Source organism: Mus caroli, unplaced genomic scaffold (genome assembly GCF_978045245.1).
Source record: "Mus caroli unplaced genomic scaffold, Mus_caroli_1 scaffold_19, whole genome shotgun sequence".
Classification (NCBI taxonomy): domain Eukaryota; kingdom Metazoa; phylum Chordata; class Mammalia; order Rodentia; family Muridae; genus Mus; species Mus caroli.
Genome location: NW_028227274.1, coordinates 33,392,866 through 33,463,407, shown reverse-complemented (window position 1 = coordinate 33,463,407; position 70,542 = coordinate 33,392,866). Strand labels below are relative to the sequence as shown.

Sequence of the window (70,542 nt, the reverse complement as noted above, 5' to 3'; positions counted from 1 at the left end):
AGACTAGCCCCTGCTCCTTTTAGGGAAGACATCTGAGTCCTTGAGTACTAACGAGCCATAGATCTTAGTTGGTACTCGGATGTTGGGAAGGAAAACTCCATGAATATACCCAAGATGAAACCCAGGGGCCATTAGATGGCACATCCAGAAACACGGTTTCAGAGTTTGGGCCTTAGGGTGGAAAAATGAATCCTCAAACTGTCCTCAGACCACAGAACAGAGCCCAGGAACATATCCACTGCCCTTTGGAGCATTTGGGCCCCAGCTGATGAGGGCTGATAAAAAAGGTAACTCTGTCCACAGTGTGAGAGGCAGTACTCTCTCCAGACCCCTCCATTCCCAATCACGGGCTATGGAGGAAGACAGGATAAAGACAGAAGAAGTGAGCCAGCCATGTAGCCCTAAAGAACTAGTTCCAGCCTATGTGGAGAACTCTGGGGCAGGGGGAGCCTAGGGAGAGGACAGAGCAGTCGGGCAAGGGTAGACGAGGTAAGAGAGGCAGTGGGTGGGGTCCTGGTCCTTTCCACCCTGGGCCAAAAGCCTCCACAGCCTAGGAAATTGTTCCGGACAGTCAGCCTTAGGTCAGAGCCACAGAACCTCCAGAATGTGGACTACTATGCAAAGCCCCTTGGCCAGCCAGAGCACATCAGCCTCAGCCTGTGTCTGCCAGGAGCCCAAAAGAAAGCCTGCAGATGGAGCTCCCAGCCTTCTTGCCTGTGTCATCAGTACCATGCAGGTGCCTTTATGTGGAGAATTCCTGTTCCTCAAGTGTGCTCAGCAAGGGCCCGTATGATGTTCCAGAACATAATGAGTACAAAGATGTCACCCTGTGCCCCCTGAAGCGCTCAGCTGCCCGTTCAAAAATACCAGGTGCCTAGATCCCTAGTCCCGGGCACTATGTAAGTGCTCTGGATTGGTTCTCTCGTCTGTAGGATGAGGATAGAGGCAGCTATACCTAGAAGGCAGCAGTGAGGATGAAATGAAGTGATGCAGGAAAGAGGCTCATCTGGGAGCCTGCCTTCATCACTAGAGGGCAACTTAGTATCTCTCCCTGCTATAAAAGGCAAGGAGGGGCAGGAAGATCAGTATTAGTCCTTGGAGGATGTCCCCCCAGCATTGCTGAGCAAAGCATCTGACCCTGCCACCTACCCAGACCACCTCGAGACCAGGCAATCTTTCAGAGACTAAGAAAACAGCCTTTGACCCCAATAGCACTTTGAAGTTTCTCCTGCTACAGGCCCTGCCCTCCTGAAAGAGAAAGCTGGCCCATCTGTATCCCACATGTGTCTGACTGCACACACACACACACACACACTCACTCACACACAGGCACACACATACTCACACATGCTCACATCTGCACATATATCACTGCCTCCTCATCCGGGCACTTTATGACTGCAATTGGTTATGTCCAAGACAATAAATTTGCATAAATTTCCTAAAGCCTGGCCCTGCTGAAAATCCAACATCCAATTAATTTACTGGTCAATATGAACATCTCTGGCCTGACACTCAGTGGGTCCACCCCATCTTGGCTGAGCGCCATGCAAGAAGAATAGCCAGACAAGCCTGAGCAGGATCACCCATAGCTTAGCTCCACGGTTCCCCTCCAGTCTCCATTCTTCCTCCCCGATTTCCTGATCACCTTGAGAAAGTATCCTGGCACCATGGAGAGACTTTAACAACTTTTTCTGAAAGTAAGCTGAAGACCAGCACTTAGAACCCGAGAAGCTGGTCTGCTGTCTGTCAAGTGAGCCTGGCTGGACATCAAAAACATACTCCTGAGTGCTTCAAAGTCCTAGGCTCCAGAATGCACTGTTCAGGAACTTCTCTGAACCCCTTTGACCCTTTGAGCCAGAGAGGACCCTGAGCTGCACTTAGGGCTTCAAACAATCAGAGCCAGACTGCAAAGAAGCCAAATCATCAACATCACCCCAACTTCAGAGTGAAGGGATTGCAGAGGGCTTGGTTTAAGTGCTGGGATGAGCACAGCCTTGATGGCTTATGCACAGAACCAGTGGGTTCTCCAGGATCTTCCTCAAGTTTCTTGGGGTCAGGGCCTTGTTGGTCCCGGACTTAGAGCCGCCCACTCTCCTGCTCTTTCCAAATACAGATTCCTCTGAAATCTCTTTCAGAAAGCACAAAGAGATGGGCCCGATAACACTCCGGATGCCCTTCCTCCGGAGCAGACGAGAAGTCAGGTCCAATGCCACACCCTCGCCAGGTCTAAGGAGCTGACCTGGTTGATATGAAAGTCACCGAGGGAGTGTACCCAGGCAGGTGTGAACAGGAGTCCTGGCACACACGTGTGCTGAACCTCCTGTTGGCCAGGCCTGCTCACAGCTGCCTCTGTGTACAGGTGCTTTGGAGAGAACAGATGCCACGGATCACCCACATCCACATAGCAAGTTAGGAAAGAAACAGAGCCCTGGGTGTGTGGAACAGAACAGGCCGTGCCTTAAAAGGAAAGGCAAGCTCTTTAAAACACGGCTGAGGTTTCTGGGCTCCCACCCAGACCTTCTCCCATTGGCCTGAATTGTTCTGAAATGCAGCCAGGTTCTCAGACCTCCCAGGTTCCTGTGGCAAGGCCTGATCCCCCACCACCACCATTGGCAGCTGAGGGACTGAGACCTAGATAGCTTGGGCATCTCTTGGAACCACAAACAACGGCAACGCCCTTTTATTTAACCTGTCAATGCTGTAAGCGCCCACCTTTCAAAGGCCTGAACTCACACATTCAGGTAACAATCTCACTTCCAACACTGTAACTTGTCCACCGTGTAAGAAGCATGCATGCAGCACAAATGAACCCACTCTTCCTACACTGAGTTGTAGGTGTTCTCCTAAGTGGTGAGATGGGTTTGGGTACCACAGCTAGGAGATATGCCAGGCCACCTCTGGGCTGTGGCATAAGGCAGTGACATGGGGTCAGCCTGGAGACATGACAGATTCATCCTGAACAGATGAAAATGACCCCCCCCCTCCCATGAATAAGCTAGGAGTTGGGGCAGACTGACTTCTAGAGGGCCTGGAGACAGAGGGTTGGAAGGAAAACCAGAAGGAGGGGTTCAGACTCCCCTCCCTGGATCCCACTTCATGCACCCTCTGCTCCTGGGGACACTGCCAACTGACTCTTGCACCTGTGCCTTCTCACCGGGTACTAACTCCATTGCTCATCTCTAAAGCTCCTTCCCTGCCTGCCAATTCTAACATGGCCTCTCTCTTGTGTCCTTGGGGCTCTCAGGTACTGGGGACCAGGGAGGGAGCTCAGGAGGCTGGGAGGGGCCACTACTAACGTGCTTTCACCTCGCAGGCTGGCTGCCCAGTGTTGGAAGAGTTCTGACCAACCTTTTTTTTTTTCTCTCTCTTTCTCTCTCCTGCCCTCCCCTTTTCTCATTCTCTCTCCCCCTGACCCTCTCACCCTCCTTTCTTCCTTTCTTCCTTCCTTCCTTCCTTCCGCACTACCAGAGCACCTTGGATTTGAATTAAAGGGTACGGAACCTGATTATTCCTATGCGTCATCTGCACAGCCCCTCCCCACAGCCTCTGACCCCAGGACCGAGGTTTCCCTTCCCTCAAAGGGAAAGTTGATGATTCTGAACATTTCCCCTGGCTTCATCAAGATGCATTGACGATGTTGATTTTAGAGCAGGGTACCCTGCCGTTCAAACTGTGCCCTAGTGCTCAGTTAGTACCCTCCTTCAGAGGAGGAGCCTGTAGGGACTTGCCAATCAGTAACCAAGCCAGACATGGCTGCCCCAAGGGCCGGTGTCTGCAGAAGCCTGGTTTGGGGCGCTATGCAGAGAGGCATCCTCTTTCCTTCCTAAGTCCATTGCTTCACAATCTGCACTAGGCTGGAAGATGACACCTCTCCATTTTCCCCATTTGCTTCTGTCCCTGCATTGTTTCTGTCTATCAGACTCTACCATCTGCTTGAGACTTTCACTCCTTCCATGATCTGTCCCTATGGTGGCATGTTGTATGCGTGTATCTGGGCTAAACCACCAAGGCTCTAATCTGTACCTACCCTTTCTCCTACCCGCAAGAAACTTACATGTGATTCGCTACCCCCCATGCCTCATTCCCACCAAAGACACAAAAACTGACCCTTTAGCCTGTCTACCTGTCTGGAAGGAACTTTGAAGATTAGCATTTTAAGCTCTCTGACTTGATCCAAGGAGACTCCAAGTATCCAGATGTGTCTTAGCAATGGATGTGGAGGGCTCAGGATTGGTGGGAATGTTGTAGTAGTGGTGGTGTGGAACACCAGACTTGGTTCGGAGACTACGTATATGGAAAGACTTTTTCATGGCAGCCCTGGGGAGGTCCTAGCTCCCCTACCACCTAGTCTCTATCAGTTGCTCTCAATAGAAAGCAAAGCTCAGTCTGTGTGTGAGTGAGTGTCTGTCTGGGTCTCAGGCAATACTGAGTGGAGAGGAGGTGTAGGCTGGTTATGTGGTGTGGTACATGGGAATGATCTGCAGTTATGTGTGGATGGAGGATGGGATTATCTAGCTAGCAGGTGTCTCAGGGCAGGACTCAAGGCTACAGAAAGGGTGTGGAATGTCTTTGTGCTAAGCCCAGGACATTTGGGGTTGAAACTGCCAGCACAGGGAGGTGAGTATGGGCGTGTGTCTGCCTGAAGGGGATGCACTCACTTGTCTACCCAATAAACATCCACTCAACACAAGACCTTGCTACACTTAGCACCCCCCCCCCCCACCCTCCTGGAACTGCATTCAAGAGGAGACAGCAACAAACAGGAAACACTGTTGACATGCGACAGAGAAGGAAAGAAAGTGAGCTCCAGGCTTGGCTTGGCTCTGTGACTAATGATCAAGGAAAGGTTTGTTCTACATGGACCATCTGGTAGCCAGCCCCCAAAACAACTGGAGAAGAGTATGGAAGGCAGGGGACACAGCACATACATGCTTGCCTTATTCGGTGGTCAGAGATGCTGCAGCTGGCTCCAAGCCAGGATAAGACCCAAATGGAATGTGAAGCCTTAACGACACAGGGGCCTGGAAGGTAGAGGAAGCCATTGGCTTTTATACTTGCAATGAGAAGCCATATTGCATGTTTCTAAGCAGCAGATTAGAGTGAGCTGCATTGTTGCTAGTTATCTGTGGGGGGTGGGGGGGAGTCAGAGTTCGTAGAAGCAGAACAGAAAGGCCTGTCAGAGGGTGGCCATCTCTAGCTGAGGGAGCCCCCTCCTGGACTACATGGGCAGCAGTGAAAATGCTCGCTGTAGTCAGATCCACTACTCCCTTGGAAAGCAGAACTGAGATGCCTTTTGGATGGACAGTGGGGGGTGAGGAAAGAGGGAGTAACAGGAGAGAATGATATGGGCAAGCAGGTGTGGAGAGATCTAAGCTAGTCTGGCTAGCTGGTAGTTTGGCTGGCCATGGCTTATGGGTATTCACCAGAAAGCAGGGAGAAATCAGGGCAAGAGACGGAAATGAAGCATGCATATGGATAGTCTGTATATAGTCTGTATATAGACAGAAAGTCTGTCTAGACAATACATGCAGGAGTGTCTGTGTGGAAAGCATGTCTGACCCTGGAAGCCATAGCTTTGGGTATATGAACATCCAGAGGGTTCGTAGTTCTGAGGTTGCTAACATACATAGGAGGTGGCCTAAATCTGAGGGATTGGGGACATTTCTCAGAGCTCTGCCAATCACGCTGCCAATCATGGAGAGTCTGCCTCTACTTATCACTGAGCTGAGAGCAGGGGAGGTGGCAGTGCCAGCCAGCAGCTGGGCGGGGGGGGGGGGGGGGAGAGGTGTACCGTAGCCAAGCTGTCACCTTTTCCTTGTCTTCCTCCTGGCTTTCTGTTTTAGAGGGTCAGAGATAGCAGGCACAGAGGATAGACAGGACAGCTTGGCCCAGCCTCTCCCAGCTTGTAATAAAGATGGGGCCTGTTCCTTGTGCACAGGGACATTCCTAAATGCCAGGCTGTGCCATCACTGGTAGGCTTCTCACCAGCAGACAAGGTGCAGAGAGCCAAGGCACTACCCTGACCGGGCTGTGGGAATGGAGAAAGGCTCTTCTCACACCCTGCTGTAGCCCCAGTTTGCTGTGTCCCTGCTCCTGGCCTAGCTAGCATCCCTCCTAAATCTGGGTCTGACACATGGTCATCAGCCCTTTTGGGGGAAGCTGGGATGCCTGAGAAAGGCCTTTGCCCTAGGTCTCTGTTCATCGCCATGAAGAACAACTCTCTGCATGGCCACCATGGAGCAGGGCAGGGGTACTGGTCAAGGTGTTGCCTCCCCTCTACTGTGGCCTTGGAACTTCACCCCCTGCTACATCCCCTCCCTTCCCCTCCATTTTCCACTCATGTGCATTGGGCAGGTGTAGGTTTTAGGGGAGGTGGTAGTGGAAGTCTGAAGGGAGGCAAAGCAGTCTGCGAGCAGACAAGGGGAAGGGATGGAAGGAGGCAGACAGATCCTGTGCTGAAGGAGCCCAAAGCTGGGGAATAGGGAGGTTGTGTACAAGCATCTCCATGGGCTCTGTTCCTGCTCTGCCCCTACAGAGGCTGAGGAGCTGTACCAGAAGAGAGTGCTGACAATTACTGGCATCTGTGTGGCCCTGCTGGTCGTGGGCATCGTCTGTGTGGTCGCCTACTGCAAGACCAAGTGAGTGTTCCATGCTCAAGCCAAGAACAAGCCAAGCCAGTGGGGGGATGGCCTCCAACGTTTCTGTTGGAACATAATTCCTCCCTGAGCCCACCATGTCCAGCATGAGTGACTATAGCTTCCTGTCCCCAACAGTCTCTGGGCCTCTACAGCTGTAGCACCAAGGGACAGACACAGGAAAAGTCTTGGTTCAAACCCAACTCTATCATCACCCCCGTAGGACCTTGGGCAAATTGAGGAGCTTCTCCAAGTCCTATGATGATGATCCCAGTGTGAGCCTCGAAGGGCACCACAGTGGCCTCACTGGGGCTCCCAGCTTCCCTTTGCAGGCTCCTGGAGTAGATGGGGCAGGAGGTGCTGGTGGAGGAGAGGCCCTGGGCCACGCTGGGAAGAAGATGCAGGGAGGGCTGCATTCTCAGGACAAACGAGTGCCTCAATGGCACTGTGCACACCCACACTGGAAGTACTGCAAAGGATCACAGAGGAGAAGAGGCTAGGCCATCTCAGGGCAGTTAGGGGCAGAACTGGGAAGGTTGTGAAGAAGAGGGCAAACTCAAAGACAAGCCAGACTGCTCAGAGCAGAAAGCCAGAGTCCAGAAGCTTGGGCAGAAGCTAAAGACCTGAGATTCAGAAGCTGCCATAAAACCTTGATGCCAAGCTGCAGATAGTATGGGACCAATGAAGGCGGTCGAGTGGGAGGGCGAGACATTTGCTCAGATCTAGGAAGTAGGCCTAGGCAGAGCCACCATTTCAGAGACTGAGTCTCTGGGTCTGGATTCCTGCTGCCCTACAGATGGGATCTGAGGTCCTGCTGACCTCATTTTGGATGGGATCAGAACCAGAAAGGCTGGGAAGTAAGGAGAGGGTGGGGACCGGGCCCAAGAAACTTGAGTCCATGAACTGAGGAAAGAAGCCACCTGTTCTGGCACTTACTCATTACTGAAGGCGACAAGTCTTCATCAGGCCCACCTATGGCCAGAACGTGACTAGGCACATGACCAGCACCCCAAGCAAGTGCTGCCAAAATGCATTTTTGGTTTGGGGCTTTTTGTTGTTTGGTTTGTTTTGATGAAGAGTCTTAATATCCCTGACTATCCTGGAGTCCACAGAGTCCTCCCTACCTCTACTACAAGGGGCCACCAAGATACATTTCTTAAGCACCTCTCCTCAACTGGAAGGCAGAAAGGCAGCATTCAGGCTCAGTCCTAAGGAGAAAAAGATCTGAAAAGGCGGAGTGCAGGGTGGAACACTGCAGGGTCAGAAACAAGCTGTCCCAGGAGGCAGCAAGCTGGGTGGAGGGAGGCAGCAAGAAACAAGCCTGGGGAGAAAAAGTGGGACACTGAAGGCCAGGGACGACTCTGAGTCATAGGAGTAATATAATTACAGTTGTATATGGTAAAATGATTTACTGAGCATTTATTATGTGTCAGTATACAGAAGTCCCACAGTCCTGGCTCCTGAATCACAGCATCCTATTTTATTTACTTTGGAAAACTTTACTGAAAGTGTTTAGCTCATTTACTTGTGTATTTATTATCTGCCTCCTCTGTTGGCCCCCAGGCTGCATGAGGCATGGCCCATGTTTACCTCATCTGATCCAAAGAAGTGTCTGGAACACAGTTAAGAAAAAAAAAAAAAAAACAATAAGCACTAAACGAGTGAGGGAAGGAGGGGCTAGCACAGTGTGGATCGTTACAGGCTTTTGATGGTCAGGGGTCCCATGCTACAGATGGAGGAAGTAAAACATCTTCATGCACTTCCAGAATTTGCCCAAGGCCACACAGTACAGAGCAATGGGATTCCATGCGCTGCCCAGCCTCCCTAGAAAGATAGCCAGGGAATTCTATCCTTGACGGTAGCCACGCAAGGCTCACCTGTCTTTCCCCTTTGCAGAAAACAGAGGAGGCAGATGCATCATCATCTCCGGCAGAACATGTGCCCAGCCCACCAGAACCGAAGCCTGGCCAACGGGCCCAGCCACCCTCGGCTGGACCCTGAGGAGATCCAGATGGCAGATGTGAGTGGTGTCCCCAAACCGGCCCCCTCTTAGCTCTGGCTGGATAGCCGCCCTCTCTGGCTGCAAGGACCGGGGAGGGTGGATGCCAGTAGAGCCCTGTGTGCCAGGCACTGCCTCCCTGGGGATCTGGCTTCACGCTGCCCATTTCCACAAGGAAGAATTGGGTAGGGGTGTTGGTTGCCTGGAGCTATCTGTGACCTACTGATCACATCCAGTGGGTGATCCCTTAACTAGAGCTCCATGGCTACCACTTGCCCTCCCTATCAGGAAGGAGAGCCTATCTAGTCTCCATTACTAACTCCTCCCAACTTTCTGTCTCTCCTAGTACATCTCCAAAAACGTGCCAGCTACAGACCATGTGATCCGGAGGGAAGCTGAGACCACGTTCTCTGGGAGCCACTCCTGTTCACCTTCTCACCACTGCTCCACAGCCACGCCCACCTCCAGCCACAGGTGAGCGGCACCCTGGCCCATCAAACCCTGCTAATGCCTGTACATCATTGGTCAATCAGCCACAGCTAACTGAGCTCTTCTCTTGTGTTTGCATACTGACCACAGTCCACCGGACTCTCCAGGACTGGGGCAACCTGTCCATGCAAGCAAAATAGTTCCTACAGCTGGAAAAATAACAGGGCTTGTCCCTCCTTCCATGGACAGACCCATGTAATAGTCAGAGCCCTTGCATATTGGCCGGTGAGGCTCAGATCCTAAGAAGTGGCTAAAGAACATGGGGACAGAAGTGTCCCAGCTGTGAGACCTTGGTGGTGGAGGTAGGGGGTGGGGGAGCCTCTACACATGGCGGCTCAGCAATCACAGGATCCCAGCCTGCCTTCTCCCATTATCAGGGTTGAGCATCTGTGGTGCTCTGCATCAATGCTGAGTGGAGAGAGAGAACAGTGAGCTAAGGGAATCACAGATCAGACAAAGAACCCAGGGCAGGGTGGCCATGGGGCCACACACCTACACAAGGGCAACCTACCTCTCCTGGCCTATCAACTCACTCCTGTCTGGTTTTCCCAGACATGAGAGCCACACGTGGAGCCTGGAACGTTCAGAGAGCCTGACCTCGGATTCCCAGTCAGGTATCATGCTATCATCAGTGGGCACCAGCAAGTGCAACAGCCCAGCATGTGTGGAGGCACGGGCACGGAGGGCAGCAGCCTACAGCCAGGAGGAGCGGCGCAGGGCTGCCATGCCACCCTACCATGACTCCATAGACTCGCTGCGTGACTCTCCACACAGTGAAAGGTCAGTGTCTACCCCTTCCCTGGACCCCACCTTGGCTAGAAAGCTGGCACTGCTAACTCAAACAAGGTCCCAGAAAAGTTAAATGGTTTCCTGGGATTAAAATTGCAGCTGGCTCAATAGATCCTGGCTGGAGTGAACACACAGTTTGTGGCATTAGGGAACATTAATAACCATACTGAAGCATCAGGGACAAACAGGGCTGTTGCACAGACCCAGGACCCAAGGTTGGCCTATTCACAGCATCACCTAAAGGCCCCCATATCACAACAGAAACAGAGAGACACTGAGACCACGTAGACTAGATGATAGGGGAAGGGTCATTTTCAAGGGCACTGACCCAAGCAGTAAGGACGTGAGCCAAGAATGATCTCAGGGCCTGCCAGCACCAGCAGCCAGGTCCTAGTGCCCAAGGCATTGCTAGAAACCCTCGAAGTTGATAAAGGAAGAACCAGGAAATTCTTGCCCCCACCCCCACCCCCACCTCGGGCTGGCAAGATGGCTGAGGTTTGCTTGCCCACTAAACCTGGTAACCTAAATGTAATTCCTAAAACCCACAGAGTAGAAGGAGAGAGCCAACTCCCACATGCTGGGCCCCTTTCTGCTCAGCTCTGCAGTGGCCCTTAGGCAAGCAAGATCTGTGAGAGGAAAGCAGAGGAAGGCACATCACAGGCAAAAGAGGCTCCAGGACAGCTAGGAGCAAAGTCTACCTCTTTCTGACTCAACCAACTCTATGCCAAGCCTGGGCTGATCAAGCATGCCAGAGATGGCTCTTCTGACTTAGTTTAGAGGAGTCACAATCTAGGGACAAAACACTGCCACCTTCAGCAGTGTCTAAAAGTATTAAGCATAGACACCACACTAGGGCAGAGAAACCTGGTCCAAATATAGACTCCAAGATTTTCCCTCTGAGTCCAGCTCCACTACCCAAGTGATCTGGAGCAGGTACTTCAAAATGTGTTCCTTCAGTGTGGATAGGGAAAACAATTCCTGCTACATGTGGGGCTAGAAAAGGCCCCAGGATAATGTACAGAGTCCTGCCTCACTCATACCTGTCTCTGTTGTCATCAGCACTAGACAGTGGGAAGACATAGGCAGGGAGATGGGGAAGGGACACTTCTAGGAGAAATACTTGAGCATGCCTAAGAGAAGCAGGATGGGCTGTGGAGCAGTGGAGCTCAACAGGCAGGCTGGGGACACGAAGATGGACCAAGAGCCCTTGGCTTCTGCTTGCTTGGGAGGTAGAGCTTGGGTAGATAAATAGAAAGGCCTTCCTTAGCAGAGCTGTTTTGGTTGGTTGGTTGGGTTGGGGGCAGGGTGTTTTGTTTTATTTGCCCTGGGAACTCCCTAGAGTGAAAGAAAGAGACTCCAAGATGGTGGTATGACCAGAGAGAACACCTGGCCCAGGCTGGAGAGTACTTCAGGAGACAGGGAGTGGGTAGGACTCGGTAGTTAGCCTGATCTGATCTGCGTGTGAGAAAGTGAGGTCGTGGGTCAGCTGACTCAGTAAGAAAGAAAAAAGGCTCTAAACCAGTTCCAGGGAGCAGCCATTCACCTGCCTGTACAGGCTGAAAGAAAGGAACGGAAGTGAGTGATTCGGGTTCTCAAGTGGAGGCTGGTGGCTCATGGGGGAGGGGGGACAAAAAGGGTCCTCAGAAGATATAGGAAGTAAGGGGAGAGGAGACAGTTGTTATCTTGGTATCTTTCAGCCCTGGCTTGAGGTGCCTACCCCGTGTCACTTCCCTTTGGTAGCCTTTGGATACAAGAAGGCATGTTCCCCTCACTCAAGCCAAGCCAGGGAATAAACTGTCACTGCAAGAGCAGTGAGCTCAAATCCAGGGAGTCTCTGAATGGTGGCTAGTGGTTCCAGGAATTAAGCATACTAGTCTCTGCCTAACCTGGATTCGAATCCCAAGGACAGGTACCCAGGATTCACACTGGGAGGTATTAGCAAGAAACAGGCCTTCAAGGACCTGGGGATCATCAGCTCTAAGCAGAGACACCTAGTGGTGGAGGAAGGAGTTAGTTGATTCAGAAAGAATGAAACAGACCGACCACATTTTGGTCATTCAGTCCTTGGCACTTAAAAGTCTGCGTCCCCTTTTTCCTATATGTAGTATAGCCCTCACCCACAGATGCTACAAAATAGATGAGACCACACATAAAACACTCCAAGCTGAGCGTGCCTCGGAGACTGTGAACGTCCCTACAGTACTCCCCTAGTACATTTCTGAAATTCTCCAGCATCATACTGGAGTAAACACTACATTCATCTGTGCTTAACAGATAAGAAAAGGCTGGGAGGTTCATGGAAACTAAACGTGGTCAGAGCCACGGCCCTCACTCTTATGGACACTCTTTCTGGTTGGAATCTCTGGTGAACTGCACCCTGACTCCCGACCCTCTGTCTCTCCCACAGGTACGTGTCAGCCCTGACCACGCCCGCGCGCCTCTCGCCCGTGGACTTCCACTACTCGCTGGCCACGCAGGTGCCGACTTTCGAGATCACGTCGCCCAACTCTGCGCATGCCGTGTCGCTGCCGCCCGCCGCGCCCATCAGCTACCGCCTGGCGGAGCAGCAGCCGCTCCTGCGGCACCCAGCGCCGCCCGGCCCGGGGCCGGGGCCCGGAGCCGACATGCAGCGCAGCTACGACAGCTACTACTACCCGGCAGCGGGGCCCGGGCCGCGACGCAGCGCCTGCGCGCTGGGAGGCAGCTTGGGCAGCCTGCCCGCCAGCCCCTTCCGCATCCCGGAGGACGACGAGTACGAGACCACGCAGGAGTGCGCGCCCCCGCCGCCGCCGCGGCCGCGCACGCGCGGCGCGTCCCGCAGGACGTCGGCGGGGCCGCGGCGCTGGCGGCGCTCCCGGCTCAACGGGTTGGCGGCGCAGCGCGCACGCGCGGCGCGGGACTCGCTGTCATTGAGCAGCGGTTCGGGCTGCGGCTCGGCGTCGGCCTCGGACGACGACGCGGACGACGCGGACGGGGCTCTGGCGGCCGAGAGCACGCCATTCCTCGGCCTGCGAGCGGCGCACGACGCGCTGCGCTCGGACTCGCCGCCGCTGTGCCCGGCGGCCGACAGCAGGACTTACTACTCCCTGGACAGCCACAGCACGCGCGCCAGCAGCAGACACAGCCGGGGGCCGCCCACGAGGGCCAAGCAGGACTCGGGGCCCCTCTAAGGCCCCCCGCCTCGCCCGCCCCACGTCTCCAAGGAGAGCGGAGACCACCGACTGGAGAGGGAAAAGGAGCGAACAAAGAAATAAAAATATTTTTATTTTCTATAAAAGGAAAAAAGTATAACAAAATGTTTTATTTTCATTTTAGCAAAAAAAAAATTGTCTTATAATACTAGCTAACGGCAAAGACGTTTTTATAGGGAAACTATTTATATGTAACATCCTGATTTACAGCTTCGGAAAAAAAAAAAGAAACAACAAAAAAAAAATAAGAGAGATGGGCCAATTTTTTGACTCTTTAATAGAAACCTATATTGTGGTGCCTTTTGCTGTACGCTAATCTGGGGCTCCTGGAGAACCGTCTGGGGTGCAGTGTGGGGGTGGGCGCTTGTAGGATCCCAAACTGGTGGGGGTGAGAAAGGGCAGGGAAAAAAGAGACTGTGAGGTTCTAATGGCTCTGAGGAAAGTGGACAATGAGGAAGAAAATGAAGATAAGATGTAATTGTATCTTCCCCAGTCCTGAGCAGAAAAGGCAGGGATGCTAGCCTTAGAGCTGGAATTGAGATTGGGTTATCTCCAACGGGTGACACAGGCCTCCCCGCTACAGCAACTAGAATGGGGAAGGGTCCTCCCCAGCCCTCACAGCTGCTAAGGGAAAGAGGACAGAGAAGGCTGTCTCCCCACCAGCCCCCTGCCGAGGGAGGGGGCAGCTCTACCAGGGGCCCAACCTTCAGGGCTCCTCCTCCCCCGGCGGCCTCCAGGACATCCTCTGTCCTCTGCAGCGCCTTCGTTTACAGGTCGTCTTTTCTATTTTACGCCTGCATGTCCTTTGCATTTCAGATTCTTTAGATTGAATGCATGGTCACGCTGGGACCCAGAAGAGCCACTCCGACAGTGTATTCGATTCCCCTTTTAGCAATAAAGTAACACCATGTCCTTCTCACAGCCCAGCTCCCAACCCACCTATGACTTCCATCTTCCAATCCTGCCCTCCCCAGCCAGCCCTCACAACTGGATCCAATGCTAATTTGTCAAAAAAAGGCAATTGTCTAAAAAGCAAACAAAAATCCCAAACAGAAACAAATGGGAACCCTGACATGTCCGAACACCTGACTGTTGACACTTGAACATTTTTATATTATAAATAAAATCAGAAATAACTCCTGTTTGACTGTCTGTACCTAGGTGAGGAGGGAAGCTAGGAGGGCATAGGATGAGGCACATGGGTACTGGAAGGAAGATTGGATAGGGCCAAAGTAGTCCCTGAGCGGAAGTGACCCTCTCTCCAGTCCCTCTGGCCCCAGCTCCCAGGACCTGCTCCAAGTCTTCCTTCCAAATCATTCATAAGGTGTCCCCCTGGGTGCTAAGGAACCCAGCCAAGGGACTGACGCAAATCGTTCCGCTTTAAACTCAGCCTCAGAACTCTGGCCCAGTTCCTGCCCTGCAGCTAGGAAGCTGGACTGGGTCAACAGTTTTTTGCCCAGGTGGGTGAAGAGGGAAGGGTTGTGGGGTTGGCACTGGGGCAGCAGAGGCAAAGATGACCCTTGGGGCTTCAGGCTCGTCACAGGCAGAGTCTGGACATGTGAGACAACATAATAGGTCCCCTCATTGCCAGGAGGACCAGAACGGCTGCAGCTCCTGAGCCCACAGGGTACTGCTCCTTCCCCAACTGTATATGCTCTCCCCACACCAGAGCCAGGGCCTGTCTAAACCTGCGGCTCTGATGAAGGTCTAATCTCAGGCATGGAGGAGGCAGATAGAGTCCAGGGTAAAGAGTCTTTCCCGTCAGCTCCCTAGAATACCAGGAACCAAGATTCCAGCCAGAACCTAAAGCCTTCCCTCCAAAGAGCTGGGGCGAATGTGTGCACGTGTGTATGCTTATACACATTCTTGAAAGTTGCAGTGTAGATCTAGACAGATACTCGCAGAGGAGTGAGACAGAGAGGCATAGTGCAACGATAGGTTCTGAGTCCGGTGCCACCTGTCGCTCTCTAGCTATGTGGCTTCTCCAGGCCACGGTTTGCTTAGTGAGAAATGAGGAAGCAGTCGCTTACCTCACCAAGTGGCTGTGGAGGTTACATGCAGATGGACCCGGCACTCTTCCTGATTGATATCTAGTCTTGATGGTCGCAGAGACAGAATCCTGTGCCTTGTAACGGTGAGTTACAAAGTGGCAAAAACTCAATGAGGTGGTTAGGGAAAGTCTAAACTTATAAAGTTGTTATATTCGTTACAGGGTGCTCAGGGGCACTTATTACAAAGGGAAAAGATGAAAGAGAACCTTCTGGACTGAATGTTACACAAACCTGTAGATCACTCCCAGGCCTCACCAGATGACCCTGTGGTCTGTTTGCTTTCTTAGGGTACTAGTCTTTACGTGTGACCTCTGATCTCTATGGGACCCCAGATTAACTGCTCTGACCTCTTGTTGAGCCCACTGATCTCATTACGATCTAGTTCAGTGTCCTCACGTAAGCTGTGTGGGCTGGGTTTGTTACCTTCTATGTTTACATCCAGAAACCACCTGTAAGACTCAAGTGACCTCGTCAACGAACCTGTACATGACCCCATCTCATTCCCTCATCATCTGTCCTGTCTTCTAAGATACCACCAAGAGTCCAAGGCCAGAACTTAACCTCGCTCTTCAGCGCTCCCTTGATTGCATTAGCCCGTCTTCATTGGACAGGTATGGTTGGGACCTGGAGCGTGCTTGACCAGAGAGCCCTCTTGACCACCCTGACTCTCAGGGTTTAGCCTTCGGGACGTTGAGTGTGTGGCTTCCCGGGAAGTCACTTCAGGCAACTTCCCTTCTGCCACCCTGTCCCCTGGGACACTCAGGACACTCGGGCAGCTTCCAAGGTCAAAGTTCTCTTCCCTGCTCCCCAAGTTCTTTCTCTACTTTGCATTATCACTTTTAGTGTCTTCCCAGTCCCTCTGAGTCCTCAGTGGCCATGGTAACCACTTCTCCCCTAGTCTCACTCCTAACGGTGAGACCCATGAACACAGGGAGCTGGCCTCTTTTACAACTGTCCCTAGCACACAGCAACAGTGTATGGCACATGGTTGACCCTCATGGAAGAGGGTGAAGGCTATTTGTCAAGAATTAGGCACCAGGAGTTCCTGAGCCCTGGAGCAAACCTCCCAGGACCTGTCCTTGTGGGCTTGTTAGGGGTGACAGGAAAGAGGAACATGATGGTCTATTAGAATGCAGGAAAAAAAATATTAGAACTTTGATTTAGATTTATTTTCATCTCATCTTTTTTAAATTTCTATTTTTGTGTATGTTTTATAATGTACATAATATTTTAGTACAGTAGTACATGTATATAATTTACAAATAAAGAATTATACAATTAAGGAAGCGAACTAAAAAATGTCTTTACTGATGGGAGGCACAACTAGTGCTTGGGGAATCACGCGTGTCTGAGGCTAAAGAACTTCACCTCTGCTGTCCCCTACCCATGACACAGAGAGTGGGACACTGGCTGGAAAAATCAAAGGACTTTCAGGCAGCTGGACAAAGAACTGAGATCTCTTTGCTACCCCCTAAATTGTCTTTCTGATCTCATTCAAACGAGCATTTGTTTCCCCTGAGCAAAACAAAGGGGCCAGATGGTTTGGTTATCTAACGCACTTCAGCTAATCCAATTTAAGCAATTTGGATTTCAACCCCAACCCCACTACACCTCTCCACAAACTCCCAGCTCCCCGAATCAGATGGGAGTGGACTTGAAGTGTTAAGCACTTAGTTGCAAAGATTATGTCACCCAAGACTGCAAATTGTTGGCCAATTTGGTAGCCGTGTCAAGGGGGCCTATCCCCAAGACTCACTTGTTGCTCTAAGTGATGCGGTGTTCAAAGGATGTCAACCCATGAGAGGCATGTGTCTCTACTCTCAACTGGGTCCTTAGCTTAGGCTTTCTGATTTGCTAGGAAAAGGAAAGGATTATCACTAATCAAAACCTTGTCACTCCACCTTCTCCCCGAGACCACAAACTAACAGCTTCCTTAACCCTACTCTACCGCCCAGCCTGGGCTTGCCGGAGGGTGATGCTCAGCTAGGTAGCGTCCTTTCTTACTCCCAGGAGGTCTGTGCAGAGGGCATCACTGGAGCTCGGAGACCTTGGCAGTATTCACAGGAAGATCAAAAGCAAACAGAGGTGTGCTCCCAAGGCACTCACCCCACAGGACACCCCTGGGACAGAGGAGGTGACACACACACGCATCCTGTCCAGTCCAAAAGCATCAACTGGAAAAGTGATTGTGAGTCACAAGTCAGCCGGAAAAGGAAAAGGCAAAAACACAGAGGGTCTTCATCCTCCCATCCAGTGTCAGAGCAGTGGAGCCCCCTGCAGGCTTCCTCCATAGCAGGCCAGGCTCCAAGTCAGGCCTTTTCCTTCTTCTGGTTTCACCCTTTAGTCAGTAGTAGTTTCCAACCCTTCTTTAAATGAGTTCTTTACATATATATATATATTTGTGTGTGTGTGTGTGTGTGTGTGTGTGTGTGTGTGTGTGTGTGTGTGTGTGTGTATAAAAAAAGAGGCTGGAGAGGCCTCAGGGGATGAAAGGAGAAAGGGGACACACGCATGTGTGGAATCAGCTTGGCACTGAGTGGAGGTTAGGCCCCAGATTATTGCAATGTGAGGCAGAAGAACTGGGCCGGTTGCAAAGGTTGCTGGTGGTCCATAGACCTGCTGCTGGTCAACTGAGAGGAAAGAGGAGAAAGGGTGGATAGCCAAGCTGATATCCAGAGTCCAGACCCACCCTCACAAATACAAGACGAGGGAGGAGCCTGATGAGAAGGGAACCTGGGAAAGCAACAGTGACAGACTTGTCCAGCTCTAGAGCATGACTGGCCCCATGACTGGAGGGCAGCAGGGCTAGGAGAGGGTCTAGGCCAGCGATGGCCCAGGATGCAAGAAGATCAGCGTCATGAGTGACATCTCCATCTCCTTGGGCACAGGGCTCTCCACACCCCTCTGGTTGCCTGTTAACTGCCTGGAGCTCCGTCCAAGCAATCCCTGGCTGGAATTGTGCTCACTGACCCCTCTGGGGACATTTGCCTGCCTCTAGGGCCTGCACAGCCACACCAGCTAAGTATCAGATGCAGAGGTATCCTTTGTGGCTTTGCTGCCAGTCACAGGCCCGTGACCCAGGCTGAGGGCGGGGCTTGAGTGTGTTTTCCGGAGAGCTGGGTCATCCCCTTCTATAGTAGCCAGTCGAGCCTCAATCCGTTCCAGGTCATCTGAGCCCACTTTGATTTTCACGGCCAGGAGGTGAATATAAGTCTCATAACGGCTTTTCTGGGGAAAGGGAAGACAAAAGACAAAAGTAAAGTCAAACAAGATGCAACAAAATGGAGATAGGAGATTAGTCTTAACAACCTAGTAACAAAGCACCAACCTCTGTGGCATTCCCCTGCATCAACAGCTCTTGCAATCAACAAAAGGAAATAAACCACCACCGCTGCCCTCCCGCCAAAAATAGGCAGACACACACATCAATCTCACGCATTATTTTCTTGAGACATCATCTCACTATGTAGCCCTGGGATTCACAATGCAAGCCAGACTGACCTTGAATTTGCAGCGATCCTCCTGCCTCCTGCCCTGAGAACTGGGATTAGAATCATGCCCAGTTTCTCACTTACAATTTAACAATCCAAATAACACCAACAATTTCTTAGGTACAACATGAAAGACATGGGCAATAAAAGCAAAAATGGACAAACAGGACTACATTGATATTTAAAACTTCTGTGCCTTGAAGGAGAAGGAAACTATATATTTAAGGAGCAAAGCTTCCATGTGGGGAGATGGAGAAGCCTGGAGATGGATACAATAAATGCTGCTGAGCCTCACACTTAATAATCGATCAAGAGAGCCGGGCGTGGTGGCGCACGCCTTTAATCCCAGCACTCGGGAGGCAGAGGCAGGCGGATTTCTGAGGCCAGCCTGGTCTACAAAGTGAGTTCCAGGACAGCCAGGGCTATACAGAGAAACCCTGTCTCATAAAAAAACAAACAAAAACAAAAATCGATCAAGATGGCACAACTCATCATGTGTTTCCACAATTAAAATGTTAAATACTTAGGGCTGAAGGGGTGGCTGAGCGGTTAAGAGTGCTTGCTGCTCATGCAGAGGACCTGAGTTCGGTTCTCACCGTCCATATTAAGCAGCTCACAATGGCCTGTAGAAGAAGCACTCACAAGCAAGTGTAAAGATGCACACAAGTACACATAAATAAAAACTAAATCTTTTCCCTTAAAAAAATGAGAAATCTAAATTAAAAAGTGGTGAAAAACGATTGTTTTTCAAAAGTTGTAAGATAAAATAAAGATTAAAACATTTCCAAATGCCCAGTGTTGGTAAGGGCATGGAGAAATGGATGCATTCATAAACACTTAGAAGGGTTATTTAAAAGCTGCTGTTAACATTTAAGAGGGAGACCTAGCAGATTCGGGCCTTCTCCACCATCAGGGGACCCTCCCCACCCACACCAAGCCAAGTAAGAGAGAGAGCTCCAGTGCCAGAGTTGCAGCCAATCACCTGGTTAGAATCCTAGGTCTTACTTTTCCTAATTGTGTTACCTTGGCCAGTGCTTTGGCTTCTCTGAGCTTCAGTTTACCTTTCTGTCAAATGGGGATAGTTTTGGAAACCCTTTAACAGCAAGGCATGAAGATGAACTCCGCCCACAAAAGAAAGCCAGGCCTCACCCTAAGGATATCCCCTGTGGCTTTTATTATCTCTGTTTTCACACTGCAGAGTGGATGTGAAGGACTCCTAGAGAGACCCAGCCATAGGAGAAACAAATCAACATTTGACAGTCAGACTGTGAGAGACTGACCACAGGACGCTGGCTTGGCCTGCCTCGGAGAGCCCCAGGGTAGGCAAGTCTCGAACTAGAGTCCCTGGCACGTTGGTGTCGATAGCAGAAGTGGAGGATGGAAGCCAGCTTTCTCCTCTATTTCCACCTCTGATATCCAACTCCCAAGACCCACCTCAAACGTGAGATAGTGTTCCTTCAGACGGTACTCTTCTGCTTCCTTAGACTTGAGGCCTCTCTCCAGTGGGTGACACCTGTGCTCAGCCAGCTCTGCAGTCACCTGCCTCAACTTATTCTCATGAGACCGCAGCTGCTCCTCCTGCAGAGACAAGCCCAGGTCTGTGAGGTCTGACATTTGGGGTATCAACAGATGTGGGCCCAGTTCCATCCACACCGGAAGCTGCTTCACCAAAGAGAAACTGAGGCTGACCCAGGTTCTCAACGTTAAAGGTTCAGAGCTAGGCTCTAGACACGAGTGCTCCTCCCACTCTCCTCTTTCCTCCCCTTTCTCACAGGGACATCAGCCAGCAGGCTCAGCCGAGGAGACAAACAGCTTTACATTTGCATGTGAGTATACACACTGTGGAACAGACACCTCCACCACAACCCCTTGCATAGAATCCCACATGTGCACCGAAGCATGCTAGGATAAGGGCCACTTATCCCAAGCTCTGTATAGCACATACTTCCTCCCAGCATTCTCTGATTTGTGTGACCCCGATCATACCTAAAGGTAGATAAGACTTTCTCATTGACAGGCCACACACACACACACACACACACACACACACACACACACATTCACGTGCACGCTCCCAGGAGCTCCACACAGACCATGAACACCCTGAAGCTCTGTGGAGAGACCTTCATAGGAAAGGGACTGATGACTGAAAGGAAGTTTGAAGCTTGCCAGCCTCCACTCTCAAGTTCTGCTCCTCTGTTTATCCTTTCCTGTCTAGAATACTCCGAAAATCTGTGGTATTAGTGAGACAGGGTTTTCATAGGACTATAACTAAATAGTTAAAGATTTTTTAAAAAATGTTGTCATGGATAGTTTTCTGTCAGTTTGATTCAAGATAAAGCCATCTAAGAGGAGGAATCCTCAATTAGGAAAATGTTTCCACAGTCCGCTGGTGGCACATGCCTTCAATCCCAGCACTCAGGAGGCAAAAGCAGGTGGATGTCTCTGAGTTCATGAGCAGGTTGGTCTACAGAATGAGTTCTAGAACAGAGCCAAGGCTACACAGAGAACCCCTGTCTCAAAAAAAGAAGGAAGAGGAGAAGAGGAGAAAGAAAAGGAAGAAGAGGAGGAGGAAGAAGAGAAGAAAGAAAGGAAGGAAGAAAGGAAGGAAGGAAGGAAGGAAGGAAGGAAGGAAGGAAGGAAGGAAGGAAGGAAGGAAGGAAGAGTGAGCCTCTATAAGATCAGGTTGTAGTCAAGCTTGTAAGGTATCTTCTAGATACCTTACAATTTTAGAGGGATCGAGCCCATTGTGGATGGTGCCATTCCTGGGTTCTATAAAAAAAAACATCTGAGCAAGCCATGGAGAGCAAGCCAGTAAGCAGCATCGCTATGGCTCTGGTTCCTGCCCTGCATGAGTTCCTGCCCTCACTTTTGACGATGAACTGTTCTATAGAACTGTGAGTAAAATAAACCCTCTCCAGCCCGGGTTGCTTTTGGTCATGGTGCTTCATTGCAGCAATAAAATAACCCTGACTAAGGCAAACATCAACACTGGACTTTCTAAAAATGAAAAATTGGAACTGGAGAGTTGGCTCAGTGGTTGACTGCTCTCCCAGAGGGGCTGGGTTCAATTCCCAGCAACCACATGGTGGCTCTCAGCTGTCTGTAACTCCAGTTCCCTCATCTGGCCTCTGCAGGCACCAGACACATGCACAAATGTACATGCAGGCAGAACACCCATACGCAAAAAATAAAAACAAAGTCTCAAAAAATGTTTTATAAGTAAAGTGAAAAATAAGTGCCTGTGAAGACTGGCGGGAAGGAAGCTTTGTACAGTGTAGGTGGGACTGTGAATTAACACATTTACTGTGAAAAATACTATGAATGAGAGCTCATCAAAAAATTAAAGATAGGGAGCTGGAGAGATGGCTCAGCGGTTAAGAGCACTGGATTCTCTTCCAGAGGTCCTGAGTTCAATTCCCAGCACCCACATGGCAGCTCACAGCTGCCTGTAATTCCAGTTCCAGGTGATCTGACACCCTCATACAGATGCCCATGCAGACAAAATTCCAATACACATTAAAAAAATAACAATAATAAAAATAAATTAATTAAAAAGAAACTAAAGATAGAGGAGGCCACAGAGATGGCTCAGTGAATAAAGTGCGTGCTGAACAAGACTGAATTAGATCCCTGAGCCCACGTAAAGAGGAGAGAACAGACTCCACAAAGTTGTCCTCTGACAGCCACATATACCATGTGTCCCCCACCCCCAACACATCATACACACACACAATAATAAATAAAGTTTAAAATGAAACTACCACATGCTCCAACAGGGAACACACCCAAAAGAATCCAGTCAGCATACCACAGCCCTACCTGCACACCTGCTTCTTGAAACAATGTTCACAATAGCTAAGTGATAGAATCAGCCTGAGTGTCCAGCAACAGACAAACTGATACAAAAAAGATAGTGTATATACACAATGAAGTTTTATTCATCCATACCGAATGGAACTGTGTGTGCTGAACAGAGAGCTCAGCAGTGAAGAGCACTTACTGCTCTTCCAGAGGAACCAGGTTCCGGATGGATCCCAGCACCCATACCAGGGGGCTCCCAACTGCCTGTTACTCTGGAGAATCTGATGCCCTCTTCTGGCCTCTGTGGGCACCTGCATATATGTGGTGCATATAAACTTGCACAAGGAACACACATATACATAAATTTTTAAAAATAGAAATGATGGAACTAGAACATTGATAGAACTAAAAAAAGATCATTTTAAGCAGAATGTGATATATACACATGTGCACAGACACACACACACACACACACACACACACACACACACACACATGGGGGCAAAACAAAGAAATCTTTAAACAATCCAGTAGAGCACTGCATAAAGGGTCAGCCAAGTTTAACCTGTCCCTATGACACATACCATCTCTGAAATTCACGCCACAGACCCACAATCACACCCACACAGCTGTGTCACCCATCACAGCACTGACAGATTTCTGTGCTGTGCATGTGGGGGTCTCCATCTTCCCACCTGTGAGTGGGGGTGGGGTGGTAGAATGAAGGAGAATAGCTCTCCTTCCCTGGTGTCCCTCAGCCCAGTACTACATGATCCAGAGAAAGGGCTGAGCTGAGGACAGTAGCCTAGCCCCAGGATCTTGTACCTGGCAGAGGCGGGTGGTACAGGAGGGCAGCAGGGGTCGACAAAACTTCTTCATGGAGCTGACGGCTGCTGGGAAGGCTGGTGCTGAGAAGATGGCGGCTACTAGGTTGATCCTCAGGATCCAAGACAGCATCTCTTCCTTGCTCCTGGGGACAAAAGAGGACATAAAGGTCTCCACTTCTCATGATAGGACCTCCTGCCTTCTCCCAAAGTCTGGCAGAGAAGGCACTAATAGGCAAGGACAGGAAGGAGAAAGGAGAATGGGGTGGGCAGGTGGGTGAATGAGCCTGGTCAGGACTACATAGGGAACTCCCATTTGGACTCCCATGAAATAAACCTGTTCCAGCCTGAACAGATGTCCCTAGAGCCTGCGAACTTCAGGATCAACCACAGTGAGCCATCCTCTGCCTTGCCCCGATTCCCACTGGGCCCCAGTTCTCACACACATTAATCTCCATCATGGGAAGTTTGTCTGACATGTGAGAACCCCCATCTGTATTCACAGAGGATGGGTTGCAGCAAAACAAAAGACCTTACAGGTCAAAGGTATAAGGAGTTCTTCCCACTTAGCCTCTGTCAAGGATGCGTCCCAGTCTATCAGCCTACCTGCAGGATGTCAGAGTGCACCTGCAGGCTTAGTAGACCCAGTCAGGTACTGACTCTGTGAGCCTAAAACGTGGGCAGTAAGGTGGCAGAGAAGGCCACACTGAAAGCCACCACTCTGGAAGACCTTAAGTATCCACTGATCTGTGACAAGCAGACACACCAAGTCTGTGACTGACATGCACAGGAAGCTGAGGTTTCTATCCTGACACCAAGAGAGCAGAGCTTGCGGGGCTGATGCTGCAAGCTGGGAGTCCAGGCGGCAACTCAGGGCCCTGCTCCTACTTACGGTGCCTGGAAGAGGAACACCCTCCAGTCTGCTGTCTTCAGCTTGAGCACGTTGGACTTCTTACTGTAGTCAGAAGCCCTGGTGGCCAGAGCGTGGTGCACACGGATGGCATTCTTCAGGTCCCCCTCAGACAGAGCCTTGTCAGGCCTGTACTCATCCTGAGTGGGGTATGCTATGTCAATCTGGGATATAGCTCACTACCCCACACAGCCCATTTCCCTCCCTCCCTTCTCCGTATTGCCAATACCCTCCCACAACATAGAATCACGGCAGATGCCCTCTCTACCCTCCCCTAACATAGAATCGATTACTGCAGATGCTCTCCCCCTCAGACCCCAGTCTGTCCCATAATGCCACAAAGCATAATCCATTTGGCGTTTCAGAGACCCTTGCCCCAAACCCTCAAAGTTCCTGAGTGAGTCCAGGTAAGACTCTTAATAAAAGAAAGCCCTAGTTCCTCTCTAGGTCTCAGGCCTGGTCAGAAGAACCTGAGTTGAATATCACGGGCAGGGGCTGGATGAGACTGAGTGGCCCCTTTCTACATAAAGGTTCTGAAGCAGCCTCCCTCTCACCTTCTGCAGGTACAGGATGGTCCCTTTGAGCACTGCATAGAATTTCTTCCAGCCACGCCTCCCACGGGGTGCTGAGGAGGGGGCACAGGGAGTGTGGATGCAACCTTCTGCTTCAATAACTCCCACCCTTCCATTCCCTGCACCTCCACCTGTATGCGTGTCCCCAAAGGAGTGGCCAAGGGTGGGTCCCTCCTACACCATCGTCCCTCCCAGGTCCCTCCCCCAGCCTGACACCCACTCCTCTTGCCGTCCATGTCCGCATGAGTCTTCCGGGTCAGCACGCCATGCTTGTAGGTGGTAGCGTTGAGAGCCTGCGGGATATCCAGGAATGGATTGCCACCATCCAAGATCCGAGTCACCTTCTTTGTGCCCGTCCCAAACTTGTCATCCACCAGCTCAGACAGGGATTTCCTCAGCTCATCCTCATCACTAGGAAGGGACCAAGCCTGAGCCACCTCCAGAGAGGCTCTGCCCACCCCCAACCCTTGCCACAGCCTTTCCCACCCCTCTGCTGCCAAGGTTGGAGACAAAAGATTACAAAATACACTTCCAGGGCTCTGATTCCTTCCCTTCATCTTCAGTTCCTAACTTTGATATCTGATCTTTGATTCAGTCTCAAAGCTAATCTTCACCTTTAACACAGAGTTGGAGACTTCCTTCTCTTCGAGTTTCCTTCTCCCAGACTTCCTTAACCTCTTTAGCCCAAGGAGTATTAGCCCTTTGTGGACTGAAGCTGTTGCACAGACTCTGCCAACATGCTGGAAATAGTAGAACAAACAACAGGGCAAGGCCCTGAAGTCCAGACCTACCTTCAGAGCCCTGGTAGAAGAGAGCCAGCTCTTTCCAGCATAGCTATAGTCCCTGAGCTCTGGGCTCCACACATCCTCAAAGGCACAACCTTCCCTGGGGAGCTCAGCCATGGGGCTCACCCTCAATCCCCCAGAGCCTCTCCTAACTTCACCAACCAGTAATATCTCTAACCCTCTTTGCAAATGGGTGTGCACAGCCTTCAAGGGTGAAGAAGTCAGGACATTTGCCCCTTCCCATTGCCAACAACAGTCACCACCCAAACATCTTCACACTGCTAGTGCCGCAGGAGGACCTGTGCTTCCTGCCCTACTTCCCAAAAGGGAAAAGGCTGTCACTGACAACATCTTCACCACAGAAAGACCAGTCACCAACACTCCCAGAACTAAATTCATGGTTGAATCTATTATACAGCAATATAAACATTGCACACTGGTAATCAAGTCAGGAAATGAACCCTCAAGGGTGTTGGCCAGCGGGGTAGGGGCTGTCAGGGGCCTGGGCTAGGATAGATCAGCACCATGGAGAGTACTCTGCATGCCCAGGCACTCCCTCTCATACCTCAAGCCTCATACCCTTGATCTACTCACATGGCCCATTCCAGCTTTTCGTTCTTGATGGAGTTGTAAAGCGTCTGAATCAGAGAGGAGAAAGGGGAGGGAGAAAGGAGTTCAGGTGGAGAGTTAGAGAAACCCTCATATCTCTCCAGCAACGTGGCCATGGTGAGGGGGCACCTTTGCAGTTAAATGGGTAAAGTGAGTGCTTCATTCATACTTGCTTGGTGTCATGTGATGCATGAATGAGTGGATAGGTGGGTGTATTGGATGGGTGATAGTTGGCAATTATTACCATCTGTCTAGCCAGGAGGTTGTAAGCTTCCCAAGGTCAATAATGTCTAACTCGCTCACCAATAAGTCTTTGCTAGGAAGTCCAGAATGACACAGGATGGGTGGATGGATGAGATGCTGGGGAGTAAAAGGATAGATGTTAGAGTGGATGAGTGGTTGGTGTATGAAGAACTGTCTGGAGGGCTGGGACATAGCTCATTTGGTAGAGTGCAGTATCTAGTGTGTGTCACACTGGGATTCGATCCCCAGAACCACATAAAGCCAGCATGGTGACACACACCTGGAATCCTAGCACGTGGGAAGTAGAGGCATGAGGATCGGAAACTCAGGGCTGTCTTCAGCTACACAGTGAGCTGAAGGTCATCCTGGGCTACACAAGAGCTTCTGGGTGAGGGGTGAATGGATAAGGCACTTGGGTAGATAGATGGGTACACGGCTGGGCAGATGGTGTATCCCTGCATGAGGAGATGTGTGAGTGGATGGAGAAGGAGATAAAAGATGATAAGTAGATAGTGAGAAATGAATGGATGGGTAATGGTTTGATAATTTTATTTTGTTTTTGTTTTTAAAGACAAGGTTTCTCTGTGTAGCCCTGGCTATCCTGGAAAACTCTGTAGACCAGGCTGACCTTGTGGTCAGAGATCCACTGCCTCTGTCTCCCACATGCTGAGATTAAAGATGTGTGCCACCACTGCCCAGACTGAGCTTAAAGATATATTTTCATCAAGTACTTCTTGATGGTGAAACAGATAGTTGTAGCAAAAAAAAAAAAAAAAAAAGAGGAGACAATGTTCTCTTTTAGTTTCTGTAACTGGCACATAATAACTATATATATATATATATATATACATATATGTGTGTGTGTGTATCTTCCTTTAGATTAATCACTCAATTTTCCTCCTCGCACCATAAGACTATGAAAAGACTATCTAAAAATTAACTCATCATCTATAAATATCCCCAAAATAAATCTGTTCTTTTTTATACAAGGCCAAAGTTTCACCTTGGGAAGCCTCAAAGGAAAATTGATTTCTTTCATTGCCAGTGATGGAGGAATGAGTGGACCTTTCCCTATGGTTATGGTGGAGGTGGCGGTGACAGTGACGGTGGTGGTGGTGGTGGAGGAGGAGGCTGTGATTGTGGAGATGGCCATGGGTGGCAGCCATAGCAATTGGTGATAGTATGGTTGTTACTAGAAATGGTGGTCACTGAAGCACTAAAGCCAAAGTGCTCAGAACCTCACCATCTATCTTTCTTGGAGAATACACAACAGTCAGGTGAGGAACTAGGCAGTCTCCAACTCTGTCCCAAAGTTATGGATCTAGAATGTCCAGATTTAGCGGGGCAAGATTTCACTCCATTCCTGCTGGGCAGGACAAGGGAGCATGAGAACCCTTTTCAGATAATACCTTCAAAAGGTCTTTGGCAAAGTCTTGGCCATCGTTCAGCTGATCCAAGTTGGCAATGAATTGCTGGCAGGACATCTTCTTGCCAATGTTCTGTCATAGAGAAATGGTTCTGCCTGAGAGTAGGGAAGAAGGCTGGTGTGGTCCACACACCCCACCCTGCCCTGCCCTGCTCTCATAGACAGGATGAGGCAGTACTGAAGGCAGTACTAAACTGTCTACATACTGCTTCATCTCTAAGAATTTAAAAATCCTTTTTCATTCTAAATTCTATTTGATCCACAGAAAGACTCTCTTCAAACTCAGTGCAGAGGCCAAGTTGGGTGAAGCATCGTGGTAGCTGAGTCAGACAGGTGCCTGGGCATTGACTGTCACATGTATTATCATATCTCCTTGCTACAAGGTGAGAAGCCTGAAGGATGAGAAGGGGAATGATGTGTGAAGGAAGAGGAGGGACCCAGTATGTCTGACATTAGAGTTTCTGCCCTCACCTCCAACATCACTGAGCACCAGGACTTGAACCCAGGTCTCTTGGCTCCTGAGCAGAAACTCTGTATATTCTTCCATGGTCTCCTTACCCTCTTGCCTGCACACAGTGGGACAGGAAGAACTCCCAGAGGTTGATCAACTGAAGGAGAGTTTGATCTTATGAGATCAAAAATCAGCCGCTACCAGCACACATGGGTGATATGTATTGAGGTGGATTAACATAAATAGAACCTGCTTAGGTTCACTTGGATACAAGCAAAAAGCTGGGGAGAAATGGCTGTACCCAGAAATTCTGTCTCTTGTTAACTAGTTGATGGAGGAGCCCCATTGGAGGAGGCCCTAGCTGGCACTTTGCCTATGGGAGGTTTTGTGAGTCGGGGTTCACTAAAATAAGGCAATGTTTCCTCATATTTTATTTTATTTTAGCATTCTATGACATGGAAATATGTATTTCCTAAAATGAATAAAAGAGTATTAGAGTCCAGCAAATTTATTGCCCCAGTTCAGAACTTTGAACATGTTTGTGTTTGCTGGGATTCTCCATGGACAGAATTCCATGTGCACTGTCCCACACTTCCTGACACTGGCATTACTTTAACAAAGCCTCTGCCAACACCATATGCCACAGAAATAATGTGGAGAGCATTTCTGCAAGGTGATTCCTTATCTGCTAGCTTCTTTGTTTCTGTGACACTGGGGTCTCATCAAATAGCCTAGGCTGGCCTCGGACCTGAGATTCTCTTGTCACAGCCTCTAAATGTTGGGATTGTAAATGTGCTGGTTAGTTTTTTCGTCAATTTGACATGAGTGAGAGTTGAACCTCTCCCCCCTCCTCAAAAGAAAGAAAGGAAGAAAGAGAGAACGAGAAAAGGCAGGAAGGAAGGAAGGAAGGAAGGAAGGAAGGAAGGAAGGAAGGAAGGAAGGAAGGAAGGAAGGAAGAAGGGAGGGAGGGAGGGAGGGAGGGAGGGAGGGAGGGAGGGAGGGAGGGAGGGAGGGAGGGAGGGAAGGCAGGAAAGCAGGAAGGCAGGAAGGCAGGAAGGCAGGAAGGCAGGAAGGCAGGAAGGCAGGAAGGCAGGAAGGCAGGAAGGCAGGAAAGAAGGAAGGAAGGAAGGAAGGAAGGAAGGAAGGAAGGAAGGAAGGAAGGAAGGAAGGAAGGGGAAGGAAGGAAGGAAGGAAGGAAGGAAGGAAGGAAGGAAGGAAGGAAGAGGAAGGAAGGAAGGAAGGAAGGAAGGAAGGAAGGAAGGAAGGAAGGAAGGAAGGAAGGAAGGAAGGAAGGAAGGGAGAAAAGAACAGGTTGAACAAGCCAATAAAAACAGTCTTCCATGGCTTCTGCATCAGTTCCTGCTCCCAAGTTCCTACCTTGAGTTCCTGCCTTAAAGTCCCCTGATGATGGACTGTAACGCAATAAACCCTTTTCTCCCCAAATTGCTTTTGGTTACCATCTTTATCATAGCACTAGAAGCTGAATTGGAATGATATATGTATATATGTCACTGTACCCAAACAATGTAAAGGTTAATATATAGCTGATAAGAATTTTCTTAACTTCTTCCAAAACCTTAAAAAGAAACGATCCTATGTGTGCCTTGATATTTTTGTCTGTTTCTGTGTTGTATTTTTATGTATACGTTCCCTGTGTGCAGACATAAGCATATAGCCATGTCATGGTCATTTGTAATAAAAGAATACAAACACATGAGGAAATACTGTCTTTGAGTTCCACACACACTGAGTATTCTCATCCACTAAGAGTACAAAGTCAAAAAACATCTATGTAATGAACAGGGGATGTAGCTCAGTTGGTAGAGTGCCTACTTAGTATAGAGCTTTACGTTAGATCCATAGCGCCACATAAACTGGGCATACTGGTATATACCTGTAATCCCAGTACCTGAGAAGTGGACGCAGAAGAATCAGACGTACAAGAATATCTTCAATAGTACAGTTAATTTGAGGCTAGCCTAGGCTACATAAGACTCCATCTCATCACCATCATCAACATCATCATCATCATCGCCTTTTCATCTTAATAATGACATATCATTGTTATGAAGGATACTTTTCCAATAAACAAACAAATAAACAAACAACTGTTAGGGGTCTGAAGAGATGGTTCAGAGGTTAGGAGCACTTACTGCTCTTCCAGATGACCTAAAGTTGGTTTCAGCACCCACGATGGGTGGCTCACAACCTTCTGTAACTGCACCATCAGGAGCTAGTGCCTTCTTCTAGCTTCTAGAAGCACATGTGGCACACATGCACAGAGGAACATACACATACACCTAAATAGAAATTAATGGAAAGAAGTTTTGACTGAAATATTAGTATAATAGAAATGCCTTTATAAAAGCACTAGAGAAATACAAAGCAGACACCAAGGCTGAGTTCCTGCCACTCAGGGGATGGAGAGAGAGTCCTGCACTGGGAAACTTTCCTCCTCAAAGCATGGCCCAATGGCTGAGGAACCAAGTTACCTATTAGACTTAAGAACAGACACTGGAGTTCAGGGCCCACCAAGAGCAAGGGGTCCTGGGAAATTGCTCAGCCATATGTCAACATGAAAATGAAACAAAAAAATAGAAATGCAGAGATGAATTGTTCAGAATGAAAGCATGGAGAAGCAGGAAGCATGGGAAAATAGGAAATGAGGAGAAGCAGGATGCATGGGGAAACAGGAAGTGAGGAGAAGCAGGAAGCATGGGGAACAGGAAGTGTGGAGAAGCAGGAGGCATGGGAAATCAAAAAGCAGGAAGACATAGGTGGGATGGGGAAAAGAAAGTATGAGAAAGCAGGAAGCTTAGAGAAAGAATGGGCAAGTGAGGAGAAGCAGGAAGCATGGAGAAGCAGCAAACTTGAAAAGAGAGAAAGCTGAGAGAGCTTAGCTGTCTTTAGATGCCACATGGCCCCAGAAGTGATAAACACACTTCTAACAAGTCAGAAATGTACCTTATGAACCAGAAAAAGAATTCTGAGGGCTGGGTATGTAGTGTAGGGGTAGAACACTTGCCTAGCATGTGCAAGGGCCTGGGTTAAATCTTTAGTGCCACAAAAGAAAGACTTTTTAAAAAAGAATTCTAAAAGAGCAAACAACTAAGAAGCTAACAAAGAAGGAAAATAGAAATCTAACTAACACCTAAATGATCCAAACGTATACAAAAAAAGGAGGAAAAAAGAAAGAACAGATGAATGGAGCAGAAAAGAAAAAGTGACTGGACACTACTTAATCTCAACACTCTAGAGCCAGAAGCAGGCAGATCTCTGTAAGTTCAAGGCCACCCTGGTCTACAGAGCAAGTAAGAGAGAAAGAAAAAGCAACGTAGCTCATTTATTTAATTATTTATTGCTTTGTTTTGAAAAAGGGACTTAATCTGTAACCCAGGATGGCCTCAAACTCTAAGTGATTCTCCTGCCTCAACTTCTTGAGTGCTAAGATTAAAGGCATAAACCAAAACATTAATATTAACTTGGTATATTTAAGTTAAAACATGTCTTAACTCATTTAATGTTCAAGTTAAAAGGATGTATTTAGAGCTAATATTTGTAAAGTATAAGTTGCAAGAGTCATACTCTAAATAAAAATGAACAGACATCTTGAAAGCCAAAAGTTAGAAAAGGATACAGCATACAACTAGCAAGGCATCTCCAGTGCAAATCCACTAATGTGTATAAGGCTGAGCAGAAGATGTGAAGCCTTAAAAGATTAAGAGAGTAGTGTTGACATAGTGATAAAAGCATCATACCAGCAGGAAACATAATCATCACAAATCTATATGTATCAAACTGCATATATGACACAGAACTTGATAGACCCAAAAGATGACACATTCACAGCTTTGGTTCTAGATATTAATACTATTTGTCAGGTTCTAAAGAAACCCAAGACAAGTGTGGTGGTTTGACTACGGTTGGCCCAGGAAGTGGCACTATTAGGAAGTCTGACCTTGCTAGAGTAGGTGTTGCCTTGTTGAAGAATGTGTGTCACTTTGGGGATGGGCTTTGAGTCCCTCCTCCTAGCTGCCTGGAAGCGGTCTTTTCCTGTTTGCCTTCAGAACAAGATGTAGAACTCTCAGTTCCTCCAGCCCCATGCCTGTCTGGATCCTGCCATGTTTCCTGCCATAATGATCATAGACTGAACCTCTGAACCTGTAAGCCAGCCCCAATTAAATGTTGTCCTTTATAAGAGTTGCCTTAAACATGGTGTCCGTTCACAGCAATGGAAACCCTAAGACAACAAAAATTACTCAGAACCTGGGCTTCTCCCAGCACTTCTCACCCTGCTGCCAACCCTAAACCTCTCCAGCCCAGTGCCTTAGCTTCTCTTTCCTATATAATCCAGCCATTTTGGCCAGTGCTCTGTTGTTCCCCCTATCTTGGCTCATGGCTGGCTCCATCTTGGCTCTTGGTCCACACCTCCTCTCTTGGTCCCCTTACCCTCTCTCCTCTTCTCTCTCTTCTCTCCCTTTCTCATGCTCCCCAGCCCCCTCTTCTCATGGCCAGGTTCAGACTGGACCCTTCCTGATGCCTCTGGTTCTGCTCTCCCTCACATTGACAACCACACCTTGGAGCACTCATGTCCTCATTTTCATTCGCTACTCACTCATAAGAAGATCAAATAGACAAAGGTAAATAAATAAGCAAGAATACTAAAGAAGTAGGTACCAAAAATGTTAGATATCCTGGAAGAATTGGACATACTCTTAGGGAACATACGCTATAAAAACTATCTCAAGAAGAAATAGAAAAGCTAAATAAACTTATAACAAGTACAAGAATTAGATGAGGAATCAGAAACCTCACAAGAAAGGCAAAGACAAAATAACTTCACAGATGAGCTTTAAAGAATAGTTAAAGAACAAATTAACCAAGCCTAATTCACTCTGTAATGTGGGACACACCAGTGCCTGACAAAATAAAAGAAAACATCAGATAAGCAATTATTTAGGATAAAGATGTGAAAATCCTTAACAAGATACTATCCATCAGCATCTTAAAGGGACTAAACATAGGTCCTACAAGATGGCTCATCAGGTGAAGGTACTTCAAACCTAATGACCTGAGTCAGAATCCCAGGGTCCACAGAATGGAAGGAGAGAATTGACTTCTGACCTCCACACATGCACTGTGTGCCCACCATCCCCTCCCAAATAAATAAATAGAAAAATACTCAGTAAACTAGGAACAGAATGGACCATCTTTAAATGATGATGGGTGCTTATGAAAAGCCCACAGCTGACATACTCAGTGGTCAAAGACTGGAAGCTTTTCCCCTAAGATCAGAAACATTTCCATACAATATTATACTAAAAATTCTAGCTATTCTGGGTATGGTAGCAAATGCCTTTAATCCCTGCATTTGGGAGGCTGAGGCAGGATGATTTCTATGAGTTCAAGGCCATCCAGGTCTACATAGTGAGTTCCAAGACAGCCAGAGTTATGTGGAGGACCCTGTCTCAAAAAAAAAAAGTCTTAACCAGACTGAATAGACAAGTAAAAACAAATAAAAATCCAAATTTTTAAAACAGGAGAGAGTTCTTTATCTTTAGTTGCAGATGCCATGATTTTATATGCAGAAAACGCTAAAGATCCAGAAAAATCATTAAAACTAATGAACACATTTATTGACATTGCAAAATATAAGATCAATGTATAAAAATCAGTTGTATTTCTTTTTTTCAAGAAATTTTTAAAACATCATTTGTATTAGACAAGGTGTGGTAGTGCATGCTTTCAATCCCAGCACTGGGAGGTAGAGGCAGGCAGTTCTCAGTGATTTTTGAGGCCAGTCTAGTTCTAGGCAAGCCAAGGCTACATAAACAGTGTAGGCTTGTTACTGTTTGAGAATTTCATACATCCAAATAATATGCTTTGACCAAGTCTACCCCATACCCTTCCCTCCAACTGCTTCCCTAGCCTCACCACCAAATTCCCCTCCCAATTTCACATGCTCTTTTCATAAACCAACTGAGTTCCCGTCACTGCTGCATGTGTGTGTGGACGGGTGTTCACAAGGGCTGTGTCTCTGAGGCAAACTGACTCTCCTCTGACCAGCAGCCATCAATTGCCAAGAGCTCCTTGGCTAGGGGTGAAATTTCTCAAGCCCCTCCCCATCCATGCTGGGCTGCCTTAATCATATATAGTCATGCATGCTTATGCTTGCAGTCATAGCTGCTGTGAGTTCTGGTGGATAACTGCCCTTCCATGTCTAGAAAACACTATTTCAATGCAGTTAGTACCTCTGGCTCTTTGTGTCCCCTCTTCCATGGTAATCCCTGAGCCTAGGGGATATATTACTGATTGCCAATTTAGGGGTAAACACTACACAATCTTTCTTTCTCTGCCCATTGGCCATTTATAGGTCTCTGCAAGAGTCACCATCTACAACAAAAAGAAGGTTCTCTGATGAGAGTCGATAGATGAGCTAATCCATGGATGGAAAAGTGGGTACTTAGAGAAGAGTTTTAAGACTATGTCCACGTGACAGAATAATTGCAGTAGCTTCTCCTCTAAGGCCTATGCCTACTAGCAATTGATTCTTGGCAAAGTTAAAGGAACAAGGCATGTGTTTTGTCTTGTGGGACAGGCCTTAAGTGCAAGCAGGAAGTGTAGGTTTCTTGCATAACCAACCAGGAGTTGGTTACTCTCCTAATGGTTATGCTACTACTGTAGCAGTAAGCCTATCTTTCCGGGCCAGCTGATGTTGTAGTTTGTAGAGTTCACAGTTGGGTAAAATTGTTGATGACTTATCTCCCTGAATAATGTGCATAGCACCTTCCAGTATTATGACCCCTAGCCAACAGAGATAAGGCGTCCAGGTCAGTACCAGCTTGAATTCTCCATGTTCTATGACATAAGTATGGGTGTCTTCAGCAACAGGGGTCTACAGTCAAGTTCTAGAAGATAACCAAGATCAATGGCGATAGCCATTGTGATGTTGGAGGCCTATGGGTGGGAGCCCCCCTGACTAACAACTTAAAAATAGATAACCAATATCTGGCACTGGACTTAAGTTTTTTAGATTACATTCGGGAGGGCGGCAGCACTTGCCTTAGCATATACTGAAGGTCAGAGGACAACTTGTAAGAGTCATTCTCTCCCTCCATTGTGTCGGTTTCAGGGATCAGACTGGGTCATCAGGCACTGCAGCAGGCTCCTTTACCCACTGAGCTGCTTCAGTCAAACTCAATTCTTTTTTAATTAAAAAAAAAAGGTTTTACATGTGTTATTGTGTGTAAGTGCATGATATACGGGGTGGGGTGGGGGCAGTCAGAGGGCAGCTTTGTAGAGCTGGTTCTCTCTTTCCATCATTACATGATTTCCGGAGATCAAACTTGGGTCTCCAAGCTTGTGCATTAAGCGGCCTCACCCACTGAGCCCCCGTTGTACATGTGTACAGTAATTGTGAACAATCAGAGAATGAAACAGCACCGATGAAGGTAAAATCAGGGAGTTGGAGAAATGGCTCAGCCAGTAAGGTACTTTTCACACAAGCATGAAGATCTGAGTTCAATCCCTAGTGCCCACGTGGAGGCCAGCATGGCAGTATGCATTTACAATCCTAACACTAGGGAGACAGATGCAGGAGGGTCCCTGAGGCTCGCTGCCTAGCCTGTCTGAACCAGCGAGGTCCAAATTCAGTGAGAGATACTGTCTCAAAAAATAAGATGCAGGGTGACTGAAGAATGACACCCAATGTCCACCTCTGACCTCCATACATGCACACACACACACACACACACACACACACAAGTCAAATAAACTAGGCACAGCAGCTTGCTTGCTCTTAGTATTCCAGCACAAGGAAGGCACAGGTCCAGACCATCCCAGGCTACACATTGACTTCCAAAACAGCCTGGGATACATGAGATCCTGTCTCAAAAAAAATTAATTAATTAATTAAATGATGAACAACAGACCAAAGAGATTGGGCATGAGGGCTCACATCTGTAACTCCAGCACCAGAAAGCTAAGGCGACTCGAGGTGAGCTTGAAACACTCTGAGATACACGGTGAGTTCAGGTTCTGAGTTACAGCGTGAGAATCTGGTTAAAAAAAAAAAAAATTCAACCAAGGAGTGAAAGGGTTGTATAGTCAAAACTATAGTAGAGTTCTAAGACAAAGATATAAATCCACAAAAAGACATCCTTTGTTCGTGGGTTAGGAAGACTTAGCATTGCTAAAATGGTAATTCTCCCCCAACCGACCTGGAATTTGCAAGGTAATCTCCATCAAGATCTCTCTACCCCCCTCTCTCTTCAGAAACAGAAGAGATCAGAAACAGAACAGATCAGCAAAGGCTGATCCTTACATTTGTATGGACTTGCAAGAGATCCCGGGCTCAGAGCCAAGAAGAACAGACTCTTCGCCTATGAAACGTCCTGAGAACTTACTAGAAAGCCACAGTAGGAAGCTCTGGGCATTCGCTTGAGACCAGAGCTGCAAATGAATGGAAGCTAACTAGAAGTCAGAAAGTAAACCTATTCAGTCTGGCGGAGACGAGATCCTATATAGCCCGGGCTAGCTTCGAACGCCCCACATAGACCAGGGCGGCCTTGACCTTCTGATCCCCCTGCCCCCACCTTCTGAGTGGATCATAAGAGTGTGTGACCACGTCCAGTTTTATGTAATGCTGGGCATGGAACGGAGAGCCTCATGAAGGCCAGGCGAGTGCTCTACCTGCTCAGCTCCCTAGCCTAAAAGCCTGTCCTTCACAACCAATCAACTTGTTGTTCCTGTTGTTGTCTGAGATAGGATGTACTACAGTGCAATAGCTGCACTCCTGTTTGGTCTGCCTCGACTTCCTGAGTGTTGAGTGCTGGTACCTGTAACACCAAGCTTACCAATCAATCGACTAGATCTCAACAAGTCTACCAAAACTGTTTCATGGGAGAACGACCTGCATAAATCATACTGGGACCAGATGTCCAAATGCAAATGACTCAAGTTGAATCTGTACCTCACAGCATATTTCCCTACTCAGAAGAGAGTTAAAACCTGAGCTGGGTTCGGTGGATGGGTGCTTGCCTGGCACACGAGAGGCCCTGGGGCTGATTCTCAGTGGGGAAGAAAACAAAAAAGAAAAATTCAAAACTGGGTAGAGGAACTAAAACTCTAGGAAGAAAATAGGGGTAAACCTTCATGGCCTTGGGTCTGGTTCTTTATGTTTGTTTGCATGCTTGTTCCAGTCTTACTATGTAACCCCCAGTGACCACACTGACCTCAGACTCCCAGAGAGCCATCTCCCTCTGTCCCCTGCGTGCTGAGATTAAAAGTGTGTGCCTCCCCAACACTGGTAATGGTTTTTGATTTATGATGCCCAAAATGCAAAGTAAGAAAAAAGGAAAGAAGGAGAGAGAGACGAGACAGAGACAGAGACAGACAGACAGTAGGGATAGGGAGAGAACAGTCAGCCACGCACCTGCTGAGCAAGCCTGAGGACCCATGTTCAATCCCCAGCACCCACACAAGAAGTCTGTCATGGTAGTGCATGCTCATAATCCCGGCACTGGAGAAGAAGGGACTGGAGGGTTCCCTGGGCTTGCTGGGCAGCCATCCCAAGGTAATGAGTGAGCCCCAGATCCCAGTGATACTCTGTCTTTGAAAAAAAGATGGCTGGCTCCAGAGGAATGACATTCCAGATTGACCTCTAGCCTCACACACACATACACACACACACACACACACACACACACCTATGGATACACACAGAGAGGAAAGAAAAGATAAATTTGAATGTCATTCAAAATTTAAAAACTGTTCTACATCACAAGACTCTATCAAGAGGGAGAAAGAATAAATTAATAACCAATAGGATGAGAGAAAACATTGGCAGGTCCTCTGTCTGAAAAGGGTCTGGTGGCCTGAATATAGGAAGCCAATGGAATGCACAAACAGTCATTTAAATTGGACAAAGGAGACAGGCCTGATGGTGCACGCCTATTGCCTGGCACTTTAAAAGGTTGAGTCAAGAAAGTTATGAGTTCATGTCCAGCCTACACTATAGCATAAGAGTATAAATAAGATAAAGTGGGCAAGCCTTGCTGCCAAACCTGCTGATCTTCCTTCGATCCCTCGGAGACCCCGTAGAAGAAGAGGAGAACCAACCCCTGCAAGCTGAACATTGACCTCCACATGTGCACAACACACACACATACACAAGAAAATAAGTGGTTTTTGTTTTAAGATAATTTAAAAAATAATTGAGATAAGTGTAGTAGCACATGTCCCTAATCCCACCCCTTGGGAGGCAGAGACAGGCGGTTGATAGCTCTCTAAGTTTGAGTTCAGCCTGGTATACATAACAAGTCTGAACCCAGCCTGGTCTACATAGCAAGTTCTGGGCCAGCCAGAGCAACATAATGAGAGCCTGTCTCAAAAAGAAAATTTGAGAGTATTTGTAGAAACTAAAACTTACACGCAAATTTTCATAACTCCACATGCATATCCACATATGTCCTATGTGGCATGTCCATGCAATGAGACACTGCTTATCCCAAAACAAGAATATAGAGAACTGACACATGCTACAACACGAAGGATCCTCGAACACATTACATCAAGTGAAATAAACCAGACACAGAAGGTCGGATGCTGTATGGTTAATTCTGCTCACATGACGTGGCTACAACAGACAGCTCATACAGGAAGCAGATCTGCATTAGAGGGGCTGAGGAGAAGGAGGAGGAGCAACTGGGGAGTGAGGGGGGAGGAGGTGTGACTGGGGAGGGTGAGGGACTGCTGGGGGGCTTGGGGCTTATTTTGAGAGTGGTGAAAAATTCCAGAGTGGGTCAGTAGTGCTGGGTGCGCACCCCTGGGAATGCCCACTCAATGCCGCCGCATTGCATGTTTTTAAGTGGTTGAAATAGTCAAGGCTTTCTGCTGTATTTTGCCACAGTGAAATTAATCAGTGAGTGTAGAGATTCCCACAACATGGAGTGCCCGGCCTCATTAGCATTTGAGGCCATTATGGGACACTCTAGAGAATACACTCCAAGCCCACTCAAACCCTTCACTAAAGTTCATCTCTCTCTGGGCCAAGACTCAGCAAGGTACAAAGAGAAGAAGATGTGCCAATGAAGTCATTTGCTTTAAAAGAAATGTTGATAGACAGCCAGGCAAACGGACATGAACAGGGACAGGGGACGCAGATCTGACTGGGAACCCTCCTCCCGGGTCTCCTCCTCTGGACTCCCTTTTCCTCAACAGGACTCCCTTGGGCCTGGGCCCTGGGTTCTCTTGCCCACATCCTCTGTCCCCTATCAGGAACAAGCCACAGCTAGTGTGACCACAGCCCCACCACGGGCTGTGACCCTGGTTCTCTCAGGCTAGGATGGCGGGCTCCCTAAGCCCGTGTCCTTGCCCAGAGTAGAGGCTGGCTGTGGTTAGGTGCTACCCAGGTGCTATCACTTGGTCACTTGTAACAAACACGGGGCAGCTGGCCTTTTCCTGAAAGCCTGGCATGGCACTGAGATAGGAACAATACTAGCCTGTTTTATGGCTCGCCTGGAAGGGAGTCTTAAAGCAAGGCATCAAACCCCGGCATGTGTCCCAGGGATGTCCACCTGCCCACAAACAGTTTCACTCCCCTCCTCTTTCAGCCTGTGCTCCCCTGGGACCCACCTTTCCCTCTGCCTCTTCTTCATCCTGAGGTCCAGCTCTCTAATCCCAGAGTTCAGACACACCTCCAGGAAGTCTTCCTGCCTCCCATCCTCTGACAAGCCAATCAGCCTCCCTCTCTGACTAGAACTCTCTAGGGGCACCAGCAGAGATGACATTGCTAAGACCCCCCTACAGTCCACCTGGTTCTTATTGTCTCTGACAAAGAGCTAAAGGACAGAAGTAACTGAATCCTCTGACAAGCTCTGTTAATGTAACCAGCGGGCCTTGGTAAAGTGCTCTCTGGGCTGTGTGCATTAAGACTCAGAGGCAAGGGGCTGGAGAGATGGCTCGGCAGTTAAGAGCACTGGCTGCTCTTTCTAGGGGACCCAAGTTCAAATCCAGCACCCACATGATAGCTCACAACTATCTATAACTCCTGCTTCAGTGGATCTGACACTCTCACACAGACATGCAGGCAAAACACTAATGCATATACTTTTTAAAATAAATAAATCACTAAAAAAAGCTCACGAATAGGGGAAATCACAAGATGGGGAAATAAATAGAAGCTTAATGAGTTAAGGGTTTGTTCAGGACCATAAAGCTGTGCTATGGGCAAACATGGAGAACCCTAACCCAGGTTTCTCCCCACTGCTCACTGAGGCACACTCCTTCATGGGAGTTCAGTTAAAGGGCCATGCTGGGGGTCCCTATGCTGAGAGTGGGGGCAGCATGGAGGGTTGACTTCCACACTACTCTTCAAGTGGCTGAAGCTCACAGCTGTGAACAGGAGCAGTCCCTGGGAAAGGCGGGCTTGTAAGGGTGCTCACTCAACTTCCGCTCACAGGGAATACACAGCATTTACATCCGTGTCTTCTCTCCATCCCACACCCAGGTTCTGCTAAGGTTGTCACAGTTTGGCATCCCCAGCCGGTGCCCCCACGTGCTCACAAGCCCAGCCTTGGCTTCTCCTCCTCTCCCTCGGCCACTCCAGATGCCGCCAGCATCAAGGCTGTACCCACAGGTCATCCGTCACTCAAGTTTTAAGAGTAGCAATGAACACCACGGCTGTGTGGTGTTCCTCTCTGGGTTTGTGGAAGTGTTGTTCACAGCAAAACCCTTGCCAGGGTCAGGCCACTCCCAGTCCCCACCAAGTCACTGGAGGAGACCATCACTGTCCTGAGAAGATGCCGAACTGAGACTCAGAGAGGGGCAGCAACTTGCCCAGGATCACACAGCTACCCCATGAAGGCAAGAACAGACATGAAGCTTTTCTATCCCGGATTCGTCTTTTAACACTCCTGGAGCCTTCTGGTTTACTTAGAACCAGACATACAGACCTGTCACTGAGTCACTGAAACGTACCCACCTCCCAGGAGGGCTCTGACCAGGCCTGAGTGAGTGATGGCCAGAGAGCAGTTGGGTGGGGCAGAGGGTGTGATAGGAGACAGCGGGTGAAGGAGGCAGGTCTAAGCATACAGCATGCACACTCTGACAGCAGCACTTACCACCTGAGGCAGGGAGGGCAGGAGAGCCCAGAGCCGGAGCCAACAGAGGAAGGAAAAGGAATTAGTGAGCATGAGAAGCCTGGAGGCAGCCTGGGGCCTGAGCACCCTCGTCCTTCCACTCACTGGCCTGACAGGAGCTGGGGGGTGGGGGTGAGGAGAAGGCCCCTGAGGAGTAACCTCTCATTTGGCAGCGACCAGTTGTCTAGGGCATGACATCTCAGGAAGGCCACATCTGGGCTTTTAAAGGCGATATGGAAGAGCATACAGCCTTTGATGGAACAAGGCAGGACTTCCACAGACCAGATGGTCCTGCCCCAAGGGCACATCTATTTGCCATGTCTTAAATTTCCAATGCCCTTGCTGGGTGGTGGTAGCATAAGCCTTGATTCCCAGCACTTGAGAGGCAGAACCAGGCAGATCTCTGAATTCGAGGCCAGCCTGGTCTACAGAGCAAGTTCCAATTCAGTCAGGGTTACGCAGAGAAACCATGTCTCAAAAATCAAAACAAAGAATTCCATGTATCTCAGCTGCTCTCATTCTCCGCCTTAGGAGCCAGAACCCTGGTAGAGCCGGGGGGGGGGGGGGGAACCAGGGCAGGGACAAATATAGAAGCAAGGTGCCCACCTCTCAGGTCTACTGGGGGCAAAACAACCTGACCCTGATCAGGAATTTCAGCAAGAGGGCTGGCTACAGGGTTGGCCCTCAATGGCCGGGAGCCAGTGAGAACTTATGTCCCCTTGACAGACCCCCAACTCACGTGTCCATGCAGGTCTGTGTTGAGCAGCATCAGGGCGCAGGTGAGCGTGTGGATCCCATCTAAATAGAACACGATAGTATCCTCACTGTGAGAATCAACTCATTCCCGTCCAGAGCCTCCCACCTGCCTCCCCATAGAGTTAGGTTGAAGGCCATAGAAGCAAAGAAAGGTGGACATCTGCTCCCAAGCATTTCAGGACCCAGGCTTGGCAAGGCTCTGGACTCCAACCTATGTCCCTACAACAGCAATAAGGGATTCAGTCCATCAGTTCCCCCCCCCCTTTTTTTAAGATGGACTTATTATTATATGTAAATACACTGTAGCTGTCTGTCTTCAGACGCACCAGAAGAGGGTGTCTGATCTCATTTTGGGTGGTTGTGAGCCACCATGTGGTTGCTGGGATTGGAACTCAGGGCCTTCAGAAGAGCAGTCCGTGCTCTTACCCACTGAGCCATCTCTCCAGCCCTAGTCCATCAGTTCCTAAGACCCAGGTCCATCCATGTGGTAAGTCCTGCTTCTGCAAGAGACCTGCATCACATATCCCCTCCCCGACAAAAGCTTAGGCCTGAGGCTAGGTGCAGGCATTGGGCATGGAATGACCATGAGCAAGACATCTGGGCTCTCTTGTCTAGGAGGCCATCCCACAATCCCTGGGCAGTTTATTGTTTTGGTTTTTGAGGCAGTGTCTCACTCTGTAGCTCAGGCTGACCTCAAGCTTTCAATTGTTCTCCTGCCTTCATCCTGCCAACCCCTGGGGTTTCGAGCATGAGTGTGCTGTGGTGACACCTAATTGTATTCATCCCATCTGAATCGAGGACCTACTATTTGCCAGAGCATATGGCCTACCCGGGCCTGCCTGCAAGCAAAACAAATGTGGTAGCTGGGCCAGGGTGGGAGAAGACCAGGTCTCAGCTAGGCAAGACTCATGAAAGGTGACCAGGAAACACTGTACCTTCTGATGTGCTGTCATCTGGGTTACACTGGCAGTACCGGCGAGAGAAGTGGGTAAGGACTCGTTCTCGTTCCTGTGTCTCCCCCATCAGCGGGAAGGCCTTCAGGAAGGTCCTAGGATGGAATTCATGGTTGCTGAGTGACTCTCAGAACCCCTGATACAGTCTTCTCACTGGGATAGAAGACTTATTCCCCACACACAAACATACACATGAGGCTAGTTCCTGTACTAGGGTCTAGACATCCTCTGCAGGCCCAGGCAGAACCTTGGCCCTCCGAGATAGCCTCTGAATTCTAAGATCTCAGGCAGGGATATGATATTCACACCCAGTGCCTTCTGTGGGTCTCCAAGTTCTAGACAGTTACATTTCACTCTAGTGACCCCACATATAAGGCCCTCAGCACAACACCTGTGATGGCGATCCAGACCCACTTAACACTATCTTTCTGATCTCTTTCATTTTGATGCAATCCAAAGGTTTTCCTCACGATAGATCTGCTTGGAGTAGAGCAAGACAGATCCCCACCAGTGCAGCAGTGCACTGCCTTAAGCTACAGGTGAAGCAACAAGGTCCCCTGATCTCAGGATGGAGAGAACTGGACAGAAGCTGGCTGACTCATGACAGCCACCTTTTCCACAAGTGTAGCACAGACAAAGCCCATGGGCAAAAGGCCATATACTGGATCCTTCTGCAGGGCTTAAAAACACACCCAGAGCCTTGAGGGATTGTAATCACGTGGCCACACAGTTGCCAGACTCTGAAGGCATGAAGGTTATGGAGCTGTGAACCCCAGAGGTAGACAGATTTTTTTGAGGAGGGGGAGGAGGAGAAAGAAGAGGAAGAGGAGGAAGAGAAGGAGGAAGAGGAGGAAGAGGAGGAAGAGGAGGAGGAGGAGGAAAAGGAGGGGAGTTTTACTGCAAGAAGGAAAAAAAGCAAAGGTTCAGAATAGTTTTGGTGACATGGCTCCCCATGCAAAGCTAAGGCTCAGAGCCAATCCTGAGAGGCGTCATGCTTCAGAGCTGCCTCTCTTCTCAGCCCAGCCCTGGCTGGGTTAGGACTGTGTCCTGTGTTCCTTGTGTAAAGGAAGTGTTGGACAAACTAAGAGAAACAATGGCTGCTGGAAAACCAAGAGAAAAACAAAAACAAAAACAGAAAACAGAAGCAAACACCAAGTCAGGACTAGAGAGATGAGTTCAGATTCCCAAACCTATAGGCAAGGTGGCCACGGTGGCCGCCTGTGATCCCAATGATCAGAAGTCAGACAGAGGTTGTTCCTGGAGCTAGCTGACCTGCCAGGCCAGTGATATCTGTGAACCCTGGATTCATCTGAGTGTCTCGACCTCAATCAATAGTGTGAAGAACAACTGAGGAAGACTCCCTACATCAATCTCAGCCTCCACACATGAGTTCCCACACATGCAAATATGTGCACATGCACACATACACACATAGGCACACACATGCAAGCATACACACAGCACATGCACACCCATCACACATGCACACACACATGCAAACATGTGTGCACACACATACATGTGCACACAAGCACACACACACACACAGGAATGAATAAGGAATACATTTTTTAAAAGGTATACACAGTTCAGATGTGTTAGTAAAAAGATGGGGAGTCCCACAGAGAACTGGAATCTATTTTAAAGTTTAAAGACGATGGAAATTCTAGGAATGTAAAATGTAACTGAGAAGAAAACTTGATGATGTTTCTTTGGCGTATGTATGAGGGTATGTGTGCTTGAATTTGCATAAGCACATGTGCATGCACTCAGAGACCAGAGGGTGACATCAGGTATCTTCCAAGATTGCTTTTTACTTTTTGTACTGAGGTGAGGTCTCTCACTTGAACCAAGAGAGCCTGCTGATGTGGCCAGCCTCGCTAACCAGCTTGCTCTAGAGTGACAGATACCATGCCCGCCTAGCATTTACATAGATGCCAGGGGTCTGAGCCGTGGTCCTTACACTTGCTACTCTTGCAAGCCATCTCTCCAGTCCCTCAGTAGTTTTTTATTAGCTTCATTTCTTTGCAATTGGACGTGACAAACTGGTAAGTACACTGAAAAGCAACGGAAAACATCCCAACAGAGACAGAATAGAAACTGACCGTCAAAAAGAGTATTAGGAGACATCTGAGATCCAGCAAGAGGGCCTAGCATCTGTAGACATCACCTCTAGCTCTGAGATTCTATCCTTCCCTCCTCAGACCTGGCCGAGCATCTTTCTGATGACACTGGCTTCCATTCACCCACTCCACCCCTCTTGCTCCCAAGGCCCACGCCTGACCCTCCTGAGACCCAGACACTAAAATAGCTGCAGTCAAGTCCCCTTTACCATCAAAGTAAGCCAGAGATAGCCAGATGGTATTACCCAATGCCTTTAATCCTTGCACTCAAGAGGTAAAGCAGAAGGATGTCTGTGAGTTCAAGGCCAGCCTGGTTTGCAGAGCAAGCTCCTGGACAGCCAGAGCTACACAGAGAAACCCTGCCTCAAAAAACAAAAAACAAACAAACAAACGTAGGTCATAAATATAAAGACCTATGGTGGTATCTGGCAAGCAGGAAGTGCTCCATACAGACAAACCATTGGCCTCCTTTTCCCTCCTGAAGAGCTGTGACTATACATGAATCTTCATGTCCTTCATCACCCATCACATTAGCTGGCAATCACTGAGTTGCTGGATAACAGATACCCATAGGTTCTCCCCACAGCTTTACCAGAGGGGTCAAGACTTTCAAAAGGTTGTATAAAAAATCATGATAGACTTGCTGGAATACAAATGTTATATTGTATATTACAAAAAATAGAGAGCTAGAATAACAAGCCAGGCATGCTGTTCTACCACCTGTGGATACTGTCCCAACGCAGCTCCACTGACCTGAGTGCTCTGTCCAAAGTGAGGCCTGAGAAGTCGAAGAAACTGAGGTACTCCCCAGCAACCAGCCTGCTGAACTCATTGCTGCCAAGAAAGTAGAATGGGGTGTCAGTTAGAGGCAGGCCCCAAGTCCCAAGACATCAGGTACTGAGGAAGTGGGCCCCAAGGTGCCCTTAACTCCCATCCAGATCTACCCAGACCCTGGGCTGCCTCCCCTCTGGACCCTCAGCTCAGAGAGATCAACCTTGGTCTGTGGCATCAGGAGATAATGTCTCGGCCAGCTCAGTAAGAGCCTGTTCAGGGAAGCAAGCAGGGTGGGGTGATGCAAGCATTTCCAGCAGAGATGACATAATGTAAATCAAGCCACCAATGGGAGGGCAACAGAGGTGACGGAGACCCCCACCCCCAGCCTCTGAGCACGGTAAGGATCAGGGCATGGCTGCAGAGTTTAAAGCTAACACAGAGAATGGGTCTAGAAAAGGGGAGCCAAGATGAGAACATTTAGGATTCTGAGGTCACCAGAAAGGAAATGACTGAGAAGGTGGTGTCAGAGCTCAGGATGAGAACAGGTGGCTGAATCCCTGTGAGGGGAACCTTGTAAGAGGCAACTTGGCATTTCGAGATCTTTGCCTTTGAGAGAACCAGGAGCAGGGAGTTTGGTGTGACAATGTGTACCTGTCACTTCAGCACTGTGAGGTAGAAGGATCAGGAGCATAAGACCAGCCTGTCTACATGAGACCCTGTCTCAAAAGTAAGTAAAAGTTTTAAATGTGTAGATGGGCTGTGGATGTAGCTCAGAGTGCTTGCCTACCATGCACAAAGTCCTGGATTTAATTCCCAGCATTGTAGTGTCCGGTGGAGTTCAAGATCATACTGAGCCAGAGGCCAGACTGGGTTGAAGCGATGACTCAGTGGGTTAGAGCGCTCACTGCTCTCCCAGAGGCTTGAGTTTGGTTCCCAGCACCCAGGTCAGGTATCTCACAACTGCCTGCAATCCAGCTACAGTGGCTCTCTGTCGCCCTCTTCTGGCTTCCTTGGGCATCTACACATACATGGTATACAATCGCACAACACACACACCCATACACAAAAATATAAATATTTTCTTCTAGTGTGCAGAGCCCAGGGCAGAGCTCTGAAAGCAGCCCCATTAAGGATCTAGACCAAGGAAAGAGCAAATGAAGAGGACCTTGTGACACCAGAGGGCAGGTCTGTGCCCTCCTGGAGGCCAAGGAAGAGCATGTTTCATGAAGCATAAAAACATGAAATGAAATGAAATGAAATGAAATGAAATGAAATGAAATGAAATGAAATGAAATGAAAGCCTCGAACCTTCCTTTCCATTGGTAGGATCATGGGAACTAGAAGGATATGTGACATAAACCGCATGCACACCCAAAATGTGGGGAATCCTTTGGGGAAAATGGCTGTTTCTTCTATATATGGCACTTTAAAAGAGAGGGGACATGAGAAGATGGTCTCGGAGTTAAAATGCTTGCCTTGAAAGCCTGGAGATCTGGGGTTTGATCCCTAGCACCTACATAAAAAGCCAGGCATGGTGGTGTAGACATGTAATCTCATCACTGAGGAGGCAGAGATGGGAGCTTCCCAGCAGCTTGCTGGCCAGTCAGCCGAGCTAGTCAGTGAACTCCAGATTCCGTGAGAGACCCTGATTCAAAACATATGGCAGCAGAGGAAGACGCGCAAGATCAACCTCAATCCTCCGCGTGTATATGCGTACATACATACAGAGATACATGCATGCACCACAGAGACTAGGAGGACCAGGAGGAGAGAAGGGAAGGAAATGGAAAAGAGAGAAATTGACTGTTAAATGGCACGTGTGAACCAGAGGGCCAGGAACATTGTGTGGATAGTATTCCAGACCTGATTCGAACACACATTTTCTTCTTTTTCTTCTTGTCTCATCTTCCTCCTCCTCTTCTCCTCCTCCTCCTTCCTCTTCCTCTTCTTTCTCCTCTTCATCTTCTTCCTCCTCTTCCTCCTCTTCATCCCCTTCTTCCTTCTCCTGCTTCTGCTTCAGATGAGGAGAAGGAGGAAGAGGAGGAGGAGGAGGAGGAGAAAGAGGAGGAGGAGGGTTGACCCCAGGGCCTCACACAAGTAAGACAAGTGGTGCTCTATGCTGAACTACAGTCAAGCCCTATTTTTATCTTATATATTTTTGAGTCTCACTGAGTTTCCCCGAGTGTTCTTGAACTCACTATAGCCCAGGCAAGCCTTGAGCTTATGACCCTCCTGCCTCAGGCTCCCAGTAGCTGGGATAGTATGCTTGCAACACCAGGCGTGACCAAATCAATGTTTTCTAGAGAAAGAGAAACACACCAAATGGGGGGAGATAATGAGGAATTTTTGTTAATATTGTTAAATGTTAAAATGGAACAACATAAAAATTCTTACCAGCTATAGATAGGTTAAAGCACTGTGGGTCAAATAATAATGTGTCTGACTACGCTTCCAACAGATGTGGAGAAAAGCTGAGGTATGATGGAAGAACATCAAAGCTGAGGTCTGGGTGTGATGAGGCACACCTGTAATGCCACCGTTTGGGAAGTTGAGGCAGGGGGATTTGGTGGCCAACTCTGGCTGCATAGTGATACCTCAAAACACTTTGAAGTTGAAGTTGCATAATGAGTGTATGAAAAGTTTGATGTTTATCTGCTCTGTGTGTGTGTGTGTTAGGTTCGTAATGAAAACTTGAAATAGAAACGAGTGGTTAGCATGTCTGTCAGTGCTGCTGAAGGAGGCGTGAGCAGAGACGTTTCTACAGGAGAAACAGAAAAGCAAGAACTCATCTAGAAGAACTAAGAAAAGAAAGGAAGGGTACAAAAGCGATCCAGGGCAGAAAACTTGGGAGCTCGAGATGAGATGAGGAGTTGGGAATTTCCTCCCCGCAGCCCTCCAAATTGGATGGGAGGGACGAGCTGCAGCAATTTCTGGAAGAGCCTGCAGAGGGCGCCATGGAAACATGACAAGAACCTATCCTCCCAAGGATGGAGGCTGTTCTCAGGTTCCACCTACCTGGAGATGTTCATAGAGGAGTCTATGAGTTGTGATTTTTAGGAAGGGCTCCTGAGAACCCACTCCACTACCCAAGGTACAAGGAAATGTCAGAGGGTGTCGGGAGGCCTCCTAAGACCTAAAGCCCCCATCTCAGCCTGACCCAGGTCTGAACTGTCTCCCTTAGCTTTGTGAGTGGCATGGGAAGCTAGCCAGCTCCACCCACCTCCAAGCCTTCCTGGGGTGGTGGAGTCCCTGTGAACACAAGGGCCAATTCGGGGCCACACTATGCTCACACAGACTCAGAACATGTCATCTTCATCTCTCACATACACACTCCAAGTCACCTATCCTTCCCAAGACTGCTACATGGGTAGTGTCCTTTGCATGCAGTCTAAAGGTTATGTCCTGTGCTTTCAGGTGTGGGGGTCCTTTCAGTTGGTCCCAATAGACAGACTTAATGAAGATAGACACTTTTTTTTCCTTCAGGGCCCAGACATTTACCAAATCCCTCACCGGTTCTTCTTTTCACCTAGCTCCACTGGGTAGAACTCTGGTTCCGTTGGGTTATTCCGTCCTCTCTACTGCCCTTCATAACACCATAACCACATCCCCCCATCCTGCTTCAGCCCTGAGGGGCCGCCTGTCACCACCCCCTCCCTGACAGCAACCACCTTCGCCCAAGTAGCCCAGAAAGGAAACAGATTTAGGGCGAGGTCAAGAATGAGGACAGTGACAGGAGGAGGTATCCTTGAAAGCCTAGTGGGAGCTCCTGGCACCAGCCACCCCTGAAAGAAGTTGCTGACACCCTTTTCCTGCTGAAGAAGGCATAGGATCTGCTTTGCCTGGAATAGACGCTGGGGAGACGCACTCACTTCTTGCCCAGCTGCCGAGCTACATCACAGCGCTGGAAACCTTCAAGATGGTAGAGCCGTCGGGCCAGCCTGCGAGCGGCTTCGCTGACCCCCTGGCACCCATTGGCCAGTGGATCTGTGCTGCCAGGCTCCAGCGCCTCGGAGCTGCTCAGCTCCGAGTCTGAGTCCGACAGGCCATCCTTAAGGCTGGTGTCACTGCAAATGAGAAGGAGGGAGTCAGACTCCCTGTGTCTGGGAGGGACCCTGTGTCTAGGAGGGACCCCAGGTCTCTGAAAATCCACTGTGGGGCCAGAGCAGAGAAACAGGCCTCACTGCAGCAGGGGAGCATCGAGCCAGGCAGCCTTGATTCTTCTGGCTCTCCATCCCCTACCCACTCATGGCTCCCCAGATCCCAGCCCAGCCCCTCCCCAACCCCACTCCCGCCTCACCTGGCAGAGTTCAGCAACTTGTCCGTGTCCTCATCGTCCTCATCGTCCCCTCCCGAGCCCCCAGGCCCATCTTCATGGAACCCATTGGGCACCGAGGTGAGAGACAGGTGGCTCAAGACATTCTCTGAGCGGCTGCTAGAGATGGACCGCCTCAAGGGACTGCCCAGTTCCCCATCACAACCACCAGTTGCCCCCAGATCCCCTTCAGGCCCCATGTCCCCATTGCCCAGCCCAGCCCCAGGCTCAGGGCTGTCTCGAGCCCTCTGCTGGATGAGAGGTGTAAGGGGGGCCTCGAAGCTGACACAGCTATCACTCTCATCAGTGAGACTCAGCACATCTAATGAGTCCAGGCTGCTATACTGGGTGCCCCGCAGTAGCTCCGACTCCAAAATCTTCTCAAAAGTGGCACTGAAGCCATCACGTACATCTGGTTCGCCAGGACAATCCAGCCTATAGAATGCAAGGGCATAGTCACCATCCTACTTAGCTATCCCAGACACTAAGGCTAGCTACCACACCACCAGTCTCTAGCTAGGAGCTGAACATGCATACACACACCCCATGAAAACTCATATACTCCTGCACATATGCTAATTAAGTGTATTGGCTGGACACATACAGATACACACACACACACACACGCCTCATACATACTCACATACCTCCTGTGCAAATTCCAGTATGCAAGTTAGGCATACAAACACACACATGTGCTTCCACAAAAGTTCACATACCCCTGTGCATATATACTGTAAAGGCAGGACACACACATGTACCCCCTATACATATTTACACCTTGCCCATTCAGGCAAGACAGGCCTACAGCTATACTCTCCAAGGCTTCTGCATATGTTCTTCCCACCCTCCCTGGTCTTTAGACATCCCCTGCCCATCCCCTCCTCCTTGTCCAATGGTACTCCAAGACCAGTCCTTCTACCTTCTTCTGAGGAACAGACTGTAACTCCACTGAGTAGGACCTACACAAAGTTCCTGATACAACTTATCAAACTCCCAGGAAAATTCCCTGGGAAAGGCAGGAATACAAAGCTTGCCCACCTGGGACAATGGGGAAAATGGAACAGATAACCCACCTGTCCCATCTAGATATTTGAGTGGACTCAAAGCTTTCATGTCAGCTGGTAGAGACAGACTACAGCCCCTCGTGGAGACTGCTCGCTGTGGTTTGTGGGGGTCAAGGGCTGGGAGTACAGCAAGCCTGGTTGCCTCTGAATTCCCCTGTAGGGCTCTGTTGTTAACACTTAGAAGCTGAAAATGAGGACAGGAAACCTCAGACTTCTAGAGAGGCTAAGGGGCTGGCCCTAGGGTGTAGTATCAAAGAGCTAGAAATATGTAAGCCCCTGTCCCAGGATACCCACTCACCCCAGCTGAGGGTCCTCAGCATCTGGACAGAGACTCCCAGGGACATCCTCCTCCTCTGCTGGTCCGCTTCTCCAGGTCTTGAATTCTATGGAATCTTCCAAAATGTTCCCATCTTGTCCCAAAGCCAGGCCATTGGTCAAAGAGAGGTTAAGGCCAGGCAGGGCCACATCTGGGCCTCTCACAGGCTCCATGGTGCCCTCTAAGGTTTTCTCACTGCCTGGACCACTGATGTGGCTGCTTGGGCCTTCGCTGGCCTCTGTTCCATTCTGGAGCCCAGGCTCCTCTTCGGGCTCCAGGCTGTGGTCCTGGGTAGCACTCCCTTCCTTGTGCAGCTCACATGGGAGCTTCTCTTCATCCATGTCGGTCGCTGTTTCCACCCGTCCCTGCCAGCCCCTAGGGCTGCTTGACAGAAGATGGAGAGAGAAAGACAGAGTCAGTCAGACAGGGCAAGAGTCAAAAAGCCTAACGCCCTATGAAACCAATACAGGGACAGCTTGTCAGGGGCAGGGGCATGGACATGATTATATCTTTAGTAACTTTCAGTTGGAGATCGGGTTCAGGTTGTGACACTCTCACTTCAGTGGCTAGGCCAGCCCCCAGCTGCTGTCCTCTGGCTCCTGGCTTGGCCCTTGTACCCTAGCCACTGCCTTCCTTATTCCTTCTTGGGTCTCTGTTCTACCCTTCAGAATCCACCAAAGTCCTTTGAGGAAGACCCGGATAGTGAGGAACTGGGCAAGTGTCCAGCAGCTCTTGAAGACCCCTCTGTATTCCCGCTAATAAAAGGAGACAAAACCCAGGCTGGTCTTGGCCAGCCATATGAATCTCCACACATTCTCAGCCCAGTCTGCACAATAGAGAGGAATCCGAATTTGTAACTAGCAGAGGAAATTGACCCAGGGGTTGCTTTTAAGGGGTCTCTAAGAGAGAAATCAAGGAAATTAACCTAAATGCAGCCTGATTCCAAGGATGCCAGAGACAGCCGTCAGCCACAGGGGCCCAGTGTGGGCCGCTGTCCAGGGTGCTGGGCGGGGGCGGTGCTGCACTGATTATGGCAATGTCATAAAGAAGAAGGGATCCGCCGGGCGCACGCCTTTAATCCCAGCACTTGGGAGGCAGAGGCAGGCGGATTTCTGAGTTCAAGGCCAGCCTGGTCTACAGAGTGAGTTCCAGGACAGCCAGGGCTACACAGAGAAACCCTGCCTCGGAAAACCAAAAAAAAGAAGAACCCTTCTCCATGGCAACCCTCCCAGGAGTTCACCCAGTCTTAAAGAAGAACGCAAGAAAGACCTCTGAGAAGCTCTCTGGGGAAACTGAAGCTGGAGAAGCCACACCGGGCTCTGCCCAAGTCATCCTGGCTAGGAAGGCAGTTCTTTTCTCTCTGCCCCAGCCCCTTGTAGTCTAGGCTACCCTCCCTAGTGACTTCAGGCAGAGACACAGGCTAGCCCTGCCCCTCAACACTCTGGAAAACTGCAGAGAGGCAGTGCCAAGGCTTTACCTCGGTTTCTGGTTTGTAACTTCCTTGCTCCACTATGTGAACCTAGGTGGCCCCCAGCAGCCTTCTTTCTTCCTGAGAGGTCTATCTGGGTTCAGGAGAGGCTGGAGGAGGAGGAGGAGGAGGAGGAGAAGGAGGGAGCCCAGCTTTCTGGGATCCAGCAGAACAAGCTGCAGAGTGGATATGAGGACATGAACCCCTGTACCTGCCAAGCATGCCCCAGGCCACCAACTCAGACACGCAGGAAACAGACATAAACTCCAGGAAGACTTTGCACCCATGTGATCCCAGAATGGAAAGTGGGTTCTGCTCTCGGGAGATTCCTGAGCCTTTAACTGGGGCTACCATACACCTGTTAAAATCATTTAACCCTATGTGTTCAAACACTGAGTAGAAGAGGGCTGGGAAGAGAGATCTGTAGCCCCAGCCCATCACTACTAACCAGAGTTTTGTTTATGTTTTGTTTTGTTTTGTTTTGTTTTGTTTTGTTTTTTGAGACAGGGTCTCTCTACATAGACTACCTAGAGTTCTAACAACCTCATTAAATTCAGATTACACACACACACACACACACACCACACACACACACACACAACACCACACCACACCACAAGACCCACAGATTTAAAACACCTTCAAGCTAAGCTCTAAGCTACCAGGCCCTGGTGCTAGGACAGCAGGAACCCTCGGGGATTAGAGCTGAGTAAGGAAATCTCTCTGGTCTGTCCTACATCTCTGCTGCTGCCATTGCTATTTCCATTGGTTTTCTCAGTGGCACACCCAGAAGAGACAGGAGGTCACCTCCTCAACTGAGACCCCAAGGGGAACCTAGAAAGGAAGAGAGGAAGTGGGGGGCTTGCAGCCTGCTGCCTGAATTCTGTCCACCAGCTATCTCACTAGCACAGGCCAGCAAGGCATTGACTCAGGACCACGGGGCTTGAGCCCCTATCCTGCCAGGATTTCTCCATCTCCTGTGCCCAGGCACAGAAGTGAAGCCTGGCAGGGTGGTTCTGCCTGATCTCCCTGAAGCTATGTAAGTATATCAGTGACTCTATCTGCAGGCCAAAGCTAAGACTATTGACAAATCAAGGGTTTCTTGGATGACCCTTCTGGTATTCTGTAACTTCTAGAAACTGGTTCAGGCTATCCCAGACCTACCTGCCCTGCCATGTCCCCTTAAGCTTCAAGCAGGACTGAGTTTCTGCCAATATCGGCCCAGGCCAGTGTCCTCAGTTCCCGGGGCTAGATGGACAAGGAGCAGCATTGAGCTCTACTCTAGGCAAGGGGCCCAGAGCCCTTGCCTGGGCTGAGGGCCAATAGAGTCCAGAGTAGTTGAGCCTTGGGAAGGATGCACAAAGGGGATGTTTCAAGGCAAAAGGTGTGAAGCAGTGTTCCAGGTCCTCACCCATATGGCTCTCCATATGATGTGACCAGGAACTCACTCTCACCTCTCTGCCCTGTGTGAAGCCATCTGTGGAATAAAGTATTCCTTCTGCTTCTCTCGCCCAACGCTAAGAGTAACGCTAAGGTCATGGGTGCTGAGGGGATGGCTGTCCTCAGAACAGCAACCTCCCCAGGGTAAGCATCAGCTGAACTCTAGCCCAGAGGAGACTAAGGAGCACACCGGGAAAGGCTTTGTCTGAAATCCCAGTGCATGGTCAGGGGCAGTCTCCATCTGCAGCTGGAAAGACTAAAGGTGCAGGCTGAAGCCTCCCATGCAATCAAGTCCCCCAAACCTCAACCAAAGGAGTCAGCCCAAGCAGTGGCTCTTGCTGCCTCCAGCCTTGCTAGCCATTGCCGAGAGGAGCTGGGCCACTGAGCATCTGTCTCAAAGAGACAAATGACAGGCTGGCAGCACTCACAATCCCCTGTGGCCGGCCTCAGCCTGATCCAAGCCCCTTTCCAGGAGCCTCTCACTACCCACAGCCCTTGGGATGTCCTTGGGCTCTCAGCGGCCTCCATTCGGTACCAGCTGAGATGGGCACAATGACAGCAGAAATCCCTAGGCCAGGGGTGACTGGTGAGTCACACACTTTCTGGGTGTCAACTGCTCCTCAGATAACCCTGCCCCCTTCCCCTTTTCCCCCATGGCAGCCAGAGGGTACCGCAGGGACAAACCACAGTTGTGTCTCCCTCCTTCCTAATCCTCCAGCAATTCCCATCTCCCTTAAATGGGAACTCAGTCTCCCCAGCATGGCCTAAAAAGGCCCTGCCTGAGCTCAGTCTACTCTTTCCTCCCAGCCACACTGGCCTCTTTCTGCTCCCCAAGCTCATTCCCACCTCGGGGCCTTTGCACCAGCTGTACCCTTGGCCTAGAATGCTGCTTCCCTGGATCATTCTGTGATTGCCTTTTCTTCCATTCAAGGTTGAACCCCGAAGCAGCCTCCCTATCCTCAATAGAGAAAGGCCCTGACTCTGGCCACACACCCCTGAGCTTTTAAAGCACCAAGGAAAATGGAAACACTTCTGTTTTAATTAATTAATGTTGGGGTATGTGTGTGAGCTTTCCTCGTACGTGTGCACATATGTGCGGTTTATTTGCATGCATGCATGCATGCATGCATGGAGGTCTGAGGTCAACATGGGGTGTCTTCTCAATTCCTCTCCATCATATTTTTCGAGATGGGGTCTCTCATGGAACTTCCCAGCTCAGGAGCTGCAGGGACATATCATTGCTCCCAGCTTTTTATGTCAGTTCTGGGGGTCCAAGTGGAGTCCTCAGCCTTGACCATCAAGCATTTCACTGACAGCCATTATGAAATTTCCCAAACCCCCTGTTTATTTCCTGACCACGCTCCCTGACACTAGGATATGATTCCAGTGAGGGCAGGGACCTATCATGGACACAAGTATCCAGAGCCTGTGCTATGCCCAGCATATAGGAATGCTAAATTATAAATATCTGTTGGCTGAGTAGTTTGGATTGTTGCCGTCCCTATTTTTGGCAGAGGCTAGGCAATATTGAGGAACATGCTCGGAGCAAGGCTACTGCAGGGATGGACACATTGATGACCCTTTCCATGCTGTGTTAGCAGACAGGGGCTGTGGGAACACCAGGCCAGGGCCAGGGGTGGTTCCTGCAGGCAAGCTCCAGGCTGGCTTACTGTAAGAACCTGTGTGTTTACTGTGCATAGCAGACATGTGTGGGCTCATACACATGTGCACACACACTCAGGACCATACAACCACACAGAGGGAAGGAGACAGTTCTTCTGGTGTCAAGGGGGAGTGAGAAGCCTTCAAACCTGAGGGCAACATTAAGGGCAGACGGGCCTACATTGCTAGACACCCACAGTAGAAATCCTTCCACCTATGGAGAATCTGTGGACGGGAAGAGAGACAACCCAGAACTTCAGACTGGGTTGATAATGGAGAAGACAGGCATCTTCACCAACCATAGTTACACAGTGGCATCAGAGGGCTTGATGGAGGGTGTATTTGCATTGGGCAGAACCAGGATGGGTGCCAAGAACTGCCCAGGGCAGGCAGAACCTAAGCCTCTGAGGTACTGAACCCAGAGCAGGAATGCAGAAAGCTCTGAGAAGGTTGGTGTAGAGGCGTTGAGACCATCGTTGTCCCAGGGGTCAGAGCTGGGAACTGCCACACTCCGTGTTTGCCTCCAGTGTTCTGGGGAGCCTCACCTCCCCACCTACATCACATTCAGATCATGCCCAGCTGAAGGTCTTGCTCAACACCTGATGGAGGTTGCGAGCCCACCCCAGATGAATTCTTATATATGCAAAACATTCAGATGTTGTTTGGGAGGCTCACAGGCCACTAAAGCCCACACACGGACCACCCACAGGTTCCCCTAGAAGCCACCTACTACCCATGCTGTAAGGGGCAGCATCGATTCCCATGGGGCCCTGGAAATGCTGGGTCTAAGCCAGCTTGGGCCCCAACCTATCTAGTCTCCAAGGACTTTCCAATTCAGACACCTGCCCACAGAGCTCCACTAGGATTCCCTAGCAATGAGAGAGGGAATGTTCTTGCTTATACACCTGTTATCTGCCCCTGGGACCCACCTGCCTCCCAGTGACCCCACCGCCCTTCTCCCCACAAGTCCTCCTGCACTAATGAGCTCTCTAGATCATACCATTGTTAGCACAAGGCTGGGTTCACACACACGCGGCACACACACGTGGCAAACATGACAATCAGTGTGAAAGGCTGGCTGGCATGTAGCAAATTCTGGGAACGGGCCCTGGCCAGCTATACCCTCCCCCTTCACTGGCCCAGATCCGAGCACTTCCAGAGCTCCACAGGACTCTACGATGCGCCTGACAGCATGGGCAGTTGGCACCTGTGAGGGGACTTCTTGCTGGTGGTGTCCCAAGACCACACATCTCATTCCCCACAAGGCCCAAAGGACTAGCTCCAGATTGGTTAAGTATATTAATACCCCACCCCACCCCCAGAGCAGGAGGAACCCAGGGCAATATGGGGAGCACGGCTACCCAAGAGTCTGGGAAGCATCCCCACTCCCCACCAGCTGTGTGACCTCAGGAAGGTCGTTCACTTTCCTAAGCCTCAGGACCATCCACAAAATGAGACTTTCACAGCACCTACTTCACAGGGTAATAAAGGAAATGGAGTGTGCACTGTATTCAGGAAAACATCGTGTTTACTTCCTTCCAGAACCTTCCCAGGTCTACAGGAGAACTAGCTGATGGCTCATGCCCTGAGAGAGGTGCTCAGAAGAGCAGCACAGAGCATACAGTCCATTTAGCCTTGGAGACCGTTGTCCTTGGCAACTGTCAGAGCAGGTTCCAAGACAGGGGCTTCAGAGGCCCAGTGTAAGGGAGGAGACAGAGACCAGCTCCTGTGGGATCAGTGGGTCAAACAGAGATGGAACCCCTACCCTTAAGCCCACATTTAAGTCACACAAACACTCCCCCCTGAGCTGGTCTCCTAACTACCTCTGTCTCAAGACACATGAGACACACACGGTGTTAAGTAAGAGCCAAAAATCTGAGTCCTGTGTGCCTGTTCCTTTCAGGTAGTGATGGCTTGTTAACAAGCCTGGCTGTTCTGCCTGCTAGGAGGCCAGCCTCCTGTGGGCTGTGGACATCCAGGAGGCCTCTTCATAACCCGAGGGATGAGTGCCCATTTGCATCCATCTGCATGTGTCCCCTGGGACTTTCAGGGCCACTCCACAAAGGTCATTCCTTGAAACCTCTTAGCTTTCTTCTCTCCCACTGCCCCAAGACAACTAGCACCCTCATTTGCTTACCATTTGCATATTTCAGCATGCTTCTTTGGAGAAGCCTCAATAGTAATGAAATCCACAGTGTCTGCCTTCAAATCCCAAATCACGTGGAACACGGAACTTGACCTCCAGCTGACCTCCCTATAGGGTAAGACTGTAACTATCTAGAATCACAAAGAACTGGGCTGTCCAGGTTCTGGCAGTCCTTGAACCCCTGACCACTGCTCCACCTCCCTCCAACTTCAGAAGGTTACCTGGGACTCACCCTGCTTCTAGATGGCACATCTGACCCATAGCCTGTGTGCTGTGTCAGACCCTGGAAGTTACAGGGGACTGAGTGGGTGCAGGTCCAGCTCTGTGCTGCAGGGTACATGGAGGAAGCCGGGCCATTTGGGGAACACAGTGTCTGGGCATCTCCCTTGGTCTCCTTCAATAGCCAAGAAGGTGAACCTTTCTACTCACTGCAGACTCACTCATGTTCCTCAGTGGCACCAAGGGAACCTCTCTCCTTCCAATCTCCTTCCCTGTGGCTTTCCCACCTTCCCAAGACCCTCACTACCTAATGCCTCTTAAGCCTCCCTGCCAGTCCTCCACCCTCCTTCCACTTCCCTGGCCTGTCCTGGCTCTGTTTAGCTTGGATCAGACAAAGGTTTGTGACCTCCAGATCGCAAACAGCACAATGCCGCAGAAAGAAGTTATCCGTGGCTAAGCGAGGACTTATACCTCTTCTCGCCTCCCTGACCCACAGAGAGGACACCTTGACTTGGTAAATCCTTGTGCCTCAATGGGAGAAAAGCAAGGAAGTCAAGACTCTGAGCAGCCAGAAGGATGGAAACGCCATCCCTGATGGGGAGGGATTGGTGGGTCAGGTCTGGGAGGAAGATGGGTGCTTCATGTTGGAGAAGGGGCATCTGGAAGACATGGAAACTGAAGTGTGGAGCAAGCACCTGAAGCTTGCAGGGGAAGGTGAGGCTGGGTCTGTGAGAACACCATGGACGTGGGGCCAGCAAGGCACAGGCGGCACTACAGCTGCAGTACTAGGGGATATCAGTGTAAAGTCCTGGCCAGGCAGCTGTGCAGGGGCTGAGTCCAGGAGGGCTCACGTTGGAAGGGGGAAGAAGGAAGCCAGCATCCAAAGTAGAGGAGCGACATACAAAATAGGAAGCGAACAGGAGAATGCATGACCTAGAAGGCAAGCAAGAATCCCAAGGAAGGAGATAGAATGTGGGGTGTTGCAGGCAAGGATGAGACGCTGTCTCTGCTGTACCAATGTGGAGGTCACTGGTGACCTTGAGAGAGGCAATCAAGGAGCACGGAGGAGAGCTCACAACCAACTAAAATCAGAGACATTGTGAGGAGAGGGTGTGGAGCCTGGAGAGCCTTTGCTAGAAAGAGAAGTGACCTGGAGGCGCTGGCTGGAGACAGCACAAGAACAGCCTTTCCAGGAGAGGCAACAGCAAGGCAGTCCCTGATGAAGTGACCTGACAAACGGAGGAACTACGGTGCAGGGGGCTCAGGGGGACCTGCTGAACAGTATCTTCAAGCAGGAGACAAGTCATAAGATCTGACACACAGGCCAAGAGTCCTTAGGCAGCACAGGAAGACCTGGCCCTGGCCCACCCTGGCAGGAGGAGGGCAGGGCAGAGGTGCAGGACAGGAGGATGGGTAAGCTTGATCCATGCACCTGAGGAAGCTGAGACCTCTGTTTTCCCAAGGGATTTCAGCTGAAGAGGATGTGGGCAAGCAGGGCCCAAATGGGTTTAATAGGTGTGTGTGTGTGTGTGTGTGTGTGGTGTGTGTGTGTGTGTGTGTGTGTGTGTGTGTGTGTGTGTGTCAACTTGACATAAGCTAGAATCATCAGAGAGGAAGGAGCCTCAATTGAGAAAATGTCCCCTTAAAATCCAGCTGTAAGGCATTTTCTTAATTAATGATTAATGGGGAAGGGCCCAGCACATTGTAGGTGGTACCATCCCTGGGTTTATGGTCCTGGGTTCTATTAAGAAAGCAGGCTGAGCAAGCCATAAGGAACAAGCCAGTAAGCAGCACTCCTCCGTGGTATCTGTATATCAGCCTCCAGGTTCCAGCCCTGCTTGCATTTCTGCCCTGATTTCCTTCAATGATAAACAGCAATATAGAAGTGTAAGCCAAATAAACCCTTTCCTCTCCAACTTGCTTTTTGCTCATGGTGTTTCATCACAGCAATAGAAACCCAAACTAAGACCCTGGGCAAAGGCCAAAGAAGAAGTGTCAAGCAGAAGAGGAGACAGTGGTTCTGGGCCACGGCATGAGTGTGAGACAGGCCCATTCAGACGCAGGCCCATCTGAATGTGTGGGTTGGAGTTACCGTGAGCTGTACCACCAGACTGTGGTTTCCCTTGGACCAGAGGAAAGCAAGCGCTTGGTTTCACCAGGAAGCACTTTAATGGAGTCTAACAAAGTGGAATAGGGGAAGAATTGGATTCTGGGAACAAGAGGGGCCTCCTGACTCTTGCAGGGGCAACTGCCTACAAGCTGGCCCCTCACCTGTTCAGTACTCCAACTGGTGCCTGGAAGCTCACCACCCAACCCTGCTCCAGGTTGCCCTCACCACAAAAGAAGCTTCAGAAAGGGGTAGCACGTGAGAAGCAGTGTCCTCTCATCCACAGTTGACAATCCAAAGGTCCCTCAGACCTCAGTCAGTCTCTGCTGGGTGCCCTCTCTCCACCAACACCCTTCCCAAGCCACAGGCAACAGCTCCCTGTTCATCCTCTGCTTCTAGCTGGACACTGAGGCTGTCCATCCATCCGGGCTCTTAGTACATCCCTTTCCCCAGACCCCTGCAGCTTCAGGCCAACACACAACCCATGAGAAGCACGGCGCCAGGCACGCTACAGTGTCCAGGTGTCTTGTGCTGAAGCACATCACAGCCTCCTAAATGAGCATCCATCCATCCAACACAATACCCAGCAGATCCTGTTCCTCCTCAGACAATCTTCTCGTGAACAGCCACATGACTCACCTCTGTAAGATCTCTCAGGGAATCCCCATACCCTTGGGAAAGAGGTGTGTTCTGGGTCTCTCTCTCTCTCTCTCTCTCTCTCCTTCTTGCTCCATTTTCTTGCCACACTCCTCATACCCCTCATTCCTTTCTCAGGCCTCCCTTCTCCCCACAACAGCAGCGTCTGCCTCCACCCAGAGGCAGTAAACGCTGAGAGCAGTGGTCTCTGCTGGTTGTCCTCTCTCCAGCTTCTAGTCTGATACAGGTTTGATCTTTTTTGATAGTCTTTGATGCTGCAGGGATGCTCACTTCGATGAAGTTCTAGATGTAGCAAGAGCAATTAAAGAATTGAAGCAAATGGACCCTCAGCCAAGTGGCCTCACAATAACACATCTATTTACAGTGTGCCCTCCATGTGACACTGCACAGGACGCCACCTACAGGATCTGTCCAAAAATGTTAGCATGAGTCTGATCAGGAGCAAGAGAGAAGACAAATCCAGAACATAAGAGATTCTGCACAACTCCAAAATTGATAAAGCCATAAAACAGTAAAAGAAGAAAAAAACTTTTTAAAAGTCAGGTTATTTAGCTGAGCCTGGTGGAGCATGCTTGCAATCCCAATACTTAGAATGTGGCATCAAAGAGCAGGCACTCAGGAGGCAGAGGCTGGTAGATCTCTGTACGTTCAAGCGATCTGGTCTGGTCTGTGGCCTGGTCTACTAACTGAGTTCCTGGATAGCCACAGCCACAGTTGTTCCACAGAGAAACCCTGTCTAGAAGAGAGAGAGAGAGAGAGAGAGAGAGAGAGAGAGAGAGAGAGAGAGAGGAGAAGATCAGGAGTCCAAGGTCATCCTCGGTGCTACACAACAAGTTTGAGGTCAACCGGGGCTGCATAAGACCCTGTCTTAAAATGGAAGGGAAAGAAAATGAGATTAATCCAGAACTAAAATATAACTAATGTACTACATGATAACGAAATATAGTGTATGTTCCTTGATTAAAAAAAAAAAAAAGATTTGTAGTCAGGTGTGGCAGATGCAGACCAATCTCTGTGAGTTTAAAGCCACCCTGCTCTACATAGCAAGATCCAGAACAGCCAGGGCTATAGAAAGAGACCCCATCTCAAAACCAAACCAAACCAAACCAAATATCCATAACAAATACTTGCAAAAGTTGTTACTAGAACCACTAGAAAAACATGGATGCAGGCTAAATATAAGACCAAACTGAATCATCGCTAAATTCCTCAGGTGTGACAATAGTTGCAGAGGAAAAAGATATCCTTGACTCGGGGAATATGTGCTGATATAGTTTGAGGTGATGTGTTACAAAGCCTGCAGCTTTCAAAAGAGGGAGCGAAGGGGAGGAGCAAGCGTGGCTAGATGTTAGCCCTGGCAAATCTGGGTCTCTGGGTGAACAGGGTGTGGGTGGACCAGATGGAATGAGGCAGAAGGAAAGTGATGCAGGAAAAGCCCCAAAGAGCATCTCTGTGATCTGGTTCCTGAGCAGGAGGCAAGGAAGAGGATGCTTGTAGCAGCCCGCACTCTTAAAATGAGCTAGACCATGGCCTTGCCGTGGCCTGGATTCCAGTCACCCAAACATGCAGGCACAGCTCACGAGGACTTGCCACCCACAGTGGACATGACTCCACTGTGAGCCAAGCTCAGTGAAGAACAGGGCTCTCAGGACATAGCCAGACCCCAAAGAGACCAGCAGGCCATATCGCAGCCAGGGCAGAACCTCCCCATCTTGGCAAAGCTGTGGCAAGGAGCCAGGTGTAGCCCTAGAACCCTCTCCACCCCCAAACATCCCTTGAGGGTGACAGTCTGAGTATATCCTCCCGTATAAGGAGCCAGGCTAAATATGGAACCCCAGACACAAGATGCTTCTCAAAACAGATTTTCCTGGAAAAGACCATCTGGCAGAGGAGGTCTAGAGCATCGTCTGCTAAGAGAGGCGGCTTCGGTCTCTGCAGGCTGTCCGGAAGGAAAGTGCCTTTACCTTACCTCCCCAGGAGACCCCAGTGTAACACTTGAGTATCCTCCAAGGTCACTCCTGTGCAGAGAGGCAAGTGTTCAGGCCCACCTCTGTCCTAAGCTGGAGTTGCAGAAGAGAACAGGAGGTGTCTGGGTGCATACAGCTGGGGACACAGGTCTGAGCCATATAATGTTTCACCTGGATGTATGTCCTACCTACCTCCACAAGGGACTTAGAGCAGACAATTGTTCCCTGGACCATGGGCCTCTCCATTGGAATGGGGGCAATAGTGATGTCTTCCTCCCAAAGCTCGGAGGTGTTGGGGTACCCACACAGCGGCTGTGCTCCATCAATGGAAGCAAGCCATTGTGGCATCCCCAGGTCCCGTCTCTCAATCTTGGGGAGAGTAGAAAATCATTCCAGCTGGCTTTTCTCTCTCCCTTGAGAAATGACCCTAGATCTGCTTAGGATATGCATCCTCACCCAGGTAATGAACAGACAGGGCAAGTCCTCACACAGGAAGGAGACCTCTTAGGCTGGCACAGGGCACTTCAGAAGTCCAGGGATAAAATCACCTGGGCACTAAGACCTCAGTCCTGCAGGAGACACCAGTGGAAGAGGCCTTCCAGGAACTCTGTCATCCCTCAGCCTTCTCACCCCAGTGCGTGGGAACCTCCTGAGTGTTCTGGCCATGCCTGTAGGCCTCCTGTTTCCACCAGGACCAAACATTGTAGGAGCCCCACTAAAACCCACTGCCTGGCACCATGCAGCAGGAGAAAGGGCTTGGAGGGAACAATTCTTTCCTCCAGATTCCTGAACGGACAAGAAGAATGGCTGGCCCATTGTCTTGATTCACAGATCCCGGGCCACAGAACTTCTAGCTTCCTTGGGAGGGCAGCATCTGGCTGGGAGTGGGGGAGGGCTTGGAGGTTATCCCATTTTCCTTGCCTACTATCCTTCAAGATGAGTGTTATTCATAAAGTAGGTTTCTTCTGACTCTAGAGGAGACCTAGGAAAATCCGAATATTACCCCAGGCCCACTCTCCTACACCAGCCAACCCAGAGCAGCCTGCCTAGTCTCAGTCACCTCAGCCAGACTTGTCCTGAGCTGCCAGGACTCTTGTGCCCTCTTGCACCACAAGAATTGTATCTGCCCCCAGATCTCTGTCTGGGCCCAGCAAGATGAACCTAAGACAAAGGGGTGGGCATCGGGCAGTGGGCCCAAGGTCTTGTGTAGAAACAATGCCCTGGATCTTATTTCAGAGAGTCCCAGGTCCTCCAGGGACAAGAGTCTAAGAGAGAGCCAGCTGGATAGGGTGGTCCCCACATCTGGATTCCCTGCCCCACCCAGCCCAGCACCCGGTTCCAAGGACCCCCTCCAATCAAGGCTGCTTCTGTGAGGCCTGGCCTTGCCTACTGCCTGCCACGCCCCCATTAGAACCCCTGCTCTTGCAGAGACAAGAGAGAGGCCTGGGCCCCAGGCCTGCCTGTCAAAGTTGGGAAACTGGAAAGAGAAATAAATCCTCAAAGATGTTCCGTTGTGGAGGTAGCTCTGGCAGGCCCCAGCACACAACACCCCAACCACAGACCACCAAACTGACACTAGTACCCCATACACACTGACACTGATTATACAAAAGGGGGAGGGGACTGGGAGGCAGAGCCCAGGAGACAATTGGGCCGGCAGCCCCGTCCTCCCTTCAAGCCGGTCTGGGGCTCTTGGCGGCGCCCCCACTCCCTGGCCCAGTCCTGACCATCTTGGGCTTCCTCTCTCTGCCCCATCTCCATGACAACCGCATCCTTTGGATGCTCCAGCCACCACGGAATTGATCTCGAAATGTAGCTTTGTTAGCAGACCCTAGCGGGCAAAAAGGGCGGAGGGCGGCTCCCGCCACCCAGCCTGTGTTCCTCTCCCAACCCTGAACACCCTCCCAGTGTCTAGCTGGCCTCCTGAGAAGAGGGGCGGGGTCCGTGAGCATGCAGGCCTTGGGGGACACAGTTGGCCGGCGGCCCTACTCACCGCTCGTGTCCCAGCCGCTGGGTCCCCTCTCACGGTGGGGCCATGCGGAGGCCACCCCTGGACCCGCGGTCCCGTGCCGCCGCCTGTTGGAGCTCCCCGCGTTCGCTTCTGTCCCCTCAGGTGTTGGAGCCTCGGCTGTGGGGAGGCTGGGCAGAGAAGGAGGGGACGGACTGCAGGAGGAGGGAACAGAGCAGAGAAGGAGGGAGGGAGGAGCGGGAAGGACGAGAAGGGCGGGAGGGGGGCGGGGGAGAGACTGCCGGCGCGCCCGCAGCCTGGAGGGGACCGTGGCCACCAGGAGGGCCCACCCGCGGCGCCTGGGCACAAGCGCCCGACCTTGTGCGGGGCGCCCACCCACCAGAACACGGCCACCGGCTTCAGCATAAGCTGGACCCTTTAAGAAAGTGGGGGAGGGGAGTTCCACGAGGTTCCGCCCCCCTCCTAGCCCGGCCCTGCCTCTGTCCTCGAACCCCTGGCAGATCCAACCACTGTCCCTCCGGAGAGCCCAACGTCCCAACTCTTCCAGTCCCCGACGAACCAGGCCATTCTCCAGGTGAAGGAGGGACGGGGCTTGCCCCCACCCCAGAATCCCCATTCCCATCCTGGGAGATCTCACCCTGGAGTTTTGAGGGCAAAGTACAGAGTCACAGAGGAAGTCAGGCACCCAGAGATACAGACAGACTTGGAGTGACAAGGGGAGTTGAGGACAGAGCTGGAAGGGGTAAAAGAGAGGAGACAAAAGAGAGGCCCTGCTGCAGATGGTGAGGATCCGGGCCACCCTAGGCACTTAACAGTGAGGACAGTCTGGGATACAGAAACCATCTCTCCAAGCACCTGCCTTTGCCCCCTCCTCCAGCTGACCATGACCTTGCAGGCCGCCCCGCTCCCCTCTCCACGCCCCCCCCTCACGTTTCCCCTCGGCCCCCCTCCCCTCCTACTTCAGCTTCCTGGAAGAAGTTTGACGAACTCTACCTGGACTCCACACTAAAGGACTTCTTGGCTGTAAATCTATAGAGATCCTACTTCTCAGAGAGACACTACAGGGTTCCAGTCTCTGGAGTCTGAGGACACCAGGATGAGAGAAGGAGGGAAGGGCTAGAAGGCCCAGTCTGCGGAAAGCAGAAGATCAGGTGCTACCACAGAACCTCTGTGCACCTCCCTCCCTCTACCTCAGCTTCTAGGTTCCAAACCAAAACCCTGCAAGTGTTCTACCCTGTGCCTGCTGTGGTTGGGAGCTCTATCAACTCTCAAATCTATGTTTTTAAATGCCACTTCTACCATGAAGTCACCCCTGGTATCTATGTATGTATGTATATATGTAAGTATGTATGTATGTATGTATGTATGTATGTATGTATCTCTTTGTCTGTCTGCCTCTCCCTCCTTTCTCTCTCTCCCTCCCCCTCTCTTTCTCTCCTTCTCACTTTCTCCCTTTCACTCCCCACTCCTACACACACACACACACACACACACACACACACACAGATTCTTACAGGGACAAAGAGAGAATTTGCAAACCCTTGAGAGGTGCCTGACTCACTCCAGTGTCCTCCTAAGATCTGAATGGTTCCCCCCCCCCATCATGCTGGACCTGAGGTTTCATCAGCCACCATGACACTTCTACTACAGACTGTCACAATCACCTCTAATGCTTCGTGTGTGTCTTATTTGACTCAAAATGACCCCAAATGCCCCAAGAGCAGACCTCATTTGCAGCAGGTTTCAGAAGCTAGGTGGGCAGTTGAGACAGTCTTTCACCAACCACCAGCCCACAGACACTGCCCTCTGCATGCAGGAACCTCAGACCTTCCTGAGGAGCAGTGAGAAAGACACCATGACTGTCCTGTAGGTGAAGAGGGTGCCCATGGCTGGGGCTCAGGAGGAAGCGGAGGTTCCAGCCATTCCTTACGGTTCACGATGCCGGGTCTCAGCTGGACCACCTTTCTAGGCTCTGGCTTTATCTGCCCCATGCAGATGCTAGCAGACCTTGACTTGTGAGGCTGGGTGGGGACAGAAGGAGCTGAAGAACTGTGTGCTTGTGTGCCCTCAATGGGCCATGGCTAATCCACTGGTAAGGATGGCTTCCTGGGACTGGAGGTGTAGCTCAGTGGATAGAGTGCTTGCCTAGCATCCCAGCATGCATGGGGCCTTCATAGAAGTGACTCTTTACTTTCGTCTCCCATGGTCTGAGACCTGTGAGATGAGATTTGCCTTGCTCACAAGTATCCACAGCTCCTATACACAGAGCAAGCAGGGAAGAATGGCCCAGAGGGAGGGACACATGCTGTCTAATACAGGCATAGCTAGCTAGCATCTACCCTGAGTCTGCTACTTTTGTCCTTTGAGGGGTGACAGAACAGTGCCCTACACAACAGCCCAATGCACCAAGCTTCCCCATCCTCCAGCACAAAATGAGAGGCAGAATTTTGGACCCCTCTTCCTCTCCACCCACCTTACCTGAGGATAAGGTGCCTCAGGAGTCAGGGGAGGCCTTGACACTCTTCCCTCTTCCAGAGGAAGAATGAGGCCTGGGTGGGGAAGGCTGTGCTCCTGAGGATTCTCCAGGCAATCCCAGAGTGTTCTGTGAGTGCTGCTGGGAGCACCCTTCCTGTGGCTCAGCCTTCTCCAGCCCCATGCGTGCCGATAAGGACTCCAGTTGGCCTGCCCAGACTCCTCTTTGGACAGTCCCCAGCCTCATGAACTCACCTTGCTTCCAGGGCTTGCTCCCTGCCTGGCCAGTCTCCTTTCATCCCACCCCCCACCCCCAGTTCCTGCCAGCTCTGCAGCCACTGCCCCCACCCCTCTCCAGATGACATGGAGCACCACGAAAGCTGTCCCTGACAGAAGTCTCCAACTCCTCTCTCTTGAAAAGCACTCTGAGTCACTGTCTCTTTGCGGTGATCAAATTCCTGACAAGGGCAGTTTGGGGAAGGAAGGGTTGGGATTTGGGCTCACAGCCTTGGGAAAGAGCTGGCAGGAGCTTGAGTCTGCTGGTTGCCCTGCAACAGTCAGTACTGTCACTATAGTACTACAGAGGCCATGTAGTAGGCCTGGCTACATGGCTCCACCCACCCGAATCACACAACGGTGCTGGCAGCTGACTGTAGCCTGAGCGTAGTGGCAATGCTAAGCCCATATCCAATGTATACACGTCTTTACTGTCTGTAGTGTTTGGCACAGTCCTCAGTCCTTGGGCTCCGTGCTTTCCTTCCGGGACTTCCTTAGCCATGCCTCCTGGTCCCTCAGTTTTCCCTGACTCAGAGCTTGGCCTTTCCCATTCTCTGGTCTCTGGGGTACTGTCAAAGAATAATGCAGTGAGTGATATCACATGACCCAAAGGTCAGACCTAGATACCAGTACTGGCTGAGGTTCCTGCCTTAGGTCAGCCCAGTGGAGTCCCCAGCCCTCCTCCTCCTGCTCTTATCCACCCAGGCAAACTCAGGAAGCCAACCCTGTCTTCTTTTCCACTACAACCAATCCCCAGATAAAGCCTGAGATGTCTACCTGTGTCCCGAGTTGGCCGCTTCTGGTCAGTCCCACTGCCACCACACTAGCCCAGCCACCCCCTCTCTTCCCTGATGGTGGCCTCATAAATGGTCGTGTCCCACACCCCCAGTATTCAAGCACAGCAGCAACAGGGGAGCTATGAAATGGACAGGCCCCACACTCTCTTGCTCAAGTCCATTCATTGTCTCTCTGACTTGGTCCCACCAGCACACCATCTCCAAATGGCCACCAGAGTCCTCCACCGTCTCTCTCCCAGCCCCTCTCTGACCCTCTTCTTCCCCAGCAACATGAGGATCATCATGCATCCTCTCTTGGGCCAGGCACATCTGACCTCAGAGCCCTTGTCTGGGATGTGTCTCCTTCCTAAAATGCTCCTCCCCCAGACACCTGCACAGCCCCTCAGCTCTCCTTCCAGCTGACCACTCCCATCTGTCACCTCCACCTCCCACCCCCTGTCTTCTTTCCCTCCACAATACATGAGCCCATACTCCAGTCACTTACTCACTCTGGTCGCCTGTCTCTCCCCAGCACCACCTCCTAGACCATAGGCTCCCAGAGAGTTTGAATTGTGTTTTCTCACTTCTATATCCCGAGAGCTGGGCTGGCGCCTGATACCACAGGCACTCAGATGATGAACCCATCAGCAGGTAAAGAATGAAGCTGTGAATATTTAAAGGAGCCTTCAAACAAAAACAAAACACAGGTATGAGATGAGCCCTGATCTTTGGGTGGGAGCTACTTCATCAGCTGTAGGGAAGGCCTCTCAGGAGATTTCCCCAGACCTGGGAGGCACGCGTCCAGGCTCCAGTGGCTTCCCAATCACAGCTTGTGCCTCCATATTGTTTAGACAGCTGCTCCTTGGTTAGGTCCCATCTCTCTTTTCTGAGTCCCCAGGCCCGCCATGAGCCAAGAAAGCAAACAATAGGAACTAAACAGTGCTGAATCAATGAACGAATACAAAGCCAAGGACTGGTCCCTGCATAGGCCAGGGACTCCCCAGGACCAGAGGGAAGTCTTGTGTCAGGGCCTAGCTAGGGAGATACAGAGACTGGGGAGAGTCCTTAGAACCTCATTGTGTTGTCTGGAAATAGGACCTAAAACCTGTGTGGGGGAGAGGAAAGCCCCTTCCCACGGGACAGCCCCTGTCTGGGAGGACCAGCAAGTGAGAGGTGGGAAAGCAAAATGGAGCATCGGGGAAGGGAGGCTGCAAAGGATCCAGGTTTGCCCCTCCCCTCCCTTGGCAAATGTGCTGCCAGCCAGGAGCCAGGACAGTGGACAAAGGCCTACAGGGGAGGGCCAGGGACTTGTAGTGCCTAGAGCCAGCAGGCCGCGGGCCCAGGGCACAGCGGTGCATGGCCCAGAATTCCATCTGAGGGCCTTTGTGGGCCTCTGGGAGCCTGTCCAGGGGAATGCAGGGACTGGAGATGGTGGGTTGGGCTGGGAACCCCCTGCTTCTTGGGGACCATCCAGGCCTGAGTAATAAGGGGTTCAAGGAGCACCCCATCTGGCCTACCCGGCCCCAGAGCTGCTGGGACTCCAGCGACCAGCAGGTGCCATTCACTCTTGACTTCATGGAAAGAGCCCTCGGCTGAGCCAGGCAGCTTCCGGCTTGAGGCTGAACCTCCTCTTCCCCCTACCCCCACCCCACCACCCAGTGCTCCCAAGAA

The 70,542-nt window shown here is 50.2% G+C and overlaps 2 protein-coding genes across 5 annotated transcripts in view; one reads left to right on the top strand and one right to left on the bottom strand.

The window, feature by feature from the left end:
* Nrg2 (neuregulin 2) overlaps window positions 1–13,149 on the top strand; it is a 180,718-nt gene extending 167,569 nt beyond the window's left edge. For 2 of the 3 annotated variants that reach the window (XM_021150353.3, XM_085833378.1), the window contains 6 exons: window positions 3,472–3,495; window positions 6,539–6,641; window positions 8,535–8,658; window positions 8,984–9,111; window positions 9,679–9,906; window positions 12,323–13,149. In XM_021150353.3, coding sequence (XP_021006012.1) covers window positions 3,472–3,495; window positions 6,539–6,641; window positions 8,535–8,658; window positions 8,984–9,111; window positions 9,679–9,906; window positions 12,323–13,085 — 1,370 coding nt within the window. In that variant the 3' untranslated portion in view covers window positions 13,086–13,149. The remainder of the gene's footprint in view (window positions 1–3,471; window positions 3,496–6,538; window positions 6,642–8,534; window positions 8,659–8,983; window positions 9,112–9,678; window positions 9,907–12,322) is intronic. The other variant, XM_021150354.3, reaches the window with a different exon arrangement.
* Window positions 13,150–16,374: 3,225 nt separating this feature from the next.
* On the bottom strand, window positions 16,375–65,507 carry Psd2 (pleckstrin and Sec7 domain containing 2). 2 transcript variants are annotated; one of them, XM_085833468.1, is made up of 15 exons: window positions 65,372–65,507; window positions 51,695–52,096; window positions 50,315–50,764; window positions 49,887–50,081; window positions 45,997–46,077; window positions 43,103–43,215; window positions 42,151–42,209; window positions 27,805–27,894; window positions 26,138–26,181; window positions 24,979–25,169; window positions 24,741–24,811; window positions 24,169–24,326; window positions 23,278–23,422; window positions 20,083–20,226; window positions 16,375–18,385 (listed from the first exon to the last, which is right to left on the bottom strand). In XM_085833468.1, the coding sequence occupies exons 2-15, from the start codon at window positions 52,051–52,053 to the stop codon at window positions 18,176–18,178; spliced, it is 2,310 nt and encodes a 769-aa protein (XP_085689594.1). In that variant the 5' UTR covers window positions 52,054–52,096; window positions 65,372–65,507; the 3' UTR covers window positions 16,375–18,175. The 2 variants fall into 2 exon arrangements, with proteins under 2 accessions (XP_085689594.1, XP_021006016.1); XM_021150357.2 differs by having other exon boundaries at window positions 51,695–52,093.
* Between the last annotated feature and the right edge of the window lie 5,035 nt (window positions 65,508–70,542).

Excerpts from the sequence above, each read along its gene's own strand:
- Psd2 (XM_085833468.1), bottom strand. The coding sequence starts at position 52,053 with ATGGATGAAGAGAAGCTCCCATGTGAGCTGCACAAGGAAGGGAGTGCT. Across the intron at positions 25,170-26,137 it reads GAAAAGCTGGAATGGGCCAT|TGATGAGGATGAGCTGAGGA; the intron begins GTGAGTAGATCA and ends GTCCCTTCCTAG. Across the intron at positions 24,812-24,978 it reads GGACATGGACGGCAAGAGGA|CACCCCGTGGGAGGCGTGGC; the intron begins GTGGGTGTCAGG and ends CCCCCTCCTCAG.